At 41.4% G+C, this 72,089-nt stretch overlaps 3 protein-coding genes across 3 annotated transcripts; 2 read left to right on the forward strand and 1 right to left on the reverse strand.

Moving 5' to 3' along the window:
* Window positions 1–401: 401 nt before the first annotated feature.
* LOC311147348 (uncharacterized protein) lies at window positions 402–21,264 on the forward strand. The gene is made up of 2 exons (XM_084184034.1): window positions 402–690; window positions 19,355–21,264. The coding sequence occupies exons 1-2, from the start codon at window positions 525–527 to the stop codon at window positions 20,533–20,535; spliced, it is 1,347 nt and encodes a 448-aa protein (XP_084040160.1). The 5' UTR covers window positions 402–524; the 3' UTR covers window positions 20,536–21,264.
* A 1,797-nt stretch (window positions 21,265–23,061) lies between these two features.
* Window positions 23,062–31,151, forward strand: LOC311147503 (uncharacterized protein). The gene is made up of 2 exons (XM_084184254.1): window positions 23,062–23,313; window positions 28,912–31,151. The coding sequence occupies exons 1-2, from the start codon at window positions 23,148–23,150 to the stop codon at window positions 29,925–29,927; spliced, it is 1,182 nt and encodes a 393-aa protein (XP_084040380.1). The 5' UTR covers window positions 23,062–23,147; the 3' UTR covers window positions 29,928–31,151.
* A 30,121-nt stretch (window positions 31,152–61,272) lies between these two features.
* On the reverse strand, window positions 61,273–67,631 carry LOC311147697 (selenoprotein K-like). The gene is made up of 5 exons (XM_084184451.1): window positions 67,559–67,631; window positions 66,957–67,047; window positions 66,739–66,819; window positions 66,046–66,141; window positions 61,273–61,569 (listed from the first exon to the last, which is right to left on the reverse strand). Exons 1-4 carry the CDS (start codon window positions 67,575–67,577, stop codon window positions 66,051–66,053), a joined length of 282 nt encoding a protein of 93 aa, XP_084040577.1. The 5' UTR covers window positions 67,578–67,631; the 3' UTR covers window positions 61,273–61,569; window positions 66,046–66,050.
* Between the last annotated feature and the right edge of the window lie 4,458 nt (window positions 67,632–72,089).

The following is a 72,089-nucleotide window of genomic DNA, read 5'->3' on the forward strand; positions in this document are numbered from 1 at the left end:
AGTGGGCAGAACAAGCAAGTAGGTGGGCAAAGCCAAGCACGAGCGAGCGAGATCCTATTGGCGTGTTGTAACATGGTTTTAGGGAACGCCTCCTCTGTGAAATGCGCGTGTGCACAAACTCAATTCGACCTTGCACTGCTTCTAAACAACGCAATACTTTAAAACTTTGGCAAAGCGTCATGTCTATAAAATGTAGTGCACTGTGTTTGTAACATATTCTAGTTTTGGGAACAGAAAAATGTATTGAGATCAGATGTTTCATCGATTAGAAAATGTGCAGAACGTCGGCCCAGTTTCACCTAGTTCCATCTTCTCCCACTAACCTCGACTGGACTTCCTCTCACTACCATATTTGGTGGTGAGAAAACGTTCTAAACGGATGCTTCAGCTTTATAGCCCTTGTGACGTGTCTAGGTTACCCATTCTGTCTGACTGTTTTGATTTTGCATGTATTGTGTGGAGTAAAGAATGACATAGCCTACTGACTGAACTAAATACGCTACCTAACTCACATTCTACTGAAAATGTATCAACTACAGTTATTGCGTGTGTTTTTAAATGAGCGTTTAACTGCGGCTGCTGTGGAGATTTTCGGGGCGGTTGAGAAAACGCTAGTGGAGTACCAGGAGGAGAATGATCGGCTACGGAGACTGCTGTGGATCACGCCAGGGATAAAACAATGTAGAATAGGTTCGTATGTTAATCTACTGATAGTTAGTTCTACTCAATTAATTAACGGTTTAGGCTACCAGCGATCACCATTTCAACCATGTTAAGAAGTAGTTTTTAAACTTTTACCGTACATGGATAAAAACAATGTCTGTGTCGCGAAAACGTTTGTTTACGGATGTAACCTTGGTTCTCTGATTAGAGTAAGGGGTCGCCAAACGACCTAATGGAACTCCTTCCACTTCACGCGATGTGATTGCGATGCTTAATATCAAACATGTTTACAATCACGCCACACCCATACTGTACCCACGTGACATGTCACTATAACAGGCGGGGTGGCGTCTATTACTTCGCTCGAACCCCACGAAGGTGGAGGAACGACATGAAAGCGTGACAACCCTATTACTCTACTCAGAGAGAAAGTTTTCTTTCGTTTTCGTAACGGGTCGCCAAACGACCTATGGGAGAGGCTGTACCAAAGAGGTATTTCAGAAAACCGAGTGGGATAATTAACCATTTAACCAGGGCCCGCTCCAGGCATAAGCGACATAAGCAGTCACTTAGGAAAACACAATTTATAAACACACACTACCAGTCAAAAGTTTGGACACACCTAACATTCAATGGTTCTTAAAAAAAAAAAAATCCATTGTAGAATAATAGTGAAGACATGACTATGAAAATAACACATATGTAATCATGTAGTAACCAAAAAAGTGTTAAACAAATCAAAATATATTTTATATTTGAGATTCTTCAAATAGCCACCCTTTGCCTTGATGACAGCTTTGCACACTCTTGGCATTCTCTCAACCAGCTTCATGAGGTAGTCACTTGAAATGCATTTCAATTAACAGGTGTGCCTTCTTAAAAGTTAATTTGTGGAATTTCTTTCCTTCTTAATGCGTTTGAGCCAATCAGTTGTGTTGTGACAAGGAAGGGGGGGTATACAGAAGATAGCCCTATTTGGTAAAAGACCAAGTCCATATTATGGCAAGAACAGCTCAAATAAGCAAAGAGAAATGACAGTCCATCATTACTTTAGGACATGAAGGTCAGTCAATCTGGAAAATGTAAAGAACTTTGAACGTTTCTTCAAGTGCAGTCGTAAAAAAGTGCTATGATGAAACTGGCTCTCATGAGGACCGCCACAGGAATGGAAGACCCAGAGTTACCTCTGCTGGGACCAAGTCACTATTATTCCATTCACAAGCAAGTCTCAAGTCACAAGGTCCGAGTCTCAAGTCGTTCATTTTAAGAGCAAGTCGAGTCGAATCACAAGTTTTCAAGTCAAGTAAAAAAAAAAAAAATCTTTAAATGCAACGACTTATTCAACTACAAATCTTTGTCTATTTATCGAGGCTACAGGACAGCCCTTTTCATTATTTTGTCTACAACATATTTTATTAGCCTATGTAATTGTTAAATATGGACCTTGTAGCAGTTGTAAGGGCATGAAATCAGCAGAAGGCAAGGCAGGTTGACGTGCTCAGAGTGTAGATTTATTTACAGGTCTTGGTGATCCAATGGTGAAAGTGCCATATCATACAAAATAAAGTAGATTTACCAAATATACATGGGCAATAGCCCAAAAGAAATAACCTCAGTATCAGGCTTAACCTGTCCTATCTGAGAAATCAAATCAAATCTGTCTAACAGGAGCTCAAGCAGGTAGGCCTATATAATAAGCTCTTGGCCCTCAGGGCCATACAATTACCCAATTGGCAATTACATACATGGAATCATTTTCTCTTATTCAACGTTCTGACTCCAAAGCTTGGAGCGCAGGCCACGTAGCCCATTTCGATGCACAGTAAGGCGCGCTCTCCTATTACTCACACCAAAAATGACAGAGACGTAGGACACCGACACACGGAACTCCGACATAACCCGGGAAATATGAACAAAGGAAACTATACATTTCATTAAATAAACATAACTTGTACCTCATGAGTTGCGAATGTTCATGTGCACTATAAACATCGCGCCCACTCTGAGCAGGGTAAGAAATGGTTAGCTATAAAATGAAAATGTATCGTAGACCTATCAAACATGAAACAGAAATGTCTACGTGTTGCAATAAACAGTAAGTTCTTATCTCATTCTCGTTGGCACCAAAAGTAAAAAAAAGTGTTGATAGGGGACAGAATGCGGTCGGACCATCATATAATAGGCATATACATTACTCTTACTGAATTTCCACGTGGGCGAGGATATTGGAAATTTTATCAAAGCCTATTGGATGATAATTTATTTATAATTAGAACAAAGGAATTTATAACTGACTTTTTCCAACATAACATAGGTACAGCGAATCCCCTTATTGTATGGGACACCTTTAAATGTGCCTTTAGAGGCCATGCAATTCAGTACTCATCTCGAAAACAAAAGCAATTTAGGTCAAAAGAGTTTATACTAAGAAAGGAAATAAAGTCTCACAGAACAGATAGATGGCAATAAAAACTGTAACATAGAGGCTCAGAATAAATTAGAGGAAAAACAAAAAGAAATGGAGAAACTTATTCAAGAAAGATCAAGTGTAATATATTATAAAAATAAAGCAAACTGGATGGAATATGGGGAAAAATGCACAAAATAAATTAATCTTCAACATAGGAATGCTACCAAAAAGAACTTAATGAAACTGGTTACAATTGACGGAGTCACCCATAATTCACCAAATTATATTTTGAAGGAAGAAACAAAGTACTTTAAGCATATGTTTTCTTTTCAGTCGCCTCCATCTCCTCTAACTGAAGCTAATTGTAGAGATTTTTTTTCTATTGATAATGTCAAATTAACAGCCACACAGAAAGACTCATGTGAAGGTGAAATTACAGAGGAGGAACTTCTGGATGCAATTAAAGACTTTAAGTCTGGGAAAACTCCAGGGTTGGATGGCATACCAGTCGATGTATACCAAACCTTTTTTGATATACTAAGAGGACCGTTATTAGCATGTTTTAACCACTCCTATGTAAATGGTAGATTATCTGACACTCAAGAAGAAGGTCTGATCTCATTATTACTGAAACAGGATACAAGTGGAAAATATAAAGATCCAGTCCATTTACAAAATTGGAGGCCCCTTACACTTCAATGTTGTGATGCAAAAATCCTAGCAAAATGTATAGCGCATAGAATTAAAAAGGTATTGTCGGATATTATTCATTCTAAATCAGACAGGTTTTTTACATGGAAGATACATTGGAGATAATATAAGGCAAGTATTGGAAACAATAGAACACTATGGAAAATATGGGAAACCAGGCCTGCTATTCATAGCAGACTTCGAAAAGGCATTTGATAAAGTTCGACTGGGGTTTATATATAAATGCCTGGAACATTTCAATTTTGGAGAATCTCTTATAAAATGGGTCAAAATCATGTATAGTAACCCTAGGTGTAAAATAGTAAATAATGGCTATTTCTCAGAAAGTTTTAAACTGTCAAGAGGAGTGAAACAAGGTTGTCCACTATCGGCATATCTATTTATTGTGGCCATCGAGATGTTAGCTATTAAAATCAGATCCAATAATAATATCAGAGGATTAGAAATACAGGGCTTAAAAACAAAGGTGTCATTGTACGCTGATGATTCATGTTTTCTTTTAAATCCACAACTAGAATCCCTCCACAGCCTCATAGAGGATCTAGATACATTTTCTAACCTCTCTGGATTACAACCAAATTATGACAAATGTACTATATTACGTATTGGATCACTAAAAAATAAAATTTTTACATTACCATGTAGTTTACCAATAAAATGGTCTGATGGTGATGTGGATATACTCGGAATACATATCCCAAAGGAAATAAATGATCTCACTTCAATAAATGTTAATAGAAAGTTAGCAAAAATAGATAAGATCTTACTACCATGGAAAGGAAAATACCTGTCAATTTGTGGAAAAATCCCCCTGATTAACTCTTTAGTATTATCCCAGTTTACCTATTTGCTTATGGTCTTGCCTACACCTAGCGAACAGTTTTTTAAATTATATGAGAAAAAAATATTCAATTTTATTTGGAACGGCAAGCCAGACAAAATTAAAAGAGCATATTTATATAATGAATATGAATTCGGAGGACAGAAATTATTAAATATTAAAGCATTAGACCTATCACTAAAAGCTTCAGTCATACAAAAGTTATACTTAAATCCGAACTGGTTCTCAAGCAAATTAGTAAGATTGTCTCACCCAATGTTCAAGAAAGGCCTTTTTCCCTTTATTCAGATTACAACCTCTCACTTTCAGTTATTTGAAAAGGAAATAATCTCCCAGAAACGACAGAACAAATAATGCAACAAATATTGTGGTTAAATTCAAATATACTAATTGACAAAAAAACTTTATTTTTTGACAGAATGTTTAAAAAAGGTATAATCTTCGTAAATGATATCATCGGTAGGACTGGTGGAGTTATGTCGCACATGCAGCTGACAAAAACATATGGAAATGTCTGCTCTACCCAAAATTACAACCAAATAATTGCAGCCTTACCGCAAAAGTGGAAGAGGAAAGTGGAAGGGGGAGAAAGTAAGGAACTTGTCTGTCGGCCTTGCATTAAAGAACATAATTGGTTAAGGAAAACTGTGATAAATAAAAAAGTATATCAGTTTCACTTAAGGACCAAAGGATTGACAGCCGTCCCATATAGATTGCAAAATAGTTGGGAAGAGATCTTTGACGTACCGATCCCATGGCATAGTGTTTATGAACTGACACGCAAAACGACACCGGATTCAAAAATTAGAATCTTTCAATTTAAATTATTATATAAAATTATTGCTACCAATAGAATGTTATTTATATGGGGGATACAATCTTCCCAGCTCTGCAGATTTTGCTGTGAAGAGACAGAATCATTAGATCATTTGTTTTGGTTCTGTCCATTTGTAGCTTGTTTTTGGACACAGGTCCAGGAATGGCTAAAGGATTGCAATATTTACCTGGAACTAACCTTGCAGATAGCATTACTGGGTGATCTGAAAAGTCATAGTCAATCAATCAATAATATAATAATACTTTTAGCAAAAATGTTTATTTTTAATTCACAATCTGTAGAAGCAATGAGAATAGAAAGGTTCAGAACTTTTGTAAAACATCACAGTACGGTTGAAATATATATGGCAAATAGAAATCCTATATGGATGGTGTTAAGAGATAGATGGGAGGTATTGAATAGAGTTGAAGGATGGGACTAATAACAAATAACAACAAATAATAACAAAGATAGCTAATAATGTAAGCATACTGTGTCCATAATAAGTATATAGGTTGTATGTTGGGAGCTTTTGGGAAAGAGCACAGTTAGAAAGATATGGCATATAGAAGCAAACCGGATGGACATCATGAAAATGATCGGAGAGGTTGAGAGTAGAAGAAGTTCAGGAGCAATACAAATTTAAAAAAAATATATATACTGTATATATAATATAATTATTGTAAAATTAACTCTGTCCATAAGGTGTAGATAGTAAGTATAGACCGGAAGTAGAGGCCTGGGCATTGTTGTTCACTAATTTACTCCAAGTAGGGAAAGGATGGTGGGGTTGAAAAGTAATAAAGGGGAGTATATATATATATGGGGGATTGGAAGTGATGCAGACAATTACATTGATAGAAGATACAATCTATCTGCAATATTAAGCTGATCCATTCCCCCCCCCCCAAAAAAAAATAAAAAATAAATAAAGAATTCAAACAGAATAAATATATAAATAAAATAAAATAAAGTTAATGGAATGATGATACGCTAGCAATTATTGTAGTATTAGATGGAATATAGATTTACCACATAGGGCCTATGCATTTAAACGGCTGAAAGCAACAGCAAATATTTCAACAAGAGAAGAAAATTACTCTCCACTGGCGGGAGTTTGGAGAGTGCAAGTGAAGAGCAGCGCCTATGGTGCGTCTTCGCCACAGTAATATTTGATTTTAACAACAAATTTAAAATGCAAGCTTCATAAGTAAATTATTAATATCAAGCAATTGTTACATACCAAAAGGCCAGTAGACCTATGCTAGTAATTGTTGCCTCATTGCGGGTGAGCTTGCAAAGTAAACAGTTAATACTCTCTTGATCACCAATTTGTTGGGGGGCTGCATATTTATTTATTATAGCAATCCTCTCTCCCTACAATTTGACATTTGTGCTGCACCCGATCCTATAGCTGTACAGCAAATCAGCAATCTGTTCGCTAGCTCACCCGACCTGTGTTGATTGACAGTTTGCTGGTCCAATCAGAGTGCAGAGTGTGCGTTTCACTAGCCAATCTGTTGCAGTTTTTTTTGCAAGGGTGATGCTGCGGCTACTGTCTCTGGCTGTGTGTAGATTAATCCACATAGACTCTGTGCCATAAAATGAGTGACAAAACATTACAAAACCTGGCCAGATAATTTCAAGTCATTAGTCTCAAGTTATTTTATTTTCTATCAAGTCTTGAGTCATCAAATTTGTGACTAGAGTCAGACTCGAGTCCAAGTCATGTGACTCGAGTCCACAACTTTGCTATAAGTAATGGCAAAATGGTTACAATTTCAGGAAATTAGCAGTAAAACAGGAAAAAAATTATCCGTGCCCCATAGCAAAATGAGTAGAATTGCATGAAATTTGTCATAAAATTGCTAACAGTTCTCACCACCCCATGGCAAAATGTGTATAATTGCAGGAAATTCACTTTAAAACAAAAATGCTAGAGCCGGCCCTGCATTTAACGTGGTCCAGATGAGTCCCTGGGACTTCCTTGTATCCACCACAGGATGCAACCAAATATATTTATCCAACAGGGTAAGACAGAATTTCAACTGTGGTATACAACTGTATACACAAGCAAGCTGAAAGCTGGAACCTACAACATGAGGCTTGAATTGGGTGCAACAGCACCAAGAGTGGAAGGCCTCTGTATAGAACATCCATCTCACTGATGGTTGATAAGTAAGTACTGTATGTACAAGGTTCACAGTACGCTCACTTATCTGGTTTGAGAGGCTGTGCCGTGTCCAGAACCACAGATCCCACTGATGGTGTGGACATAACATTGAGTCTGTAGTTCCTCATGAAAGCCATGGGTGTTGCCCAACTTGCATCAGCACAGATAGAGTCCAGGGAGGCCATCTCTGAACAGGGCCCATGAAGTGGGCATACCCCTGGTGGAGTGTGCTACCATGCCATCTGGAGTTGGTCTACCTTCTGCAGTGTATGATTTTGACATTGCAGTGCTAATCCAATATGTCAGTCTCTGTTTCGAGACAGGGTTCCCTTTGGTGTTCTCCCCATAACATACAAAAAAATTGTTCTGTTTGACGAACAGTTCTTGTTGCAGCAAGATAGGCACTCGATGCCATAACCCGGCAAAGTGTATGCAACTCACAAATCTCCAGTGAGGAGTGGGGAGGCGGGTGAAATGCCTCTATGATTAAGGGCTGGTTAGCATGTGATGATGAAGGCACCTTAGGTAAGAATTCTGGATTTGGCCGAAGCACTGCCTTAGATCCATCTTCTGCTAAATTGAGGCATGATGGATGAGTAGAAAGCGCTTGTAATTCTCCAACACGCTTAACTGAAACAATAGCCAATAGTAGTTGAGCTCACATAGCTCAAGTGAAGACGGGCTCAAATGGTGGGCTCATAAGTGATCGTAGGACAGCATCTAACTCCCATGAGGGTACTGAAGGAGCCTTGGGGGGCCATAGCCTGCGGGCACCATTCATGAATTGCGATTCAAGAGGGTTTGCTCATGGTGATGCACCCGCAATTTGGCCATGACCCATAGAGATGGCTGCCATATACACTTTCAATGTAGAAGGGGACTCCCTGCAGCCATAAGCTCCTGGAGGAAAGTCAAAATGACAGAAATTGGGCAGGTAGATGGTGATTCTGCATGGTCGACACACCACTTCCTGAACACATTCCACATTTCAGGAATACAGGGTTAGCGTAGAGGATGCCCTGGCAGCCTGAATTATATCAATTACCAAGGAGGTCACGTTCAGGGGCCACACCCACAACTTCAGTATGCTGGGTTTGGGGTGCCAAAACTTGCCTTTCGCATGTGATAGGAGGTCTGCTCGAAGAGAGAGTTCTCAAGTTGTCAGCTTTACAAGGTCTAAAAACCAGTGATGATGCGGCCAATGTGGAGCAACAAGTATAACTGATGCGCTCTCAAGGCTGATCTTCTTCAAAACCTGAGGGAGCAAGGCAATTGGTGGAAATGCATACAGCAGCCCCCTTGGCCGTCTGTATGATAGGGCATCGCCCCCGAGTGGGCCTGTTGGACCCTTTATGGAGAACCACACAGGACAGGGACAAGCAACTTTGATGAGGGTGGGGGCCACAAAAAATCTGAACTCATCATGAGGGACCGCAGTTGCTCGCAGGTCTGTTTACCTACATGTTGATCCGAGGGCCTTCAAAAGTTGCCCATCCTTGACATAGAACAATGGGTTGAGATGCAAACAGATTGAAGAGGGCCTCCTCTGGAGAGGTCTGCTGCTGATTCTGTGGCGCAGTGGTCTAAGGCACTGCATCGCAGTGCTAGCTGTGCCACTAGAGATCCTAGTTCGAATCCAGACTCTGTCGTAGCCGGCCGCGACCGGGAGACCCATGGGGCGGCGCACAATTTGCCCAGCGTCGTCCAGGGTAGGGGAGGGAATGGCCGGCGGGGATGTAGCTCAGTTGGTAGAGCATGGCGTTTGCAACGCCAGGGTTGTGGGTTCGCTTCCCATGGGGGGTATAAAAAATAATGTATGCACTAACTGTAAGTCGCTCTGGATAAGAGCGTCTGCTAAATGACTAAAATGTAAACGTAAAAATGATTCTCCACCCCCGGCAGGTGTATTGCTCTAAGTGATGTAAGGTGTCCATTTGCCCAAAGCAGTAGCTACCTTGCTACCTGGTGCAGAGCCATTGACCTCAGTCCGCCCTGGCGGTTGATTTGTGCAACCACAGTTGTGTTGTCTGTCCGTATCAGTATATGTTGTCCTCTCAGTTCTGGGAAGAAGTGCTGGAGTGCAAGGGGAACCGCCTTGAGCTCCAGTACATTGATGTGAGCTGTCCATGGTGCTGACCATATACCATGGACCCCTGACTGGTTCAAGACTGCTCCCCATCCCTGTAGGGAGGTGTCTGTGATCAAAGTCACCTGGTTGTGAACTGCGCCTAGGAGTTTGAAGTGCTAGGCACCACCATTGTATTGCTCTCCAGCAACTCGCTGAAATGGTCAGCTTTTTGTGTTTGTTGTACCAGCAGTGTATTGGCCACATGTGGAGCAAGCCCAATGGTATACCATGGACTGCAGCAGCTAGGAGGCCTAGGAGCGTCTGACTCTCTAGCGCTGTCACCTGTTTTGAATGTTGAAAGACAATTTTTCAAAGATGCCACTCTTTCTGGAGAGAGTGTTGCTCGCATGATTTGAGTGTCCAAGTCAAGATCAGGAAGTGGGGACCAGAGAACTCTTTTCTAAGTTCATTGTTAGTCCCAACTCGGAGAGGTGATGTGAGACCATGGATGTGTATGCCAAGGCTTGGTAACCCTGCACATATTAGCCAATCGTCTAAGTAGTTCAGGACCCTGACTCCTGCTTAGCGAACAGGGGCTAGCGCTGCACTTATCCACTTTGTGAAAGTGCGAGGGGCGAGCGAAAGGCCGAATGGTAGAACGCAAAATAAAACATGTTTTTCGAAGGCAAATCTCAGGTATTTTCTGTGTGCTGGTAGAATGTGCATTTAAACACAGTTTTGAATTTTGAGGAGCTAAAGGGCGTGAATATCACCAGCCAGACCACATTCAAAACCATGTCTGAGGATTTTGCAATATTCCAAACAACACTTGACAAGCACTCTTCCAAAGGAGACTACCTCGAAAACCAATTGAGGCGCAATGACATTTTAATCAATGGAATTGAGGACATAAAGACTGAAACTTGGCATGACACAGAAGTCAAGGCGAAGAAACTCTTGGCAGATCAACTCAAACTGGACCCTAAACTCATCAAGATGGAAAGGGAGGATAGGAATGGCGCTTTCTTCCCCGATGGACGGCCCAGATACAGTTGAAGTCGGAAGTTTACATACACTTAGGTTGGAGTCATTAAAACTTGTTTTTCAACCACTCCACACATTTCTTGTTAACAAACTATAGTATTATCAACTCGGTTAGGACATCTACTTTGTGCATGACACAAGTAATTTTTCCAACAATTGTTTACAGACAGATTATTTCACTTATAATTCACTGTATCACAATTCCATTGGGTCAGAAGTATACATACACTAAGTTGACAGTGCCTTTAAACAGCTTGGAAAATTCCAGAAAATGATGTCAATGATTTAGAAGCTTCTGATAGGCTAATTGACATCATTTGAGTCAATTGGAGGTGTACCTTTGGATGTATTTCAAGGCCTACCTTCAAACTCAGTGCCTCTTCGCTTGACATCATGGGAAAATCAAAATAAATCAGCCAAGACCTCAGAAAAGACATTGTAGACCTCCACAAGTCTGGTTCATCCTTGGGAGCAATTTCCAAACGCCTGAAGGTACCACGTTCATCTGTACAAGCAATAGTACGCAAGTATAAACACCATGGGACCACGCAGCAGTCATACCGCGCAGGAAGGAGACGCGTTCTGTCTCCTAGAGATGAGCGTACATTGGCGCGAAAAGTGCAAATCATTCCCAGAACAACAGCAAAGGACCTTGTGAAGATGCTGGAGGAAACAGGTACAAAAGTATCTATATCCACAGTAAAACGAGTCCTATATCGACATAACATGAAAGGCCGCTCAGCAAGGAAGAAGCCACTGCTCCAGAACTGCCATAAAAAAGCCAGACTACGGTTTGCAACTGCACATGGGGACAAAGATCGTAGTTTTTGGAGAAATATCCTCTGGTCTGATGAAACATAAATAGAACTGTTTGGCCATAATGACCATCGTTATGTTTGGAGGAAAAAGGGGGTTCCTTGCAAGACGAAGAACACCATCCCAACTGTGAAGCACGGGGGTGGCAGCATCATGCTGTGGGGGTGCTTTGCTGCAGGAGGGACTGGTGCACGTCACAAAATAGATGGCATCATGAGGAAGGAAAATTATGTGGATATATTGAAGCAACATCTCAAGACATCAGTCAGGAAGTTAAAGCTTGGTCGCAAATCGGTCTTCCAAATGGACAATGACCCCAAGCATAATTCCAAAGTTGTGGCAAAATGGTTTAAGGACAACAAAGTCAAGGTTTTGGAGTGGCCATCACAAAGCCCTGACCTCAATCCAATAGAACATTTGTGGGCAGAACTGAAAAAGCGTGTGTGAGCAAGGAGGCCTACAAACCTTACTCAGTTACACCAGCTCTATCAGGAGGAATGGGCCAAAATTCACCCAACTTATTGTGGGAAGCTTGTGGAAGGCTACCCAAAACGTTTGACCCAAGTTAAACAATTTAAAGGCAATGCTACCAAATACTAATTGAGTGTACGTAAACTTCCGACCCACTGGGAATGTGATGAAAGAAATAAAAGCTGAAATAAATCATTCTCTCTACTATTATTCTGACATTTCACATTCTCAAAATAAAGTGGTGATAATAACTGACCTAAGACAGGGAATTTTTACTAGGATTAAATGTCAGGAAATGTGAAAAACTGAGTTTAAATGTATTTGGCTAAGGTGTATGTAAACTTCCAACTTAAATGTATATAGTGGTGAAACTGCTCAGATTCAAAGACAAGGAGATTCTCAGGAGAGTCAAGTGCCTGAATGGAACCAAAATCTTCATCAATGACTTCTCCGAAAAGGTACGCCTCAAAAGAAAGGAACTGCTGCCACGACTAATTGAAGAATAAAAAAAAAAGGCTACATCGTATAGCTGAAGTATGATCAGCTGGTTATTCACCCCCCCCTCTCGTAGGCCTATGGCAAGTGACTCCGCTATATGTATGTGTGTGCAGATGCTTTGACACATGCACACACATACATACACCCACACATATTTACTACTTTGTTCATGTGTTTCACCTAACCTCATGACCAAAAACACACATTGCTCTAAATGTTGTAACCCTCTGAAGTCTTCAGTTGTGTTATGTGGACTGTGTCAATTACATTTTAGTCATTTAGCAGACACTCTTATCCAGAGCAACTTACAGTTAGTGAGTGCATACATTTATTTTTATTTTTTTCATACTGGTCCCCCGTGGGAAACGAACCCACAACCCTGGCGTTGCAAACGCCATGCTCTACCAACTGAGCTCTACCACTAGGATCTCTAGTGGCACAGCTAGCACTGTGATGCAGTGCCTTACACCACTGCGCCACTCGGGAGACATGCAGTCTCCTCTGAACAGTTGATGTTGAGATGTGTCTGTTGAGCTCTGTGAAGAATTTATATGGGCTGCAATCTGAGGTGCAGTTTACTCTAATGAACTTATCCTCTGCAGCAGAGGTAACTCTGGGTCTTCATTTCCTGTGGCGGTCCTCATGAGAGCCAGTTTCATCATAACACTTGATGGTTTCTGCGACTGCACTTGAACGTTTTTGAAATTTTCCGAATTGACTGACCTTCATGTCTTAAAGTAATGATGGACTGTTGTTTCTCTTTGCTTATTTGAGCTGTTCTTGCCATAATATGGACTTGGTCTTGGGCTATCTTCTGTATACCACCTCTAACTTGTCACAACACAACTGATTGGCTCAAACGCATTAAGAAGGAAAGAAATTCCACAAATAAACTTTTAAGAAGGCACACCTGTTAATTGAAAGGCATTCCAGGTGACTACCTCATGAAGCTGGTTGAGAGAATGCCAAGAGTGTGAAAAGCTGTCATCAAGGCAAAGGGTGGCTACTTTGAAGAATCTCAAATTTAAAATATATTTTCATTTGTTTAACACTTTTCTGGTTACTACATGATTCCATATGTGTTATTTCATAGTTTTGATGTCCTCACTATTATTCTACTATGTAAAAAATTGTAAAAATAAAGAAAAACCCTTTAATGAGTAGGTGTGTCCAAACTTTTGACTGGTACTGTATATCTTCACCAAATCAATGCAAACTGGGATTGTTCCTAAAGATTATAAAATTGCCAAAGTTATCCCCCTCTATAAATCTGGGGATCCCAGATCTTTTACAAATTATCGCCCAATATCTGTACTACCATGTTTCTCTAAAATCCTAGAAAAATGTGTGTATAAGAGAATGTTGAAACATGTAAATCAACACTGTATTCTATATTAGCACCAATATGGTTTCAACACTGTATTCTATATAAAACTACTACACAGATATGTCTCTTTTGCAACTTGTGGATAAAATCTTTACAGCCCTGAACAACAATGAATATGCTCTTGGCATCTTTTCAGATATATCCAAAGCGTTTGACATGGTTGATCATGAAATATTACTTTTGAAATTGCATTATTATGGTTTTCATTATTATACATATAATTGGCTATACAGTTATGTTTATGATAGAGAACAATTTGTTTATGCAAATGGCTGTGCATCTACCAGGGCCAGGATATCCTGTGGCGTGCCATAGGCTTCAATAATTGGACCTTTTTTATTCCTAATCTATATCAATGACCTTGCTGCTGTGTCTTCTACCGTACTTCCCATTCTCTTTGCTAATGATACCAATTTGATTTTACCACACAATAATTTTGCCGCACTAATTAATGAAGCCAACTCAGGCATGGACACATTTTCTGAATGGTTCCAGATAAAATAATTATCTTTAAATGTACAAAAATCCCACTTTATTCTTTTCACTAGTAAGAATAAGAAAAAAAATTTTTTTTAAAGAGCCAGAACCTCAATTGGTGGGAATGAAATGGAACAAGTCACATCCACTAGATTCCTCTGAGTTCTAATTGATGAAAAGTTATCCTGGAAAGATCATATTCAATTTGTCTGCAGCAAAGTGATAAGATCTGTTGGTATCATCAGAAAGATTCGTAGTTTGGTTCATCAGGCTTGCTTAATAACACTATACTATAACATAATTTACCCATATCTAATTTACTGTAATATTGTCTGGGCCAGTACATATGCCTCCTACCTACACAAATTACTCATCATACAAAATACATTTGCATGACTAGCCGCCTCCTCTAATTACCTGGCTCTATGTGCACCTTTGTTTAATAAACTCAATATCTTGTCTATTTACGACATTAATGTACGTCAATTATGCACTTTTATCTACAAATTCTCATACCTCCCAGACAGTTTACCTAAACCCTTCAATGGATTCTTCCAGGTTAATTCTAAAAGCCATCTAGATAACACAAGACACTGCGATAACCTTCACCCTCCCCACTGCCGCACCTCACATAATCAATTCTCTATCAGATATAGAGGTACCATACTCTGGAATTCTTATCTTCACATTGCGAAAACATCATCATCCCTCAATAACTTCAAGCGAAGACTGGGGGTCAGCCTGATGAACCAAACTATTCAGTAATCTCCTCCATATAGCCTAACTCTCACATGCACACACACATTTAAACAAAACAAATCTAGTGATTACTGATCAATTCATTTATACATTTATAATTAGTAGGTTTTATTTGTTTTATCAAACATTTTTTATTTTTGTACTTATGTATTGTATATTGTTTTTTTGGGGTGTGGTTTTCATATAAGCCCTTAGGCTTCCAACCACACCTGCACAGCGTTTTTTTTTTTTCAATTCGTTTTTATTAGTATTGTCTATGACTTGTTTTCTTTGTTGCAAAAAAATAAACACAAATAATTTATAGCTAACTAGCCACTTAATATAACTTGTTTTCTCAAAATGTATGTTTGCTAGCTAAGTTAGCAATGTTATGAATACATCTCCCATCTGCTGTTGACATCAGGATACGATTTGAGGGCACTAGTTTGCTCCAAAAGTTTTTATAGCTTTGACTGCATGCTTACAGTGAATTCAGAGACATTCAGTGGCTAGCTGCACTACATACAGGCCACCACAACATACCCAAGAGTTTCCTGATTAGCAAGGGGTAGTCTGTGTTTAATTTCATTATGTATTAGAATCACAGTTTGAGATCATTGTGAGGGGATTTCGCCAGTGATTGAATGGGGAATTGGGCTTCCTGGGAAAATGTTGTCCAAGGTTGCAACAGTAACCAAGGGGAGCGTGGCTTAGCAAAGGGTCAATTCCATGCTGAGTGTTCGAAAATAAACACATTCATTGGACCAGCGCCGTTGGTGATTCTACTAGATTAGCATTGACCAAGTAATAAAGTGGCTGTAGATAATTTGAAAAACGGTTGTTTGAAAAAAGGTAAACTCAGCGATATGACGAAGATGCAGAAAGTAAACAGCATAGTGGGTCAATTTCCGCAAGAACTAAGAGCGTTGGTATCTCCGCTGTTTTGGTCCCGTCGCTACCACATTGTAAAAGCATTAATCGAACCCCATGCACATGCGCAGATACTGTGTGTGACTGTAAGAGCGAAGTCTTGCATCTCGCTCATCTCAATATCTGTGGTGCTGCTTGTGGCAACATCCTTTCGTTCAAGCCACATTATGTTGCGCCTGATGTCATTAATTTGAATGGGGACCGTCCACAACGAACGCCCCCTTGCGGTTAAAGGCTCCATTGCGAGACGGACGCAGCACACTTTTAATTTTTCCAAACTGTGCTTCTTATTCAGTGTGGCCAGAGTCCGTCGAAGAAAAGGAAGTTACCTAACTACAGAAGACGAAAATATGTGGTTTTCGATGATGGATTTATAGGATAGCTAGCAACTTGTAAATAATTACCAATTACTATAAGTGAGTACTATTTTAATAGTATGTTTAAAAAATAATACAAATTGGCTGTTAAGCCAATTATACTTTATGACTGTTGCCTCCCGTTTTAGTTTATTGTGAGGACGTTTGTTTTTAATGATAGTTATTAGATGGAGGTCGCTATCTACATTATAGCCTAGCTTTTAGCTAGCTAGCTAGCTAGCTGCTCTGTAAAATAGCTTGACTTGCTAGAAAGTTATAGAAACGAGTTGAGGAAAAAGTAACTAAACGAAACATGTTTTATTATCAACTGAATGAAAAGGTCATATTTTGCAATCTTCCAAAATAAATGCAATCTCTGACCAGATACTAGGCTTTCCTCCATCTTGTCTTGCGTTGTGAAACCCTATTCTCTCCGTCCAGTAGAGGAACGGAGATCACATGAAGATTAATGTACGGCGTAATGATATGCGTCACGATGTAAACGGGGCATGAGTGTACCTTTAAATGAATAGAATGACAGTAAAACAGTTATGGTATGTGTTTGCTGAGTAGTTAGCTGAAATTCACTACGATTGTGTTTATTTTCCACTCCGATGGCAAACTTTCTGTACTGCTACTATTCACTCCCATTCATTTTCGCTGTGGCGCTGGTCCAATTAATTTCTTTATTTTCGAATGCTTATGCATGGGATTATTACGTTGTCTTTTTTAGGGGGTAGATCAGCTTTAATATTTCAGATAGATTGTAACTTCCATCAATGTAATTGTCTGCATCACTTCCAATCCCCCATATGTTTTTTTCTCGCAAATATACAAATATACATACACACATACACATATACACATACATACACACACACACACATACAGTGGGGAGAACAAGTATTTGATACACTGCCGATTTCGCAGGTTTTCCTACTTACAAAGCATGTAGAGGTCTGTAATTTTTATCATAGGTACACTTCAACTGTGAAAGACGGAATCTAAAACAAAAATCCAGAATATCACATTGTATGATTTTTAAGTAATTAATTTGCATTTTATTGCATGACATAAGTATTTGATACATCAGAAAAGCAGAACTTAATATTTGGTACAGAAACCTTTGTTTGCATTTACAGAGATCATACGTTTCCTGTAGGTCTTGACCAGGTTTGCACACACTGCAGCAGGGATTTTGGCCCACTCCTCCATACAGACCTTCTCCAGATCCTTCAGGTTTCGGGGCTGTCGCTGGGCAATACGGACTTTCAGCTCCCTCCAAAGATATTCTATTGGGTTCAGGTCTGGAGACTGGCTAGGCCACTCCAGGACCTTGAGATGCTTCTTACGGAGCCACTCCTTAGTTGCCCTGGCTGTGTGTTTCGGGTCGTTGTCATGCTGGAAGACCCAGTCACGACCCATCTTCAATGCTCTTACTGAGGGAAGGAGGTTGTTGGCCAAGATCTCGCGATACATGGCCCCATCCATCCTCCCCTCAATACGGTGCAGTCGTCCTGTCCCCTTTGCAGAAAAGCATCCCCAAAGAATGATGTTTCCACCTCCATGCTTCACGGTTGGGATGGTTTTCTTGGGGTTGTACTCATCCTTCTTCTTCCTCCAAACACGGCGAGTGGAGTTTAGACCAAAAAGCTCTATTTCTGTCTCATCAGACCACATGACCTTCTCCCATTCCTCCTCTGGATCATCCAGATGGTCATTGGCAAACTTCAGACGGGCCTGGACATGCACTGGCTTGAGCAGGGGGACCTTGCGTGCGCTGCAGGATTTTAATCCATGACGGCGTAGTGTGTTACTAATGGTTTTCTTTGAGACTGTGGTCCCAGCTCTCTTCAGGTCATTGACCAGGTCCTGCCGTGTAGTTCTGGGCTGATCCCCACCTTCCTCATGATCATTGATGCCCCACGAGGTTAGATTTTGCATGGAGTCCCAGACCGAGGGTGATTGACCGTCATCTTGAACTTCTTCCATTTTCTAATAATTGCGCCAACAGTTGTTCCCTTCTCACCAAGCTGCTTGCCTATTGTCCTGTAGCCCATCCCAGCCTTGTGCAGGTCTACAATTTTATCCCTGATGTCCTTACACAGCTCTCTGGTCTTGGCCATTGTGGAGAGGTGGGAGTCTGTTTGATTGAGTGTGTGGACAGGTGTCTTTTATACAGGTAACGAGTTCAAACAGGTGCAGTTAATATAGGTAATGAGTGGAGAACAGGAGGGCTTCTTAAAGAAAAACTAACAGGTCTGTGAGAGCCGGAATTGTTACTGGTTGATAGGTGATCAAATACTTATGTCATGCAATAAAATGCAAATTAATTACTTAAAAATCATACAATGTGATTTTCTGGATTTTTGTTTTAGATTCCGTCTCTCACAGTTGAAGTGTACCTATGATAAAAATTATAGACCTCTACATGCTTTGTAAGTAGGAAAACCTGCAAAATCGGCAGTGTATCAAATACTTGTTCTCCCCACTGTATACTTTATTTTGACATGGCCTATTGATCCAAGAGACACCAGATTCTTCTTCTACTTCACTATTATTTGCCATTTACCTTGAATCATGTTATTTCTATTTTTACATTGTTGTGTCTCAGTAGGTCACTAGGCTATACATAGGAGCTAAGTGCAATGGTCAGGTCACTCTGGGGAAGACATCAGCTTGACATCGAAGTGTCAGTCCCCTGAATTTATCCTGAACAATGGATTAAAGTGAGCAAATAATACATTAATCTCCTTTTTTTGTTTAGTGCTCCAACTCCTTTCTGCCTCGAATCTCGAATTAGTCCTTTTGGACGTTTTTCTTGGTAAGCCATTTTGTTGGATATTTGTAATTGTTGTCAGGCACCCCTCCTACTTTCCTTTGTTTGCTGTAGTGCGGAGGCCTACCTTAACTCCTGTATAGCTAACCTCTGCTCCTCCTCTCCTTCCTTCCAGACTCCCTGCAGCTCTCTCTCGCTGTCTCTGGAGAGGAGGTTCCCCCTGAGCAGCAGCACTGTGAGCAGGAGTGGAGCCCCAGTCTGGGGCAGGAGGACCCCGAGCTCACACAGATTAAAGAGGAACAGGAGGAAGTCTGGACCAGTCAGGAGGAAGAGCAGCTTCAAGGGCTGGAGGCTGATAGCATAGAGTTCAAATTCACTCCTTCCTGTGTGAAAAGTGAATGTGATCAGGAGGACCCACTTTGGTCCTTGCCTCTTCCCCAAATCCAGACTGTGGAGAACAGAGAGAGTGACTCTAAAGTAGTGGATCTCAAACCTTTTGGCACTGTGACTCAGCTAAAGAGTCTTGCCATTCCCTGTGACCCTCCAGATAATGATAACAATGCCTCCAGCCACAGCTCAGCCATAAGCAGGGACCCAGTAGGACTTGACAGCAACCCACAATTGGATCCCAACCCACCATTGGATTCGAGCCCACCATTGGATCCCCACCTAACACTGGAGAAACTTTCTTCCAAACCCAGCACCACGTCTAGAAAAACTCAACGCTGCCATGACTGTGGTGAAACGTTTGCTCCAAAAGCTGACCTGCTGAGGCATGTGACTCTAAACAAGGAGAGGCCCAGCGAATGCTGCTTCTGCAAAACCAGTAAACTGAAGGCCCATAAACCTTGCACCTGCCCAGTTTGTGGCAAGACATTGAAATACAAAGGAGATCTGTCCAGGCACATGAGGATTCACACAGGAGATAAATATTTTAGCTGTGGTGACTGTGGGAAAAGTTTCCGTCTCAAGGGGAACCTAATGAAGCATAAACTGACTCACACAGGAGCAAAACCATTTAGTTGTGGTGACTGTGGGAAGAGCTTCAATCGAAAGGAGAACCTAACCATGCATATACGTACTCACACAGGAGAGAAACCATTTAGCTGTGGTGACTGTGGGAAAAGCTTCAGTCTCAAGGGGAACCTAATGAAGCATAAACTGACTCACACAGGAGCAAAACCATTTAGCTGTGGTGACTGTGGGAAAAGCTTCACTGTCAAGGGGAACCTAACCATGCACAAACTGACTCACACAGGGGAAAAACCATTTAGCTGTGGTGACTGTGGGAAGAGCTTCAATCGCAAGAAAACCCTAACCATGCATACGTACTCACACAGGGGAGAAAGCATTTAGCTGTAGTGACTGTGGGAAAAGCTTCAGTCTCAAGGGGAACCTAATGAAGCATAAACTGACTCACACAGGAGCAAAACCATTTAGCTGTGGTGACTGTGGAAAAGCTTCACTGTCAAGGGAACCTAACCATGCACAAACTGACTCACACAGGGGGGAAATCGTTTAGCTGTGGTGACTGTGGGAAGAGCTTCAATCACAAGAAAACCATGCATACGTACTCACACAGGGGAGAAATAATTGAGCTGTAGTGACTGTAGGAAAAGCTTCAGCGTCAAGAGGAACCTAACTGTGCACAAACGGACACACACAGGACAGAAACCATTTAGCTGTGGTGACTGTGAGAAAAGCTTCAGTCAGAAAGGGGACCTAGAGAGGCTCATACTGACTCAACCAAGAAATAAACCATTTTGATGTGGTGACTGCAGGAAAAGCTTTAGTGTCAAGGGGAGTCTAACCACTCATAAACTGACAAAGGAAGGAAACAACATGGCTGCTCAGTCTGTGGTAAAATATTCACTCATACGGCTTATCTGCTGAAGCACGTCTACAAAGAAAGAAAACAGGATGAAAACGGAAAGAAAAAATAAATTAAGACAAAGGATGTGGACAACACTCTTAGGATAAGTAAAGAAACTCTGGATCATTAATGCTATGGGTTTCAGATAAATAGATCTATAATGGATGTACTTTTGTAATACGTATGTCAATAAAGTTTGATTTAACTTGAATGATGACTAGAAGTGTGTGGAGACTTTTCCCTGTTTTTCCAGTTTTGCATTTTGCTTCCAGCACTAATCTATTTTGGATGTGCGGTAGATTCTGCATATTATCTACATGGAATTTTCATCACATGTAAAATATATAGAATAATAAAATAAGATTTTAAAATTAAAACTAGAATGACAAATCTGTAAAAATTATCCTAAATGTAACACATACATTTAGTGAAAACCATTGGTGTTTAATATGGAGCTTTCAGCATGAAATATATTTTATCTTTTTACTTGTATTTATTTTACTATGTCTTTGTTTTAAATGTTTTAGCGCGAAACTGGTGGCAGTTGTGAAAAAAGTCAATAGTTGGAAAAGTTGCAGAGGTAATTGAAAATAATGCCATTGTTGAAACATATGGTCTCTCTACTAGAAACTCATGGACGATATGGACGCAGATATAAAAAAAGTAATACTTTATATGATTATTATTTTTTAAGTTATTCAAAGTAAAAGTTATTAAAGTATAAATTACCATAGATTGCCATAGATTACCTGTTAATTACCAACAATTCTGGTAACACTGGTAAATTACTGGTAGTTTTACAACCCTAGGCCAGACTGCTGTTATTGATACATTAAATATATACTTTCCAGAAAGGAGCACCTTCCATTTGTTCAAGACTATTTCTCATCCATTTTGACCTAATGCTGCTCATTCATGATATTGTTTAATCTTGTACAGAGTAATGATATACAGTCGACTCATGATGAAGAATTTATTCTCCCAGAGCATCTTATACTTATGATAACCGGGTCGTTCCACGAATAGAGTACAATTTGCGTTCCACAAATAGAGTACATTTTGCATCCCTTTGATATTTTAAGTAGAAATAGTGCACCAATATTGCATTTTAAAAGCATGTTATATTAAATTAAGTGCCCTTAAATATAGACCTCATGGATAATTGTATAAATCAGTTGTTAAAGTGTCAATAATTTGCATTTTGTTATGTTTTTCCAATTTCTAGGAAGAGTTTAACCTGCTTTAACCCAAAATTTCTCCCAGTTTTCACCATCATTGTAAAGCCCTAGTTATGTTCTTGTTTTGACAGTCATTTTTGAAGATTAGAGGTCAACCCTCTTACATTAACTGAATTCTCATTTTAATATGGTGAAATTATATTACATTTAAATTTGGTTAAATAATAGTGTAACAGCAGGTAAGCTGCTCTTTATGGTAATTGTTTGGTGTTTTGTGCTTGAAAACTGACCATGTCAAGCATAACATTCAACCCTGTGTGAAGCTTGCATTCAATTGCCCCTCCCTGTTGCACACTACACATTTTCCATTCCCCCTGTCACAAGGGATTTATGGCTGATTTAAGATTAAAATCTCAACCTTGTTACAGAAAACTATGTTACTTCAATTGCACTTTATTGGCACTATAGACTCAACCACGCCTTTCAAAAATGATTTGACTAGAACATGGAAGTAGGATGGGAGACGACTCTATCACAGAGTTTCTAAACCCAGGGGCGCAACTATATGAAATAATAATTAATTATTATTTATATGGTACTTAACAGAACATTGTTGACCATTTAGGCGCAAAACATTTTTTACAGAAAACGATCTTTTAGAAATACTTGTAATTATTATTTGTATGATAACTAGTATAACTAGTATGAAATATATCGATAATTGTGCATATTTTCGCCATAATTATTCATTTACAAAGTGTGCAGGATGGGACTTTTATTTTTGAAGGATTTCAAAAAAGTGTGACCCGGAAGTACTTAGTTATTCTTGCCAGTTTAGATTTTGCATACTTTTTTAGGAGTAAAGAAAGACCAACTGACTCAACTGAATAGGCTACCCAACTCTCATTCGACTGAAAATGTCTAAACTAGATTTGTTGCGTGTATTTTTAAATGAGCGATTAGCTGCGGCTGCTGCGGAGATTTTCGGGGCCGTTGAGAAAACGGTAGTGGAGTATCAGGAGGAGAATAATCGGCTACATAGATTTCTGCGGATTACACCGGAGATAAAACAATGCAAAACAGGTTCGTATGTAGATATACTGATAGTTACCTATAGTTGTACTAAATTCGGACACTGGTTAGGCAAATAGAGATCACAATTTTTTTTTTTTTTATCAAGACATTGTTTTTAGCTAATTCATGTTCTCTCCATTTGTTTTTCTTTATACAACGGGTGGGTCTGATCCTGAATGCTGATTGGTTAAAACCGTATTCCAGCTGGTGTCTATTCCACAAATTACCACCAGCTAAATCTATGACGTTAAAATGCCTATTTACTCTGGTCCATTTGACTGCGCAATCCACTGTCTCATCAGCCCAGCCAGGCAATTTATAAACTTGATCTCCACTATAAAAGCATCTAGACATCATCTCACATTTCTTTTAAACTAACATTTTGTTTTCAACAGCAGATTTGTGTATAAACCTTGCTGTCTGTCTCTCTGACATTTGCAACATTGTTTCAATATTCAAATTCGATCTCCAGCTGTCCCATAGCAATGAAGGTATCGGATGAGACAGACAGGCAGTCAGCTTTTCTCAGCCAGTCGAAATCATGAATCAGTATCATTTTTATGGATATATACAAAGAACTATCAATGGAAAACAGGTAAAACGAAATGAAGTGCAGCTAGTTTGCTGTCTTTCCAGCTTCAGTTTGAAGTGATTGTTGGCTAGCTCCTCTGAACAACAGTGTCCTGATGAGAGAGCACATTTTCTATGCCAGACGAAATCGCGCCTCATTAGCTCATTGTTATGGATGTGTCGAAATAAATGTCACTAGAAAACAGCTTAAACAAATGCAAATGCATCTACTGTTGTTATTCTGGCTGCACAGTTTGACTGTAAGTTAGCCCTAGTTGGCTAGCTAGCAAGCAAGGAATAAAAACGTTGCCAGCCAGTATGGCATTGGAACATTTTGAACGAATGACTGGTCGCGTCCATAGATGCAGAACAAAAAGACTGAATGACTGGGTCGCGTCTCTGGCAACCGATAGAATGAACGACCAGCCGGCTTGTGTAGCAACCCTAGATTTGTCTCGGGACTATATTTAAAAAAAAATGAAAATATGTCAATCGTTACCAGCCGGCTTGTGTAGCAACCCTAGATTTGTGTCGGGACTATATATATATATATATATATATATATATATATATATATATATATATATATATATATATATATATATATATATAAATAAATAAATGAAAATATGTAAATCGTTATTTGAATATGTTGGTAAACCATTATATAAAAGTGAGAATGCCTGAGAAGCCGGTGTTTGGGGGATATATTGGCACGGTTTGCCAACACCCATGACAATATATCCTCCATACACCGGCTTCTCGGGCATTATCACTTAAATATGCAATTTTTCATGTGTTCCATCGCAAACATTCATAAACAAATCTCACAAGTATCTGACACCGCAAGCTCCCAGCTACTATCTAATCAACACAACGTTGAACATTTTCCCACCTCTGGTTAGCCACTATTGGCTTAGAAAGCCAAACCTAACACTATCTGCCAATTCATTTCCAGAAATATTGCCCCTGTCTGTCTGTGGTGCACGTTTGTCTATCACTCCGTGTGTAGCCAGTTGATATACGCGTCTTGTGGGTTGACAGAAATACATTCCCCAAAACCTTCTCAATTAAATGTTAACTGCAAAGTAGGCTTACCTGTATATCATTTGTATCTATTATTTGTTCTTTGTAAACTTTGCCATGACATGAGCAGTAGCAGTACAGAACCATAGCTAGACCTGCACGGTCCTCTCTCGCTAGAGGCACAATTAAAGGGCCAGATGCACAATTAAAGGGGATTTACACTCAAAAATCAATTTGTTCTTCCAAACCAATTTTTTTTTTCTTCTTCTGATGTGATTTAACCGTCAACATCCAGTTTTGTTGTTTCTTTATGAACAATTGTAATTTTGAGAGTGAAAAACAAAAACATCAAAAACCAGGAATAATACAACTAAGAAAACCGAATTTGGGAAAATATAAAACCTAATTTGGGTGAAAGAAACTAGGATTTTATAGGGCCCCCTGAGAATTGTATATTAACCATTATTTTAGCAGGTATATTGATAGAAAAGAGTGCACTACTTTCTCTTGTACAATAAGGACCCGGGGAAGAGTTGCAGGGGAGAGGAGTTTCCTGAGTGGCGCAGTGGTCTAAGGCACTGCATCGCAGTGCTAACTGTGCCACTAGAGATCCTGGTTCGAATCCAGGCTCTGTCGCAGCCGGCCGCGACCTGGAGACTCATGGGCGGCGCACAATTGGCCCAGCGTCGTCCAGGTTAGGGGAGGGAATGGCCGTCAGGGATGTACCTCAGTTGATAGAGCATGGCGTTTGCAACGCCAGGGTTGCGGGTTCGATTCCCACGGGGGGGCAGTATAAAAAAATATGTATTCACTAACTGTAAGTCGCTCTGGATAAGAGCGTCTGCTAAATGACTAAAATGTAAATGTAAAAATGAGAAGAGAAGAAATTTGCCTATTTGAAAGCTAGAAAAAACATTGTAGCTCGCGACATCATTTAAAAAAAGTAGTTATCATGCTAGAAAAGGTTGGAGACCCCTGATAAATAACGACACATTATTATTTGTAGATTAAGTCAGTCAGTCACAATTTACCCTTGATACATCACGGTTTTGATGCTCTCGAAGACAGCCCGTGTGTTGTTGTGATTCTGGATGGCCAGATAGCTAGCAACAGTGAGGGGATTCGATGAATCTTGCCTGGGTGCCATGGTAGGCGTGTTTTGCACAGGGTGAAAGTTTATTCTATTGCATTTGTTTTGGAACCGGTCTGCCTCCCGGGCATGAGCCAGGTGCCCCGTTCAAAGCCCACGGTGAAGTCGGCTCAAAACAAAAGTGACGTAATTAGGCACAAGTAGAAGTGATTCACATGCAAAAGTGATTGTTTTTGATAAAAACGCTTTATCTGCCTTCCCAATGAAAACTACAGTAGTTTGAAAATGCAAACATATATTTGATGGAAAATATATTTTTCCATGGACGATGCACCATGCTGCCTTGTTAACAACATGACCAAGTGGCGCAGATTACTGTTCATTTGAGAAGGGCGCTCCTCCCTCACTGCTTTTGCCGGTTCACGTCACCGGGGCCATAGACTGGTGCCCTGTGGCTCAGCATAATCTAATCCGCCCAATGACAAGAAGCTGATATGTCAAGTCTAAAATAATGTCTAAAATTTGCTAGCTAGCTAACCAACATCTGTAATGATGTATTTGAGAGACAACAAGTGCTCATTGTACAAATGTATTTATGTTTTCAATAAACATTGGAGACAAAATAGTTACATGGTGTCAACAATCTAAGACAACCCTGTCGGTTTTGCCCCATAGTTGCACAGACATCGGTTTTGTTGCTAAATAACCAACCCGTCTATACACCAATTCAGCTGTTAGCTGTGAATGTGTAGCCTACAAGATGAAATGAACAACTGAAGCAAAAAACGATTCATATGTGTATATTTAAAATAGGAATATAGTTGTTTGTGTCACAAAAAGCGTTTTGATATGGCATGTCAATGTATACAGTCTGCCTATTATAAGTATGCAACCCACCCCCCTTGGATTTTTTTCACATTTTGTTATGTTACAAATTGGATTTGAAATGGATTTAATTGGGATTTTTTTGTCACTGATCTACAGAAGTGAAAATAATTCTATAAATGTTTACAAATTAAGAAATACAATTAAAATGTGTATTAGTTATATAATATAAGTATTCACACACTTTTTTATGGCAAGCCGAAATAGCCTAAGTTCAAAAGTAAAAAATAAATAAAAATAAGCTTACCAAATCACAGTAGCATGGATGGACTCACTCTGTGTGCAATAATTACATTTACATAATTTAGCAGACGCTCTTATCCAGAGTGACTTACAGGATCAATTAGGGTTAAGTGCCTTGCTCAAGGGCACATCGACAGATTTTTCACCTAGTTGGCTCGGGGATTAGAACCAGCGACCTTTCGGTTACTGGCACAACACTCTTAACCACTAAGCTAACTACCGTTAATAGATGTTAAGATGATTTTTAAATGACTACCCCATCTCTGTACCCCACACATATAATTATCTGTAAGGTCCGTCAGTCAAGTAGTGGATTTGAAGCAAAGATTCAATCTCAAAGACCAGGGAGCTTTTCCATACCTCGCAAAGAAGGGCACCGATTAGTATATGGGTAAAAAGGTGGACACTGAGTATTCCTTTGAGCATGATGAAGCTATTAATAATTTTACATTTATTTAACCTTTATTTTATTAGGGAGTCATACTGAGACCAATGTCTCTTTTACAGATGAGCCCTGAATTACAGAAATACAGACATCAAGGTATATACAAAATTCAAGCAGAAAGAAACACGGTTATAAAAACAAACACATTCATCAGTAATGAGGTCCTCAATCAGCTTTCTGAATTGCCTTAGAGGCACCAAAACATACAATTTAAGAACATTTTGAAGATTGTTCCACAAATAAGGTGCAATGAAACTAAAAGCTGATTTACCCAACTCAGTAGACCAAAGGAATTTCCAGAGTTAGCAATCCCTGATACCGGGTGTGGTAACTCATATGTCTTAAGGTTAGTAATGATGTTAGGTGCAGTGGGAGTTTTTGTAAAAGGGCTTTATAAATGAAAACATAGCAATATATCAATCAACGTGACATCAAAGAGGGCCAACCAACTTTCTGGTAGAGAATGCAGTGAGGCGTACTAAGACTGTTGCCCGTAATAAAGTGCAGTGCGCTATGATAAATGGCATCTAACGGCTTTAATGAAGCGGCAGCTGCGTTCATATAGATGATGTCGCCATAGTCTAGGGCCGGTAGGAACGCCGACTGAATCATCTGCTTCCTACTATTTAGCGAGAGGCAGGACCTATTTCTATAGAAGAAGCCCACTTTTATTATCAGCTTCTTAACTAACTCATCAATATGCTATTTAAAAGACAGGTTTTCGTCTATCCAGATGCCCAGATATTGGTAAGCAGGGACACGATCAATATGGGCACCATCCAAAGTACATATGCTTAAATTATCAGAGTTATTTTTAGGCTTATAAAATGTGTCTTTGGATGGTGTATCAATACACACAGTCACTACAAAAATGCAGGCATCCTTGCCAGAGAGGAAGGAAACCACTCATGGATTTCACCATGAGGCATCTTTGAATCTTAATTCAGAGCAGATATTTAAGTTGTATGGTTTGTTAAACTTTGAAGTCTCCGTAATAATTCCGTTACTGTGGCCTGTAGGCTTGTCAAATAATGGGCAAATGTTGCACAATCCAGGTGTGTAAAGCTCTTAAGAGACTTACCCAAAAAGACTCACAGCTGTAATCGCTGCCAATGGTGTTTCTAACATGTATTGGCTCAGGTGGGTGAATATTGATCTAATAAAGATATATTAGTGTTATATATGTTTATGTTCTTCCACTTTGACATTTAAATAATATTTTGTGTGGATTGTTGACAAAAACAAAAAGGTATTAAATCCATTTTACAATGTGAAGAAATCCAAGGGCAGTGAATACTTATGATAGGCACCTGTAGATAACCACTTCTCCTCCTCTCCTTCCCTCCAGACTCTCTGCAGCTCTCTCTTGCTGTCTCTGAAGAGGAGGTTCCCTCTGAGCAGCAGTACTGTGAGAGGGAGTGGAGGCCCAGTCTGTGGCAAGAGAACCCTGAGCCCACACAGATGAAAGAGGAACAGGAGGAAGTCAGGACCAGTCAGAAGGAAGAGCAGCTGGAGGCTGATATCATAGAGTTCATATTCACTCCTCCTTGTGTGAAAAGTGAATGTGATCAGGAGGACCCACTTTGGTCCTTAACTCTTCCCCAAACCCAGACTCTGGAGAACAGAGAGAGTGACTCTAAACGAATGGATCCTAAAGCTTTTGGCACTGTGACCCACCTAAAGGGTTTTGAAATTCCCTGTGACCCTCCAGATAATCAAAACAATGCTTCCAGCCACAGCTCAGCCATAAGCAGCGACCCAGTAGGACTTGACAGCAGTCAACCATTGGATCCCAGCCCACCATTGGATCCGAACCTACCAATGGGGGAACACTGTTCCAAACCCAGCACCACATCGATAAAAGCTCACCGCTGCCGTGACTGTGGCAAAACGTTTCCTCTGAAAACGGACCTGCAGAGGCATGTGAATCTCGACAAGAAGAGACTCAGTGAATGCCACTTCTGCAAAAAACAGTACAACTCCACTTGTAAACTGAAGGCCCATGCCAGACTCTGTCACGGTGGGAAACCCAGCACCTGCCCCTTTTGTGGCAAGACCTTCAAACACAAAGGACATCTGTCTAGGCACATGAGTATTCACACAGGAGAGAAACCATTTAGCTGCGGTGACTGTGGGAAGAGCTTCAATCAGAAGGGGGGCCTAAGAAGACATATACTGACTCACACAGGAGAGAGACCATTTAGCTGTCATTTTTGCTGTAAAAGCTTCAGGCAGAGGAGGGATCTAAGGAGACATATACTGACTCACACAGGAGAGAAACCATTTAGCTGTGATGACTGCGGTAAAGGCTTCATTCGCAAGGAGCACCTAACTGCACATATGCGGACTCACACACAAGAGTAATCATTTATCTGTGCTGACTGCGGGAAAAGCTTCAATCATAAGGAGAAGCTGAGAATTCATATGGACTCACACAGGGTAGAACTCATAGATCTGTGATGACTGCCGGAAAAGTTTAACTCAGAAGACTAAAGGCTCTATTCAATCCGTATCGCGGATGTTCAGCGTTAGTGTGATTTTACATTTAAAGGCAATGTTGCTGCGTTAGCTGAGACTGCATTCACAGTAAATGCTGCATATGTTGGCTCAGTCAGAAATGACCTTAACATTTATATCGCGCAATTTGTAATGCTTCAGCGATATAGATTGAAAAGAGCCCTAACCTTACCGAACATTTACGGACTCACACAGGAGAGAAACCATTTAGCTGTTGTGACTGCAGGAAAAGCTTCAATAAGAAGGGGGACCTAACCAAGCATATACTGACTCACACAGGAGAGAAATCACATAGCTGTGCAGTCTATGGTAAAAAATTATCTCAGAAGGTAAACCTGCTGAAGTATGTAAACAAAACATACACAAATAAAGAAAACAGGATGGAAACTGAAAGAAGATGTTCTGTCAGAAGATAGGAATGAAAAGCAATTGTGAATAATTCATGCTCTGGGTTTTAGAGAAATAGATACAGTACATTATGGATTTACTTTTGTAAAATGTTCTATGTACATAAAGTTTGATTGGATTGAAAGTATTAAGAAATGAACAAACCGTAGTGCGTGTATTATGGGAATCTTACAGATCGCTGTTCTGTTGATGTTTTCACGTTATTAGAAACAGGAAGATCTGGACATAAAAAATCAAATCAAATCTCAGGGTGATGAGAAAATGGTCTGACTGATGTTATTGATTTGTCAAAAATGTATACTTATCCACTTTATCCAGAAAATATGACCTTCCATCTGTCCAAGAGTATATTTTATCCATTTTCACCTAATGCTAGTCATTCATGATATTGTTTGAAATTATATATTTTGGGAACCAATGATATACGGTCGACACCTCGTGAGTGCACAGTCTGTTTTATGTGCACAACAGTGTTTTTCCTGTCCTAATTCAATAACATCTACATTATAATACTGTAAACCCTCTAAGCTGCGGGAGGATCTCTGTCTATAATTTTGCGCAGATTTTCTTAGTTGTAGGCTCAAAAGAAGCGCATCATCCTCTTACATGGTAGTGTCAACTTTATATATTGCCAGGGGAGATGATGTTGTAATAAAGCATTTGACGTTATTGTTGTTAACTGCATTAGAGCGTTCTCAACAAACACTCTTTTCAGACCAGGTAGCTATTAGTCTTTCGAAAGTCAAGGCATAACTTAATTTATTGATAAGACAGTGTTAGACTTAACCATTCCATGGTAATCGTCCTAGTCGTTTACTGGCCAACAAGCTATGCAGCAATGATCATTAGCTGATATAGCAACTATTGAGTCTGAAACAGGGGAATTACTATCAGGACCCAAATTAATCAATCAAAGATTCTCCTGCTTCTATAAAGAACTGTACTCCTCTGATTGTAAATCCACACCAAGCCGGATTAAGTCCTTTCTAAAATAATTAAGAACTCCTCTTCTCTCAACAGAAGAAGCCACCTTGCTGGGAGCCCAAATCTCTCTCAAGAACTCAAAAGGACAATGGGGTAGCATGAATAAAGGCAAATCACCTGAATGGGACGGTATTCCTCCTGAGGTCTATTTAAAATGTTGGAATCAATTAGGTCCACTATTGCTCAAAATGATTAACAAGGCCATTCACAAAGGTTCATTTGAGAGAGATGTGAAAATTGCACTAATTTCGCTTTTATTAAAAAAAAAGGTAAAGATGCCACCCAGTATTCTCACTATCACCTCCTATCTTTGATAAACACAGATACATTATTTTCCTAAACGTTGTCGTCCCGTCTCCAGATTTAATTACCCAAATTGTTCCACACGGACCAAAGCGGGTTTGTTAATTTTTTTAAACTATTACATATCTTAAACGCTTCATTAGAAACAACAGTGCCTTGGGCTGTATCATCTCTCGATGCAGAAAAAGCTTTTGATAGACTAGAATGGGCATACAGTATCTCTGGTCTTGGAACATATGGAAATTGGCTCCAATTTCATTAATATGATTAAAATGCGATATGTCAATCCCTCAGCTATAGTTATAACAGGCAATATCACTAGAAGCAGCAGTCAAGGCGATCTGATTTCGCCTTTGCTATTTTACTATCCCAGTTGCTATAACCGGCAGAATATCTATTGTCAAAATGAATATATTGCCACGGTTGAATTTCTGTAGGTCAATGCTTCCCATGACTCCCCCTTCTGACTATTGGGATACAATTCATAGTGTGGTTTCAAAATGTGTATGATCCCGGATAAACTTAACAAACTTACAAAGAGGGAAATATTTAGGAGGACTATCCATTTCAAAGTCTAAATTGTATTTCCAGGCACTAGCATTTCGCCCCATTGGTTTAGACATGATTATTCTGCCCCTTGGCTGAGTATAGAGAGGAATATGGTGTCTCCTAATGCCCTGGAAGAGGTGGTCTTCAGTCACTGATAAATTATTTGAACAATGTAAACTACACTTTGGTCCTATTATTGCACACACAGTTTCTATTTGGTGCAAAATGGAAAAACAATGTAACTGGGAATCAAAATGACATGCCCATACTGCCAATATTTCACATTAATGCCTTGAAATCTGGAGGTCGGCCTTTTGCATCCCCCCCCCCCCCCCCCAATGGTCCAAATATGGAATCCGTACACTTGCCAATATCATGGACAGTAATGGTTTGAGAACATTCCAAGAATTGAAAGATACATAAACATTACCAGGCAACTCCTTTTTTCTATAGCCGTGGTATATTGGCTATGCTGGCCTATGTCTGTTGGGAAACCCAACTACCTAACCATCCAATGATGGGATTTATAAATCAATTATCTAGGCTCCCGAAAGGACTGATCTCTATAATATACAAACTACTTTTGTAAAACGAATATTCTGAGCTAGCCATTAAAAAAGTATGGTCCACAGATCTAATTGAATCTGAACAACCCTTTAACTGGAACAGAATATTGAAAAACATGACTTTTTTTTATTTATTCTGGCCCCCCGTGGGAATCGAACCCACAACCCTGGCATTGCAAACGCCATACTCTACCAACTGAGCTACATCCCTGCCGGTCATTCCCTCAACCCTACCCTGGACGACGCTGGGCCAATTGTGCGCCGCCCCATGGCATCCCGTAATCCGAACCATTAATTTGTAAATTTGAAGCTCGTTCACAGACTGTATTTAACACCAAGGAAATGTTTTACGATGAAATTGGCCCCAACTCCCAACTGTTCACTGTGTCTCCTAAATCAGGTAGGCACATTCTTTCATATTATGTGGGCGAGTGCCCTGCAGTTAAATGCTTCTGGGGAAAAGTTAAAAAATTAATTTCGAAGTGCATGAATCTAAATATTCAATGCATAGCATCTATTATGTTACTTAACAATTAAATGCTTCTGGGGCAAAGTTACAAAATTCATTTCAAAGTGCATGAATCTAAATATTCAATGCTTTGCATCTATTATGTTACCTAACAATGACAGCTCCTTGAATCTCTCGATCAATCAGACAATTACTGCTGACAGGCAATCACCTCACTCTTCATTTTTTTTATTGTCATTTAGCAGACGCTCTTATCCAGAGCGACTTACAGGAGCAATTAGGGTTAAGTGCCTTGCTCAAGGGCACATCGACAGATTTTTCACCTAGTCAGCTCAGGGATTAGAACCATCGACCTTTCGGTTACTGGCACAACACTCTTAACCACTAAGCTACCAGTGGATGCAGTTCCTATTAGAAGTTATAACAGAACTATCGACAGCGAGAATGAATGGTGCTAGTCAAGGAACAATTGAGGCCTGGACAAATATACTTGACTCTGTAAAGAATAATCTCAGCTAAAGCCCAACACATACAAATAAACAATCCATAAAGCCCAACACATACATACAAACACAAAACATTAGGAACATCTGCTCTTTCCATGACATAGACTGACCAGGTGAATCCAGGTGAAAGCTATGATCTGTTATCTACACTTCAATCAGTGTAGATGAAGGGGAGGAGACAGGTTAAATAATGATTGTGTATGTGTGCAATTCAGAGGGTGAATATTTAAGTGCCTTTGAACGGGTTATGGTAGTAGGTGCCAGGCGCACTGGTTTGCGTTTGAGTGTGTCAAGAACTGCAACGCTGCTGCGCTTTTTACGCTCAACCGTTTTCTGTGTGTATCAAAAATGGTCCAGCACCCAAAGGACATCCAGCCAACTTTGCACAACTATGGGAAGCATTGGAGTCAACATGGGCCAGCATCCCTGTGGAACGCTTTCGACACCTTGTAGAGTCCATGCCCTGACGAATTGAGGCTGTTCTAATGGCAAAAGTGGGTGCAACTCAATATTAGGAAGGTGTTCCTAATGTTTTGTACACTCAGTGTATGTACTTATGTGTGGATACATATATACTGAACCAAAATATAAACGCAACATGCAACAATTTCAAAGATTTTACTGAGTTACAGTTCATGTAAGGAAATCGTCAATTGAAATACATTTATTAGGCCCTAATCTATGGATTTCACATGACTGGGAATACAGATATGCATCTGTTGGTCACAGATACCTTTAAAAAACAAAAGTAGGGGCGTGGATCAGAAAACCAGTCAGTATCTGGTGTGACCACCATTTGCCTCATGCAGCATGACACATTTCAGTCGCATAGAGTTGATCAGGCTGTTGATTGTGGCCTGTGGAATGTTGTCCCACTCCTCTTCAATGGCTGTGCGAAGTTTCTGGATATTGGTGGGAGAAATGCTCACTAACAGGGATGTAAACACATTTTTGAGAAATAAGCTTTTTATGCATATGGAACATTTCTGGGATCTTTTATTTCAGCTCATGATACATGGGACCAACATTTGACATGTTGCGTTTATATTTTCAGTGTATAAGCATATATGGGCAAATATGTTTCCACCATATATGCCCAGTAATATACATATATTGCCATATATTACTTTTTCATATGGGCGACACAGCGAAGCCTTATCAGACATGCTCGTGCTCATCATGGTTCTTACAGGCAAGGTGAAATGACATAATTTGCTCCTGGTGCACACCTCTCAAATGATATAACACCATGAGTGCATCGGACATCAAACAACGATACAAATAGATCACACCTTTTCATTTTAAACACCAGTGGTACAACTAGTGCTTTCTAACTGCACTGAACCAAAATAGTGTCGTGCGGGAGGGAAGCGAAACATTCTAGTGGGCAAAACCATTCATCTTGAGCTGACGGGAGGGGTTGCAAAATGCAATCTGTTAAATCAAATCAAATCAAATTTTATTGGCCACATGCGCCGAATACAACAGGTGCAGACATTACAGTGAAATGCTTACTAACCAACAGTGCATTTATTTTAAATAAAAAAGTAAAATAAAACAACAACAAAAAAGTGTTGAGAAAAAAAGAGCAGAAGTAGAATAAAATAACAGTAGGGAGGCTATATATACAGGGGGGTACCGGTGCAGAGTCAATGTGCGGGGGCACCGGCTAGTTGAGGTAGTTGAAGTAATATGTACATGTGGGTAGAGTTAAAGTGACTATGCATAAATAATGAACAGAGTAGCAGCAGCGTAAAAAGATGGGGTGGGGGGGCAGTGCAAATAGTCCGGGAAGCCATGATTAGCTGTTCAGGAGTCTTATGGCTTTGGGGTAGAAGCTGTTGAGAAGTCTTTTGGACCTAGACTTGGCACTCCGGTACCGCTTGCCGTGCGGTAGCAGAGAGAACAGTCTATGACTAGGGTGGCTGGAGTCTTTGACAATTTTGAGGGCCTTCCTCTGACACCGCCTGGTATAGAGGTCCTGGATGGCAGGAAGCTTGGCCCCAGTGATGTACTGGGCCGTACGCACTACCCTCTGTAGTGCCTTGCGGTCGGAGGCCAAGCAGTTGCCATACCAGGCGGTGATGCAACCAGTCAGGATGGTGCAGCTGTAGAATTTTTTGAGGATCTGAGGACCCATGCCAAATCTTTTCAGTCTCCTGAGGGGGAATAGGCTTTGTCGTGCCCTCTTCACGACTGTCTTGGTGTGTTTGGACCATGATAGTTCGTTGGTGATGTGGACACCAAGGAACTTGAAGCTCTCAACCTGTTCCACTACAGCCCCGTCGATGAGAATGGGGGCGTGCTCAGTCCTCTTTTTTTTTCCTGTAGTCCACAATCATCTCCTTTGTCTTGGTCACGTTGAGGGAGAGGTTGTTATCCTGGCACCACACGGCCAGGTCTCTGACCTCCTCCCTATAGGCTGTCTCATCGTTGTCTGTGATCAGGTCTACCACTGTTGTGTCGTCAGCAAACTTAATGATGATGTTGGAGTTGTGCTTGTCCACGCTGTCATGGGTGAACAGGGAGTACAGGAGGGGACTGAGCACGCACCCCTGAGGGGCCCCCGTGTTGAGGATCAGTGTGGCAGATGTGTTGTTACCTACCCTTACCACCTGGGGGCGGCCCGTCAAGGAAGTCCAGGATCCAGTTGCAGAGGGAGGTGTTTAGTCCCAGGATCCTTAGCTTAGTGATGAGCTTTGAGGGCACTATGGTGTTGAATGCTGAGCTGTAGTCAATGAATAGCATTCTCACGTAGGTGTTCCTCTTGTCCAGGTGGGAAAGGGCAGTGTGGAGTGCAATAGGGATTGCATCATCTGTGGATCTGTTGGAGCGGTATGCAAATTGGAGTGGGTCTAGGGTTTCTGGGATAATGGTGTTGATGTGAGCCATGACCAGCCTTTTAAAGCACTTCATGGCTACAGACGTCAGTGCTACGGGTCAGTAGTCATTTAGGCAGGTTATCTTAGTGTCCTTGGGCACGGGGACTATGGTGGTCTGCTTGAAACATGTTGGTATTACAGACTCAGTCAGGGACATGTTGAAAATGTCAGTGAAGACACTTGCCAGTTGGTCAGCACATGCTCGGAGTACACGTCCTGGTAATCCGTCTGGCCCTGCGGCCTTGTGAATGTTGACCTGCTTAAAAGTCTTACTCACATCGGCTACGGAGAGCGTGATCACATAGTCATCCGGAACAGCTGGTGCTCTCATGCATGCTTCAGTGTTGCTTGCCTCGAAGCGAGCATAGAAGTGGTTTAGCTCGTCTGGTAGGCTTGTGTCACTGGGAAGCTCGCGGCTGTGCTTCCCTTTGTAGTCTGTAATAGTTTTCAAGCCCTGCCACATCCGACGAGCGTCAGAGCCGGTGTAGTACGATTCAATCTTAGTCCTGTATTGACTCTTTGCCTGTTTGATGGTTGGTCGGAGGGCATAGCGGGATTTCTTATAAGCGTCCGGGTTAGAGTCCCGCTCCTTGAAAGCGACAGCTCTACCCTTTAGCTCAGTGCGGATGTTTCCAGTAATCCATGGCTTCTGGTTGGGGTATGTACGTACGGTCACTGTGGGGACGACATCATCGATGCACTTATTGATGAAGCCAGTGACTGATGTGGTGTACTCCTCAATGCTATCTGAAGAATCCCGGAACATGTTCCAGTCTGTGCTAGCAAAACAGTCCTGTAGCTTAGCATCTGCGTCATCTGACCACTTTTTTATTAACCGAGTCACTGGTGCTTCCTGCTTTAGTTTTTGCTTATGAGCAGGAATCAGGAGGATAGAGTTATGGTCAGATTTGCCAAATGGAGGGCGAGGGAGAGCTTTGTATGCGTCTCTGTGTGTGGAGTAAAGGTGGTCTAGAGTTTTTTTTCCTCTGGTTGCACATTTAACATGCTGGTAGAAATGAGGTAGAACGGATTTAAGTTTCCCTGCATTAAAGTCCCCGGCCACTAGGAGCGCTGCCTCTGGATGAGCGTTTTCCTGTTGACTTATGGCCTTATACAGCTCATTCAGTGAATATATGATTGAAATCATACTCTCTGGTGAGACCATGGCCAGTATATTACCTACCTCTCTCTGGTGAGACCATGGATAATATATTAACTACCTTATTTCTCTCTGGTGAGACCATGGCCAGTATATTACCTACCTTCTCTCTCAATTAATTGATGTTGAATTGATGGTTGAATTCATAAACGGTGTGTACGTTCACTATAGTTTACTCATTTTCCATCAATATTATGTTATCAAATCAAAATCAACGTTTATTTTGGCATATGCACAGGATACAGTGGGGTTTATACGGGAATATGACATTGCATTGTACCGTGTATTATTAAGTAACTATTTGTATTATGTTTTCCCACACAGTGCCAAGAACCCCCACAGACTCTGGCGCGTCCCTCCTGTCCCACTACCCAACCAAGCAAGAGTTTATCCAGGAACATCAGTGTAAAGGTCTTGTTAGGAAACTTTTGTTCATACAGAATGGCAAACATTATGCTCGTTACAAGTATTTTCCCTTTTCCTGATGTAACTTGAGAAATGAATATACAATTACATTGAGTTAGAATCAATACTATGAAAACCTGGTTTGGAAAGGCCATTGAAACTAGCGTTAATAAGTGACTTCAATACATTTAATTTATTTATTTTTATTTTTATCAGCATCAACACTGCAGTAGTAACACACCACATATGGCTTGGACTACTTGCTGCATTATAAAAAACTGACCACATACATCGTTGTTATGTAAAAATCCACGTTTTCATTTTAATTCACAATTCAAAACTTTACAAGGTAAAAGTGACTTTTCTCCCAAAAAATATACAATTACAATGACAACTGAACACTTGTAGAACTTAAATAAAACCAGCATACAAGGCAGGACATTTACAGCTAGCTAACAGCTCCCAGGAAAAAAACCTACATGGTGCCACAGCGGATCACGGGAGGCCATACTTGCCACACACAGCAGCTTGGAATGATGACCCTGTTGCAAGGTCCAACACCTCCAGGCCACAAACAGTTATGTGCTGCTCCTGGTTCCCACTTTTCACCCCCTACTAGGAGGTCATCAGAGCCGGTATGATCCCAATGCATCCTTACAGCCCAGACGTTGAATTCTCAATGGCTTATGCACATGTCTTACGCACACGTTCATTCTTGTGAATTGAAATACTCAGAAATAAAGTTGATTTAGTTGGTTTCTGGTGTAGCAGGTGTGGGGATTTATTATTCTCATAATTGATGGGATGACTAGCTTGGAAGGAATGCATTAATGATTAAGGCATGGTGGGTCTGGACTATGCTGATGTGGGTTGTTTCACCTGGCAGGCTGTGATTCATGTAAGAACGTTAGGGGGAAGGACAGATAAGACTTGTATTTCTTACAGATAGGAACACTGCCTCTTTGTTGTCTGTGAACCGTTGTCTGTGAACCATCCTTGGACGTAGGAATGGTGTCTAGGGGAGCTGGCTCTTCTCACCATGACAGGTTGTTATGATAAAAACTTATGCCTGGCAACAGGGATGCGCCAAGGGGCTGGGACTAGCCTGTGCGCCAATGGATTGGCTGAGTAAGTCTAAACCACGCTCAGTCTCTACTCTGATAGGCCCAGGAGAGAGTGGGAACTATCTCTGTCAGAGTATTTGAAGAAGAACTCATAACAATGGATTAGTTCTCTGTCTGCCCTGCGTGGTATTTCAGGGAGCCCGTATATACGAACATCATATTTACCATTGAAGGTTTTGCATTAATTAAAATACTAGTCTATTTAGAAGACGTGTATTGACCTCTTTTGTTCCTAATACCAGATTTGAATTGACCCGACTTTGACACAGGTAGAACGTCACATAACTTATATAACAAATGTCCCCACTCTGGTCTTTTGACGTGCGCTCTAGCCAACAGCTCGCAAAATGTCTGTCGGCATTTATAAAATTATACCGGCATATCCTGTTTTCTTTTTTATATTGCAGATATTGTAGCTTCCATCAATGTAATTGTCTGCATCATTTCCAATCCCCCATATATATTTTTGGAAATATATAATATGTCTATTTTTAAAATATATTTTCCTTGACTATTTTCCCCTAACCCTACCAACCCTCCCCTAATTGGAGTAAATTAGTGGACAACAACACGTTGTTTTCTACTTCCAGTTTATACATCCTTCAGCTACCCTTAACAGTCTTAACTGCAAGGCTACCTGCTGGCCTGCAACAACAATAACAACAATGATATCTTCATTTGTTTTTGTCTTCTACTCTAGACTGATTTAAACAAACATTGTATAAGTACCTGACCGGTCTACATCAAAGTACTGTACACTAAATCTGTGTTTAGTAACAATAACCTCTAAACAAGGATAGGTGATCCATATTGTGTGTATAGCGATGAAAAATGTGGACATTAACAATTTATTGATTATAATATCATATCAGCTGAACTAACACTAAGTGAACCAAAAAAATTATATAGATAAATCCAGATAAAAATCTAGATAACACAAAGTCTACTAAACCCCCTTAAAACATAGATTAAAACATATAAATGATTTTGCATAAATGTTATAAAGATATAGTAAAGAAAGAAGGATATAGTTAAGAAATCACATTTTATAATATAGCACTATTGTACCAGCACGCAAAGCTAACAGCTAAAAAATAACAGTGTCTCACAGTTCCAGATTAGAAGTCCATGAGTTCCATTCTGATGGTTGTTATGGTGATCCGGTGATGTCACTCTTCAACATGTTGACCTGCTCAACACACAGAATGGGACATCTCTGTGACATTATATTTACTAAAATACTCAAATCATATTTACTCAAACACCATACTAGGCTGTATATACGTTCATATACAGTACATTAATAACAAATACATAGTGAACTCCATTTAAATGCAACAGCTAGTGTGCAACACACAGTTCACACACAGTCCCAAGCCGTTGAAGGCCTAAATAGCAGGAGTTGAAACAGCGGCTGTTTGGACTAACCAGTTCCACATTCGGTTCAGAACACCTGTGCTAAAGAAATTGTAATATTGAAAGGTAGAGACCGTCATCTGGTTGGTCTTGGCGTGTCTTCCTGGGTACCCTGGTTTCCCCTAAACATAGTTATCAACACTTTACAACAGGGTTGAATGAGAGCTAATTATCAACACTTTAAAACATGGTTCAATCAGAGCTAGTTATCTACACTTCAATCAGAGCTACAGTTATCAACACTTTACAACATGGTTAAATCAGAGCTAGTTATCAACACTTTAAAACATGGTTCAATGAGAGCTACAGTTGTCAACACTCATGAGTCACAAAAGGCTGTTACGAATTGTAAATGTATACACTATATAATGGTTGAGGGTTGTCACCTTGAGCCCGGCGCCTGCGGCATTTCACTAGCAGTATGATGGTCACCAGCAGGTAGGGAGACATCACCAGTAGACTAAACAGCAGCCTGGGCAGAGACATGGACCACACTGGCCATGGGTCTAGAAAGAGAATTATACAATTAAAAAATACATGTATGCACGCATGTGCACACACACACACACACACACACACACACACCTGTCACAGTCATCCAGCTCGCTGGTGATTCTCCTTCAGAGTTGTTACACTTGTAGAGCCCTTCATCTGACTTGGATACTGCAGGGATGGTCATCTCCCCTGTAGTCTCAGTCCTGATGAGGGATCCATCTTTGTAGAAATCAGCTGTTAGTTCAGAACGAGTTCCCTGATATCTGCAGTGCAGAGTCACAGACTCATCCTCAGTCACAGGAAGGGCGGGGCTCTCCAAGATCACAGCACCACCTGTACTAATGAAGGGTTAGTCAGTGTTTATCAATCCATTGCTGGGGAACCCCTGGGGTGTGCAATTTATTTTGCTCTAGCCCTGCAAAACACACCCGATTCAACTAATCAAGCAAGCACCAAGCCCTAGATTAGTTTAATCAGGTCTGTTAGTGTAGGGCTGGAACAGAAATGTGCACACCCTGTGGGTCCCCCAGGAATGGATTGATAAAAAACTGGATGAGATATTTGACCTAAAATAATACGGTAATGTAGGTACTGCAAAGGCAATAAACACTGTAATGTAAATATTGTCTGTGGGTGTACCATGTACTGTGATGTTGACAACATTGCTGCGTTGTCCAGACCCAGACTCACACCAGTACACTCCACTGTCTGATGTTTTGGCTGTCTTGATGACATATTTGGAACCGTGATTGAACCCCCAGTCGACTCCAGTCACTGTGTATCTCATCAGTCTCCATCCAGCAGAGCTCCCCTGAACCTCACAGCTCAGAGAGACAGACTTATATTCAAGGAACTGAGATCTGTCGGGACTGATGCTCAGAGAGGCTGGAGACCAACCTAAGGGAGAGAGTGAGAGACAGACAGACAGACAGACAGACAGACAGACAGACAGACAGACAGACAGACAGACAGACAGACAGACAGACAGACAGACAGACAGACAGACAGACAGACAGACAGACAGACAGACAGACAGACAGACAGACAGACAGACAGACAGACAGACAGACAGACAGACAGACAGACGGACGGACGGACGGACGGACGGACGGACGGACGGACGGACGGACGGACGGACGGACGGACGGACGGACGGACGGACGGACGGACGGACGGACGGACGGACGGGCGGGCGGGCAGACAGACAGACACATTGCACATACAAATGTACTGAATGGCTTCAAATGTATATTAACTCAACCATAATAAGAACTATAAGCATTTTTTAAATATTACAATTCTGCATGTGATTTTCTTTTCCTCACTTTTTGCAGTCATCCAGCTTGCTGGTGATTCTCCGTCAGAGTTGTTACACTTGTAGAGCCCTTCATCTGACTTGGATACTGCAGGGATGGTCATCTCCCCTGTAGTCTCAGTCCTGATTAGGGATCCATCTTTGTAGAAATCAGCTGTTAGTTCAGAGCGAGTTCCCTGATATCTGCAGCGCAGAGTCACAGAATCATCCTCAGTCACAGGAAGGGCGGGGCTCTCCAAGATCACAGCACCACCTGTAAGCAGGACAATTACAACATAATCAGATAATCAAAATAAACTAATAGCATATAACATAATTTACAGACACTGGTATTGTGATAGCTCCTTGTCATGGGGTATTCAACTCTTACCCTATGAGGTCTGGAGCCTGCTGGTTTTCTGTTCTACCTGATTATTAATTGCACACACCTTGTGTCCCAGGTCTAAATCAGTCTCTGATAAAAAAAAATATTTTAAAAATAACCCTAACCCTAAATGGCTTTGAGGTCCAGAGTTGAGTTTGAAGGTTCTAGTCCAGGGGTACTCAATTACTATTTGAGAAGGTCTGGTCAAACAAATTTCCTAGGTGGCAAAGGTCCAGATGGATAATGTAATTTATCGGCGTAGTAACAAACCCCCACCTCGCAACCCATGCGACCTCAAACTGTTCACACCGCTCTTGTTGGCGAAGAGAAAATGTGAAGTTTTCTACACATTCTGCATGGGGCAGAGATTTGTTTTGCTGCTTTAAAGCTAATTTCCTGCAATTCTATGCATTCTTCCATGTCGTATGTGTGTTTATATGATACCAGGGGCCGATGTCCGACCGAGTAAAAAAACAAATTTTGTTTTAATTTTTTTTAATTCGGGACCTGCGGTACATATTGACCCCATTCTGGATCCGGATTTAGTCTGCGGTCCGCCAGTTGAGTATGTAGGTTCTAGTCTATTGTATATCTATCTGGACGTACCATGTACTGTGATGTTGACAGCATTGCTGTGTTCTCCAGACCCAGACTCACACCAGTACACTCCACTGTCTGATGTTTTGGCTGTCTTGATGATGTAGTTGGATTGATTGAATCCCCAGTCGACTCCAGACTCTGACAGTTTCCCAGCCGCTGTGTATCGCTTCAGTCTCCATCCAGCAGAACTCCCCAGAACCTCACAGCTCAGAGAGACAGACATATATTCAAGGAACTGAGATCTGTCGGGACTGATGCTCAGAGAGGCTGGAGGAGACCGACCTGAGAGAGCGAGAGAGATGGACTGAAGGGGGCAGACAGGCACATTGTACATTACGTTACAGCCTTATTCTATAATGGATTAAATTCATTTTTTCCTCATCAATCTACACACAATACCCCATAATAACAAAGCAAAGTTATTAAAAATAAAAAACAGAAATACCTTATTTACATAAGTAAATTCGAAATTGAGCTCAGGTGCATCCTGTTTCCATTGATCATCCTTCAGATGTTTCTACAACTTGATTGGAGTCCACCTGTGGTAAATTCAAGGCACACACCTGTCTATATAAGGTCCCACAGTTGACAGTGCATATCAGAGCAAAAACCAAGCCATGAGGTCAAAGGAATTGTCCGTAGAGCTCCGAGACATGATTGTGTCGAGGCACAGATCTGGGGTAGGGTACCAAAAAATGTCTGCAGCATTGAAGTTCCCCAAGAACACAGTGGCCTCCATCATTCTTAAATGGAAGAAGTTTGAAACCACCAAGAATCTTCCCAGAGCTGGCCGCCCGGCCAAACTGAGCAATCGGGGAGAAGGGCCTTGGTCAGGGAGGTGACCAAGAACCCGATGGTCACTCTGACAGAGCTCCACAGTTCCTCTGTGGAGATGGGAGAACCTTCCAGAAGGACAACCATCTATGCAGCACTCCACCAATCAGGCCTTTATGGTAGAGTGGCCAGACGGAAGCCACTCCTCAGTAAAATGCACATGACAGCCTGCTTGGAGTTTGCCAAAAGGCATCTAAAGGACTCTCAGACCATGAGAAACAAGATTCTCTGGTCTGATGAAACCAAGATTGAACTCTTTGGCCTGAATGCCAAGCGTCACGTCTGGAGGAAACCTGGCACCATTCCTACGGTAAAGCATGGTGGTGGATGCTGTGGGGATGTTTTTCAGTGGCAGGGACTGGAGACTAGTCAGGATCAAGGGAAAGATGAACAGAGCAAATTACAGAGAGATCCTTGATGAAAACCTACTCCAGAGCGCTCAGGACCTCAGACTATGGCGAAGGTTCACCTTCCAACAGGACAACGACCCTAAGCACACAGCCAAGACAACGTAGGAGTGGCTTCGGGACAAGTCTCTGAATGTCCTTGAGTGGCCCAGCCAGATCCCGGACTTGAACCCGATCTAACATCTCTGGAGAGACCTGAAAACAGCTGTGCAGCGACGCTCCCAATCCAACCTGACAAGAGCTTGAGAGGATCTGCCGAGAAGAATGAGAGAAACTCCCCAAATACAAGTGTGCAAAACTTTTAGCATCATACCTAAGAAGACTTGAGGCTGTAAACGCTGCCAAGTGTGCTTCAATAAAGTACTGAGTAAAGGGTCTGAATACTTATGTAAATGTGATATTTCCTTTTTTTTTTTTTTATATACATTTGCAAAAATGTCTAAAAACCAGTTTTTGCTTTGTCATTATGGGGTATTGTGTGCAGATTGATGAGGGGGAAAAAACAATTGAATCCATTTTAGAATTAGGCTGTAACATAACAAAATGTGGAAAAGGTCAAGGGGTCTGAATACTTTCCGAATGCACTGTATATTACAATTCTGAATGTGTTTTTTAATGTGTATCTCTACAGCCTCCATCCAGTAGAACTCCCCTAAACCTCACAGCTCAAGCTCAGAGAGACAGACTCAAATTGAAAGAACTGAGATCTGTCAGGACTGACGCTCAGAGAGGCTCAAGGAGAGTGATATTTGACACACGCATGCACACACAGCACAAACCCACACACACACACACGTTGGAACATTTGAGTCTGTAGGCCGTAATCATTGCTTATGTGGTGGGTGTCTTATGCAGTGCCCAATGCTTCATGAGAAGTGAGACCAAACAGAGTTCCTATGAACTGCACCCGAAATGGCACCCTAATCCCTATGTAGTGCACTACATTTGACCAAGGACCATAGGGCTCTGGTCCAAAGTAGTGCACTATGTACATTTGGGATACATTAGCTATAGAGGCATCAGGGTCTCAGAAACCCCCAGGCCTCCAAACTACAAGCCATGGAAACACTTTTACATTTTAGTCATTTAGCAGACGCTCTTATCCAGAGCGACTTACTGTTAGTGAGTGCATGCATTTTCCATTCTGGAAAGATCACAGCAACTGGGGCACAAGCCGAATCAAGCGTCTGAGTATGTGTGCTGACCTAGGATCAGTTTTGCCTTTTAGATGATAATGAATAAGATTACATGGACAGAGGGGGGCCTGACCCTAGATCATCACTCCTACTCTGAGACGCTTGATACATACAGGGCCTGTACTAACATGATCAAACACAACAGAATTTGAATTTCTGCATGCCTCTGGGGGCTCCGCAATTGCATCACACCCTCCATATGAAGCCTCCGACCACATTTTCGGATCAAGCCTAAATTGGCTTTTAGATGGATGCAATAAAATGTGAAGGAAGAGAGAGAGAGAGAAGTGGAGGAGGAAAGGGAAGTGAAAAGAGAGCAGTTGTGATAAATTAACAGAAATGTTCTCACCACCACCGTGACCGAGGCTAGAGTATACCAGTGTAGTCAACAGCACTGAAACACACAAGGGAGAACGATCACTATGGTACATGATGTATACGCATATTAAACCATACAGATATATAAAGTTACAGACGCACAAATATCGTACCCCTAAAACATGCTAACCTCGCACCATTACAATAACAGGAGGTTAGCACTTTGGGGGGGTATGATATTTGTGCGTCTCTAGCTTTCTCACTCATCATTATTCACGATTCATTCAGGACTATCCATAATCATGGTAGCATCCACATAAATATTTTTGTTTGTTTTATTTTTTGTTTATTTTTTTGTTTTTATGTAATATATATATATATATTTACATTATTATTATTATTATTTTATTTATTTATTTAACAGTAACAGCCAGAGGGATTACACAAAGAAATGTGGAGAGAAAAAAAGATATAACACAAATCCACATTATATCAAATCAAATACAGACATGTAACGAATAAAAAAAATTGACATTTTGTTTTGTATACGTTTTAATAGTGCTAAATAGTTTTCCAAATCTGATTTTAAAAAATAAAAAAGGGGCTTTTTCTTCATAAATTTCTTCATAAATGTAGTTGTACATCAGTCCAGAACACCTCACTATGTAAACAATTACAAAATAAGTGTTCAATAGATTCAGTTTCTAGTTCACAAAAACTGCATTCACTAGTAACATCAGGTATATATTTAGAAATCAGGCTATTACACGGGTAGAATCTATGGATAATCTTAAAGGAGATTTATTGGTCACCATACATTTGTGTGGAGTGAGCCAAGCACGGCGCCAGTTTACATCAAACTCTAACCTCATAATCACTGTATAATTTAAAAACTCCAAAGTGCTGGAGAACAGAGACAGAATTAAGATAACAAACCATAAAGGGACTCACAGGGTAGAAGACAGGTGCATTCCATTTCTACGTGTCGATCACTAATGCTCTCTAAACTATATAGTGATTTATAGCCTGTCCATCTAAGCCCCCTATTCACATGCACACAGACACACACACAGCATGCGTCAACCACATGCACTTCCTGTGTACTCAGACCAAGGCTTTGAGATGAGAAGAGGTGCAAGAAAGAGGAGAGGGCGAGAGAGAAAGAGTGGCACACACACTACTTGGCCTATTGTTTTTCAGCTGCTGTTAACCATATCCTCTGTCACCTCGCTCCCCTCTCTGTCTGACACTCTACACACCTTAGCAATAAGATTAACTAATATCATCTTCATCATCACACCATTATCATCACCATCATCATCATGACTATTATCACCACCACCATCATCATCATTATTACCATCATCTTTCCTTGTGGGCATACAGGTTATGACCTGTTTTTTTCTGACCACTGTGAGAGATTTATTATTTTTATAATTGATGGGATGACTAACTTAGAAAGAATGCATTCTTGACTGGGCTAATGTAGGTTGTGTCACCTGGCAAGCTGTGATTGATGTGAAGAGCTGTTTTAGGGGGTAAAATGAGATAAGGATTTGTGTCTCCAAATACTAGACTATACTGGTTCTTTGTGATCTGTGAACCTTCCTTGGACGTAGGAATGGTGTCTAGGGGAGCTGGCTCTTCTCACCAAGACAGGTTGTTATGATAAGGACTTATGCCTGGCAACAGGGGTGCATCAACGGATAGGCTGAGTAAGTCTAAACCACGCTCAATTCTCTACTCTGATTGGCCAGCAGAGAGGTGGGAAACTCTCTCTGTCAGAGTATTTGAGGAAGAACATGTAAACAATGGATTTAGTTCTCTGTCTGCCCTGCGAGGTTTTTCAGTGAGCCCGTATACGAACCAACATACTTATCATCCATACATTTTGCATATAATAAATTTAGCTTGGATTGAAGATCTCTTGATTCTTATTTCAATACCAGATGTGAATTACGCAATTTCTAACACCACACCGGACGTATCGCGTGCGCGAGTGTTGCAAACTAAATGTACACATACATGCTATTCAATCAATGCACCGACTGGCCACGCTAAAATAGAACTCTCCCATCTCCTCATTGGTTTTTAGGAGCATACAGTGGGGAAAAAAAGTATTTAGTCAGCCACCAATTGTGCAAGTTCTCCCACTTAAAAAGATGAGAGAGGCCTGTAATTTGCATCATAGGTACACGTCAACTATGACAGACAAAATGAGATTTTCTTTCTCCAGAAAATCACATTGTAGGATTTTTAATGAATTTATTTGCAAATTATGGTGGAAAATAAGTATTTGGTCAATAACAAAAGTTTCTCAATACTTTGTTATATACCCTTTGTTGGCAATGACACAGGTCAAACGTTTTCTGTAAGTCTTCACAAGGTTTTCACACACTATTGCTGGTATTTTGGCCCATTCCTCCATGCAGATCTCCTCTAGAGCAGTGATGTTTTGGGGCTGTTGCTGGGCAACACGGACTTTCAACTCCCTCCAAAGATTTTCTATGGGGTTGAGATCTGGAGACTGGCTAGGCCACTCCAGGACCTTGAAATGCTTCTTACGAAGCCACTCCTTCGTTGCCCGGGCGGTGTGTTTGGGATCATTGTCATGCTGAAAGACCCAGCCACGTTTCATCTTCAATGCCCTTGCTGATGGAAGGAGGTTTTCACTCAAAATCTCACGATACATGGCCCCATTCATTCTTTCCTTTACACGGATCAGTCGTCCTGGTCCCTTTGCAGAAAAACAGCCCCAAAGCATGATGTTTCCACCCCCACGCTTCACAGTAGGTATGGTGTTCTTTGGATGCAACTCAGCATTCTTTGTCCTCCAAACACGACGAGTTGAGTTTTTACCAAAAAGTTATATTTTGGTTTCATCTAACCATATGACATTCTCCCAATCCTCTTCTGGATCATCCAAATGCACTCTAGCAAACTTCAGACGGGCCTGGACATGTACTGGCTTAAGCAGGGGGACACGTCTGGCACTGCAGGATTTGAGTTCCTGGCGGCGTAGTGTGTTACTGATGGTAGGCTTTGTTACTTTGGTCCCAGCTCTCTGCAGGTCATTAACTAGGTCCCCCCGTGTGGTTCTGGGATTTTTGCTCACCGTTCTTGTGATCATTTTGACCCCACGGGGTGAGATCTTGCGTGGAGCCCCAGATCGAGGGAGATTATCAGTGGTCTTGTATGTCTTCCATTTCCTAATAATTGCTCCCACAGTTGATTTCTTCAAACCAAGCTGCTTACCTATTGCAGATTCAGTCTTCCCAGCCTGGTGCAGGTCTACAATTTTGTTTCTGATGTCCTTTGACAGCTCTTTGGTCTTGGCCATAGTGGAGTTTGGAGTGTGACTGTTTGAGGTTGTGGACAGGTGTCTTTTATAACAAGTTCAAACAGGTGCCATTAATACAGGTAACGAGTGGAGGACAGAGGAGCCTCTTAAAGAAGAAGTTACAGGTCTGTGAGAGCCAGAAATCTTGCTTGTTTGTAGGTGACCAAATACTTATTTTCCACCATAATTTGCAAATAAATTCATAAAAAATCCTACAATGTGTTTTCTGGATTTCTTTTTCTCAATTTGTCTGTCATAGTTGATGTGTACCTATGATGAAAATTACAGGCCTCTCTCATCTTTTTAAGTGGGAGAACTTGCACAATTGGTGGCTGACTAAATACTTTTTTCCCCCACTGTATGTCATGCAATAAAATGCAAATGAATTACTTAAAAATAATACAATGTGATTTTCTGGATTTTTGTTTTAGATTCCGTCTCTCACAGTTGAAGTGTACCTATGATAAAAATTACAGACCTCTACATGTTTTGTAAGTAGGAAAACCTGCAAAATCGGCAGTGTATCAAATACTTGTTCTCCCCACTGTATCTCAAATCAAATCAAATCAAATCAAATCAAATTTTATTGGTCACATGCGCCGAATACAACAGGTGCAGACATTACAGTGAAATGCTTACTTACAGCCCTTAACCAACAGTGCATTTATTTTAAACAAAAAAAGTAAGAATAAAACAACAACAAAAAAAGTGTTGAGAAAAAAAGAGCAGAAGTAAAATAAAGTGACAGTAGGGAGGCTATATATACAGTAAAATAAAGTGACAGTAGGGAGGCTATATATACAGGGGGGTACCGTTGCAGAGTCAATGTGCGGGGGCACCGGCTAGTTGAGGTAGTTGAGGTAATATGTACATGTGGGTAGAGTTAAAGTGACTATGCATAAATACTTACTTAACAGAGTAGCAGCAGCGTAAAAAGGATGGGGTGGGGGGGCAGACTTGGTGGGGTGGGGGGGCAGACTTGGTTATGGTACCCTGTGTATATAGACAAGTTATCGTTACTCATTGTGAATTTATTCTTCATGTTATTTAAAAATATATATATTTCTCTCTGCGTTGTTGGGAAGGGCCTGTAAGTAAGTATTTCACTGTTTGTCTACACCTGTTGTTTACGAAGCATGTGACAAATAAAACTTTGATTTTATTTATGCATATTGAGTCCAAGGCTTTCCCGTGTCCATTTCGGAACTGGTCCTCTAGCTCCCATCACCATTTGTCCTCATCATTCCGATCATTAAAATTCAATCATAAAGTATTTAGAGAGTGATTAGAGGGAATATAGAGTGTTGAGTACCAGGCCATTAGCAAGTTGGGTAGGATACCCATCAGCGCCATTCATTTGCGCCGGTGTGGTGGTAATACGGTCACCGCAACAGCCCTAGAGCTACCTTGACACTTCATTTGGTTTTGCTATGGTGTGCTCTAGTTAATAACTTAAGACCCTGGTGCACTCTTACACGTCAGGAGTCTTGAACCTGAATATTAAAGAGCGAACTGTGTGGTGCAGGCTTTTATTCTAGCCCATCACTAGCAAACATGAGGCAAATAGCCAACTAATCATGGTCTTCAGTCTGGGCAACATGGGCCATAGCTGAATCAGGTGTGTCACTGAAAGGCTGGAATGAAAGGAGATGGAGAGACCCCTTTTCTACATGCTCAGCTTATTTGGATGGATTTGTCCTTCTCTTCCCTTTTCTCCAGGACATCTCTGGAATACAAGACCACACGTTTTGCACAGTCAGGGAAGGGCTGTCAGTGGTAAAGAGGATGATGATGGTTATGAAGCCCAGTTTGATATTGAAGATAACTATGATGATGGTAACTTAATAACCGCTGTCACAATGTGTCTTTTGTGTGCCCTAGGCCCCAATGGCCCTGCCTTTAGCCTAGTGTATTTACTTCACACAAAGTCGCAATAAATTCAAAGCACATGCATAATTGAAAAGAGACCCAAATTCAGTTTAGAGTTTTCATCAGAACTGAAAATTCTATCCCGGTCCGACCCAAGGTCGGTGAGCTGAAGCCAAGCCCTGGTCCTTCATCACAGAAATTAAATGAGCCCGAATGCGAAAAAAAGGCAGATCTCTATAAAACAATATTCTACAGTATATTGATTTAAACTGGTGTTGAGAACAACACGGCAGAGGCGGGCAGCAGCTGAGTGAGGAGAAGAGGAAACAGCCATTGGGCCTAGAAAAAGCGCAGAGAGGGGAAAACTCACCTTAGTTATGATCAATTGAATGATGAACATATTGGAATAAGGTAGGCTAATGCAATTGAAGCATGCATCAAATTCTGGCTTATACTGAAACTCCCAAAGTCATATCCAATCGTTAAACTAATTTAAAGCAATAGTCGTGTGTGGTCACCTAGATTATAATTTCGTTTTAATTGGGATAGCCCATCGTGCTGCTTTGAGACAAGCATGGGGGACTCGTCTAGATAAATCAATGACAGATTTTTGTTTTCACTGAATCTCAGTTAGAATATTTGGTAACAATTAGGCTGGGGGAAATGTTAGCTAAATTGAAGTGAGTGTTAATGATCATCTTTATTCTAGTTTGATCATAGCTGATCAGAACATTTTGCTAGTATGTTATAGAAGTGGATTTTGCTCTATGTAGCCTTTCCTAGTCCCGACCAAAAGCCTGTGACTTGTCTGATAATCAATCAATGTGATTTCTCTGTCTGTATTTGGTTAATTGATCTCTGGCTGTACCAGTGGAAGTGGTAGCTCATTTATTTGTTTGCTCATCTATTACTGATCAGAAACATTTAGCATGCAATAATGTAGCCTAAATCAAGTGTATTATTTACCTATTGACTCACGTAGTATCTTTATATAGCCTTATATAGAGCCTAGGCTATTTTCCTATCATCCCAATTCCACTGAAACTAAAACTCCTGACTCCTGTCTCTCATGAAAATTCCTATGGGACAGATCGAAATTGACTGGCTTCCATGTGACAACCTGGTCCAAAATAGGGGAGGGCTGTCAAACTTGTTATTTTTGCTTTGGAGAGGGTTGTGTGGGTTTTTGGGCGGCACAGGGTAGGGCAGTGCGTTTTGTCACTGGTTTACATTCGCTCTTCTGCTCGTATTTTCCCTATAAACAATGGCTTGACTTACGTTTGATATGACCCTAATAAAAGGGAAAGTAACTCAAATTAATGGCTACCGTCCAGTAGCACTCACTTCCGTCATCATGAAGTGCGTTTGTGGAGGCTAGTCAAAGACCATATCACCTCCTCCCTCCCCGACACACTCGACTCTCTCCAACTCGCCTACCGCCCTGACATGATGAACACTAGGGATTAACACCGGTAACCGAGATCCCGGTGTCTTGGGACCACTCTTCACATTTGACAAGACCCTGGGAATTACATTTTCCCCCGACGTCGCACTAATGCAATTACAGAAAATACACAACATTCCCAGCAGCAGATTGGCAAAAAATCAAATAGCACATTATCCAAACAGGTTGGACTATTAAACAATCTGAATCTAATCAAGTTTAGAAATGTTTGTGAAGGTTTGGTATGGTGTGGCTATTATTAAGCTTTAGCTACTGCAGGCCTATTATATGAAGGCAGTGCGGCCCGGCGCTCCGACTGACTCCAACAGTTGAACTTGAGGTGTTTCAGGCCTACCAGAGTTACTCTATAACCTAAAAATATAATATAATGCTTATCTTTACAAAATATTCTGATCGAAAATGTACGAATTAGCCTCCTGTACATCTATATATGTATAGCAGACGCAGTAGCTATCTGACATAAAGAAATGCATGTTGGTGTCGTAGCATGCCACCGGCATGTCCTCATCAATCTACACACAATACCCAATAATGACAAAGTGAAAACACGTTTTTAGACATTTTTGCAAATTTATTCAAAATAAAAAACAGAAAATACCTTATTTAGATAAGTATTCAGACCCTTTGCTATGAGACTTGAAATTGAGCTCAGGTGCATCCTGTTTCCATTGATCATCCTTGAGATGTTTCTACAACTTGATTGGAGTCCACCTGTGGTAAATTCTATTGATTGGATGTGAACTGGAAAAGCACACACCTGTCTATATAAGGTCCCACAGTTGACAGTGCATGTCAGAGCAAAAACCAAACCACGAGGTCGAAGGAATTGTCCGTAGAGCTCCGAGACAGGATTCTGTCGAGGCACAGATCTGGGGAAGGGTACCAAAAAATGTCTGCAGCATTGAAGGTCCCCAAGAACACAGTGGCCTCCATCATAAATGGAAGAACTTTGGAACCACCAAGACTCTTCCTAGAGCTGGCCACTGTGAGCAATCGGGGGAGAAGGGCCTTGGTCAGGGAGGTGACCAAGAACCCGATGGTCACTCTGACAGAGCTCCAGAGTTCCTCTGTGGAGATGGGAGAACCTTCCAGAAGGAAAACCATCTCTGCAGCACTCCACCAATCAGGCCTTTATGGTAGAGTGGCCAGACGGAAGCCACTCCTCAGTAAAATGCACATGACAGCCTGCTTGGAGTTTGCCAAAAGGCATCTAAAGGACTCTCAGACCATGAGAAACAAGATTCTCTGGTCTGATAAAACCAAGATTGAACTCTTTGGCCTGAATGCCAAGCGTCACATCTGGAGGAAACCTGAAACCATCTCTACCGTGAAGCATGGTGGTGGCAGCATCATGCTGTGGGGATGTTTTTCAGCGGCAGGGACTGGGAGACTAGTCAGGATCGAGGGAAAGATGAACGGAGCAAAGTACAGAGAGATCCTTGATGAAAACCTGCTCCAGAGCGCTCAGGACCTCAGACTGGGGCGAAGGTTTACCTTCTAAAAGGACAAAGACCCTAAGCACACAGCCAAGACATGGCAGGAGTGGCTTCGGGACAAGTCTCAATGTCCTTGAGTGGCCAAGCCAGAGCCCGGACTTGAACGCGATCGAACATCTCTGGAGAGACCTGAAAATAGCTCTGCAGCGACACTCCCCATCCAACCTGACAGAGCTTGAGAGGATCTGCAGAGAAGAATGGGAGAACCTCCCCAAATACATATGTGCCAAGCTTGTAGCGTCATACCCAAGAAGACTTGAGGCTGTAATCGCTGACAAAGGTGCTTCAACAAAGTACTGAGTAAAGGGTCCAAATACTTATGTAAATTTGATATTTCATCTTTTATCAATCTTATAAATTTATAAAAATGTATTTTTGCTTTGTCATTATGGGGTATTGTGTGTAGATTGATGAGGGGAAAAAAACGTTTTAATCAATTTTAGAATAAGGCTGTAACGTAACAAAATGTGGAAAAAGTCAAGGAGTCTGAACACTTTCCGAATGCACTGTATACAGTATATATATACAGTACTAGTCAAAAGTTTGGACACACCTACTCATTCAAGGGGTTTTCTTTGTTTTTACTATTTTCTACATTGTAGAATAATAATGAATACATCAAAACTATGAAATAACACATATGGAATCATGCAGTAACCAAATAAGTGTTAAACAAATATATTTTTGATTCTTCAAAGTAGCCACCCTTTGCCTTGATGACAGCTTTGCACACTCTTGGCATTCTCTCAACCAGCTTCATGAGGTATTCACCTGGAATGCATTTCAATTAACAGGTGTGCCTTCTTAAAAGTTTATTTGTGGAATTTATTTCCTTCTTAATGCGTTTGAGCCAATCAGTTGTGTTGTGACAAGGTAGGGGTGGTATACAGAAGATAGCCCTATTTGGTAAAAGACCAAGTCCATATTATGGCAAGAACAGATCAAATAATCAATGAGAAAGGACAGTCCATCATTACTTTCAGACATGAAGGTCAGTCAATCCGGAAAATTTCAAGAACTTTGAAAGTTTCTTCAAGTGCAGTCGCAAAAACCATCAAGCGCAATGATGAAACTGGCTCTCATGAGGACCGCCACAGGAAAGGAAGACCCAGAGTTACCTCTGCTGCAGAGGATAAGTTCATTAGAGTTACCAGCCTCAGAAATTGCAGCCCAAATAAATGCTTCACAGAGTTCAAGTAACAGACACATCTCAACATCAACTGTTCAGAGGAGACTGCATGAATCAGGCCTTCATGGTCGAATTGTTGCAAAGAAACCACTACTAAAGGACACCAATAAGAAGAAGAGACTTGCTTGGGCCAAGAAACAGAAGCAATGGACATTAGACCATTGGAAATCTGTCCTTTGGTCTGATGAGTCCAAATTTGAGAGTAGGTGAACGGATGATCTCTGCATGTGTGGTTCCCACCGTGAAGCATAGAGGAGGAGGTGTGATGGTGCTTTGGTGGTGACACTGTCTGTGATTTATTTAGAATTCAAGGCACACTTATCCAGCATGTCTACCACAGCATTCTGCAGCGATACGCCATCCCATCTGGTTTGCGCTTAGTGGGACTATCATTTGTTTTTCAACAGGATAATGACCCAAAACACACCTCCAGGCTGTGTAAGGGCTATTTGATCAAGGAGAGTGATGGAGTGCTGCATCAGATGACCTGGCCTCCACAATCACCCGACCTCAACCCAATTGAGATGGTTTGGGATGAGTTGGACCGCAGAGTGAAGGAAAAGCAGCCAACAAGTGCTCAGCATATGTGGGAACTCCTTCAAGACTGTTGGACAAACATTCCTCTTGAAGCTGGTTGAGAGAATGCCAAGAGTGTGCAAAGCTGTAATCAAGGCAAAGGGTGGCTACTTTGAAGAATCTAAAATACATTTTGATTTGTTTAACACTTTTTTGGTTGCTGCATGATTCCATATGTGTTATTTCATAGTTTTGATGTCTTCACTATTATTCTACAATGTAGACAATTGTAAAAATAAAGAAAAACCCTTGAATGAGTAGGTGTGTCCAAACTTTTGACTGGTACTGTATATTTTTTACTGACAAATAAAATTAATCAATCAATCCAAATTGTGCAGCGGCCAATTGATTAATGGAAAGAGACGTTTGTTACAAAACACCCAAAACGTAAAATGACATTCAGAGATTGTCAAGCCAAGCCTTCTATACTGGGTAAGCCTACGAGGTAGGGAGGTATGTATTTTCTGTTTGTTGAGATTTACATAGTCTATTTATTGTGTTGTTGAAAACACAAACCAGGATTTTGAAGAGCCCAAAGTCGCTATGCTTTGTTTATTGGTTGTGTGGTGCATTGGCATAGAAACCTGTTGGTGGAAAATACATTGTATATATATTATATAATTATAAATATGGCATCAAAATGAAGAAAATCTAATTTCCCCCTAGCTGATCATTGTCTGCAGCCGGCTCTGATCGTAGTGTAATGAAACAGGCAGGTGGAGTGAGCTCGTCTGTGGTGGTCTGCAAACCCCCAACCTTCTGACCAATAGCCCTGTGTGGCATCGACTGTGCCACAAAAGCATGCTGAAGTGCCAAAGTCGATATCCACGTTTGTAAACACAGGGTCGCTACAGTTATTGTTATTTGTGGTTGTTAACATTGTCATGACTCCCCCTGGGTGAGGATCAAAGGCCTCACATCAGCTTGGCAATTGGCCGACAACAACCAGACCCTCTTACCAACAGGGGGGCTGTGCCGGTCTTGACACCTTAATACTGTCATAAATTAGAGAGGAGGAGAATCTCTCTCTTTCAGGGACTTTTTGCCGCCCAAAAATGTCAACATCCAACAATGAACATTGGGACAATATATTTCAACATCCAAACATTGGGAACATGGAAAATGTATGTCTATTTTGTGATGTCATTAAAAATGGTAAAAAGGCATTATATGAAAACATTGTGACTTGAAGAGCTTTTACACTGTGTATATCAGGATTACATCCTTTACCTTGTGTAGAAAATATCAAGGAGGAAGACAATGTTTTCGTGAAGATAGGAATGTGATTTTAGCTTTCTAACAAAATCATAGTGATGATAACACCCCCCTTTACCAGAGTGCATAAAAGATTGAGATAAGAATTATCAGATCAAACTAGACGGACCTGAAGCTGCAGCTTTTGTCCATATTGGTCCTGACCCTGAAAATCAACACGAGGTGAAGACGACAAAGTTGCCTCCACTAACAATCAATGTTACGGTTGAGTAGCTGTTCCAAGTACTGTATCTAAGAAGGTGAATTTAAGTGGGACCATCCTGTTACTCTCTTCAAACCATCGTCTACTACACTGCTCTCATCACCCCACAGAGGATCATCCACACGGCTGATTAGCCGTCCTCAGAAGACCACTTCTAGAACGAGTGAAAGTAAACAGACAGCTAAGAAGGACATTGTCACCTCTTGTGGACAATCTGAGCCTTACATCTAAAAGGCCATCCGAAAGAAAAGGCCCAATCGACCCCTTCCCACAAAGGCCTGTGTCCAACAGAGATACATGACGAAGACCTCCAACACGTAAATACATGCATTACTTTTCTTCCCAAATGGGCGGCAGTTCGGGGTAAAGTATTAGGATTACTGTGAGCGTAGGTCCATGTGTATCCAAGTGTTTTCTCTCTCGCTCTGTTTAACTCGCCATCTTTTGTAACAAGTGTCATATTGTGTTAGTCCGCTAGGGACCCGTTTTCATTGTATTAAGTTTCTAATCCCTACCTATACCGTGTAGGTGTTTGTATCTTGTGTTATCATTTTTAATTAGTTAGTAAATAAATAATTAAATACATTTGTGTGGTACGGAATGATCAATAAGACCCGGGTTCGTGCAGACTTCAAGAGTCTACGACTTTCAGAATGAGACTGATGAGGTAAATGATTAATAAATGACTGTTAAATGATAAGAAATATCTAGATATCTTTAGAGTTAATTCGGGAAACGGTAACTCGTTAAACAACTTTTCCCGTGGTGCCCCAAATTCCTAATGAGTTCATTGTTACATGATTCATTTAATCTAGTAACAATTAAACATAGTAGGTAATTAGTCAATAAATAATAGTCATCACAATAATGAAAGTCAAGTCACGACAACATTATTTAGAGTTAATTCTACGAGGGGGAGTGTGTTCCATTTATTCTGTACAAGGGGAGGTTCATGTGAAAATATTTGTAACATTGGGGAGGGGGGTCCGTAACTTTATTCTGTAATCCATAGGTTGCATTATCAAAGCACTTCTCACCTATGCATTTCAAAATACCGCTATAACATTTCCCAATTATCATACTTGAGTAAAAGTAAAGTTACCTTAATAGACAATGACTCAATTAAAAGTGAAAGTCACCCAGTAAAATACTATTTGAGTAAAGGTCTTAACGTATTTGGTTTTAAATATACTCAAGTATCAAAAGTAAAAGTATAAATAATTTAAAATTCCTTAAATTAAGCAAACCAGATGGCAAAATGTGTATTTTTATTTACGGATAGCCAGGGACACACTCCAACACTCATAATAATTTACACTCAACATAATTTACAAACAAAGTATTTGTGTTTAGTGAGTCCGCCAGATCAGAGGCAGTAGAGATGACCAGGGATATTCTCTTGATAAGTGTGTGAATTTGACCATTTTCCTGTCCTGCTAAGCATTCAAAATGTAATGAGTACTTTTGGGTGTCAGGGAAAAAGTACATGATTTTCTTTAGGAATGTAGTTCAGTAAAAGTAGTAAAAAATATAAATAGTAAAGTAAAATACAGATACCCCCCAAAAATACTTTAGTACTTTTTTACTTATGTACTTTACACCACTGGTTATTTTGGGAGAACCCTGGCATAGTGACCATATCTATTTTTTTGCTGTATTTCCCAGGACGCTCAGGATAAATCTGAATTGTTCCCAGTATTGAAACTTGGTAGAATTTCTGGAAAATATGAATTCCTAATGAACACTACCTACTTGCAACCCAGACCAAGCAGGACCAGGTTGGACAGGGACACTGCATCATACTATCTTATTGGTACTAATATCTGATTGGCTGATACTCTCTCTCTCTCTCGATTTCCAACTCTCCCTTTTCCTCCTTTCTCCCTCCATCGCGTCCTCCCTCTCTCCCTTATTATGCTCAGCCATCTAAAAAGTCTCACCAGAGCGTAAGTCCCTTCCCAAGCCGCCTGACTTCAAGGGGGAGTTGAGCAGCCAGGACGGGGACCCCTCAGACGGTGGAGGTGGTGCCCATGGTCAGGACGTGGAGCTGGGCCACTCCCAGCACGACTGCCTGATGGGGAGCGGAGATGGAGGCAGCCATGACCCAGTTTGAGGGCAAAGCGTTGGCTTGGACAAAGCCATCCTGCACAGCATCAATTGCTGTGGTATGGAAACACTGCTTCAAAACTCTGTCCTATAATAGCTTGTTTTAGTCTGCCATAAACATAAGGGTAGACACGTTTGAATAAAAAAATATAAATAGATCAACATTATTGGTCATGATAGTCATCATTACGTTATGAAGGGAGAGTAAATGGTGAATTCGAAAGCAGTGATAAACAAATTTGGGAGGTTTTGAAAGAGGGATGTCAGTCTTTGTGTGTGTATTTGTTTGTGTCAAGGGTCTGACGAGGCCAAGAAGAAGATGAACAGCTCCATCGTGGTGGTGGTGGGCGGCCTGCTGTTCCATAGGGCCCAGGTGTTCCTGCAGCACCGCATCCTTAACAAGATGCCCCCTACTTCTGCAGGGTGGTGGAGCGCGTGGAGGTTATCACAAAACCCAAGGTACACTGGCTGGCACTCCTTTTACACCAGGCTTAAGCTCAGTGGGCTAACACGGTCTTGAGGCATGCTAAAGATCAGGGTTTTGATACCCAGTCTGTAATACAGTGGGTATAAAAGATAATCTGGTTTAAGTCTTAGTGTGCCACACACTCTGCAAGCAGCAGTGATTAATAGCTGCTTTGCATTTTCCAGGACATGGACCCTTTCCTGATCTCGTGGAAGGGGGAGCGGTGCTGGCCTGCCTGGACACCACCCAAGAGAAGTGGACCCAGAGGGAGTACTAACGCTTTGGGGTGCGCATGCTCAGGGAGAGGGCCACGTTCGTCTGGTGAACCTCAGAGAACCTCAGAGAATAGAACCCACTGGAACAGAGGGAGAAGCCTGTTACCTTGATGACAGTAGAACACTGGCAAAGGTAACACTCATGGATAAAGACATTGCCTGACACACAAGATAATGCAAATGCTTAACCTGGGCAATGACCCTCGTAGGCTTCAAACAGCTCTTCCTTGGTACTTTATATTGAGTACTGTTAATAGACGTGTACAGCATGTGTCTTTCGGACATTTTAACGTAGTGATGGATTAAATTTATTTTGGTATTCGTGTGGATGTTTATTTTAAAATTAAAGCTATACTTATTTCTAGAAAATAAGATTTTTACTGTTTCCATTTTTTTTGGTACAGACCATATGTAGGTGCCAATACATTTTAGGTATGAGGCATATTTAACTTGGTAAAATGTTATCAACTGTGGTACCTTTCTGGTCACGTGTGTTTGCGAGGCAAAGGATCCGAGATCGAGTACCAGTAAGGACTTGTGAAGAAGGAAGCTATACTGTGAAACAATATTTATCATGCTACTATTACATTTCAACGTATCATTGCTCTGAACATTCTTAAAAGGACACAGGTATACAGCACAGGACTTTATTTAACAGTGGGATACAAAAAATATTACAGCTTCGGAGAGGGATGTGATATGATTCACAATGGGACAAGAAGAGGGGTCAGAAACAGGAAGCTGCCGTTTCGGCCGCCCTGGCCCCTACGTGTAGGAATTCCCAGAGCAGCGTCAGGAGTCTGTGGTGAGCAGAGGCAGCCGTAGAGGAGGGGGCTGGCACACATGGACATCACTGCAGCCTAAATTAGGCTACACGCCCGCAGCCAGTGTGCAAAACCCAACGCCTACACAAAAGGTGTAGGCGTTTACCTATGGAGAGAGACAAGGGAAGACGAGACAATGTAGTTATGTTCTACACTACCACATACTAACATACATCACAGTAAAATGAAAGCGTCAACTCAGCTAGGCGAACCGAACGAGTGTGCTCGCATACTACCTTAAAAAGACATTCACTTGAAAAACAAGAAAAAAAGCGGCAATGGTACATTGTTCATTTTGAGACGCTTCCTCAAAATAGTCAGAATTAATCTAAGATATATATATATACACATACACACACAAAAAAGTGTGGACACCCCTTCAAATTAGTGGATTCGGCTACATCAGCCACACCCGTTGCTGACAAGTCTATAAAATCGAGGACACCACCATGCAATCTCCATAGACAAACATTGGCAGTAGAATGGCCTTACTGAAGAGCTCAGTGACTTTCAACGTGGCACCGTCATAGGATGCCACCTTTCCAACAAGTCCGTTCGTCAAATTTCTGCCCTGCTAGAACTGCCCCGGTCAACTGTAAGTGCTGTTATTGTGAAGTGGAAATGTCTAGGAGCAACAACGGCTCAGCCGTGAAGTGGTAGGCCACACGAGCTAACAGAAACGGGACCGCCGAGTACTGAAGCGCATAAAAATCGTCTGTCCTCGGTTGCAACACTCACTACAGAGTTCCAAACTGCCTCTGGAAGCAACGTCAGCACAATAATTGTTTGTCGGGAGCTTCATGAAATAGGTTTCCATGGCCGAGCAGCCACACACAAGCATAACATCACCATGCGCAATGCCAAGGGTCGGCTGATGTGGTGTAAAGCTCGCCGCCATTGAGTTTGAGTTTATTTTTACAGGGACAGTGCACATTAATCAACTTTTCAGTAAAAGTGCTGGTTTTAGCCAGCCGGCTAATTTTCATCTGCAGTCCCTGGGCAGGTTATTAAAAACTATTACAATAACAAGAGAGACAAACAATGAGCAGTGAGCACATGCAGAGCAACATAGGACAAGCAACACATAGCACGCAGACAGAGCAATAGCACAAAAAGCAACAAAACAAAACACATAAAAGCAACAAAGTATTTCCACACCTCACAAGCTACAGACAACAGATAACATGGAAAGCGGCAATACACAGCTAGGGATTGTTTTTTGAGAAGGTGTGATAGATGGTGCAGTTGTGTTTGTCTGATAGCAGTGTGTTCCAAACATGGGAAGCTCTCACAGAGAATGCAGATTGACTAAAGGTGCTTTTCCTTAAGGGAACTATACAGTCACCTCTCATGGCAGACCTTGTGGATCTGTTGCCATGGGTTTGGGTTTTCTGTTTAACAAAAGTACTAAGTGGAGGGGGAGCCAGGCCATTTAGGATCTTGAATACAAGACATGCGTCGGTGTATTGCACAAGATATTCCCAACTCAGAAGCTCATGCTTTCAGAGGATGTAACAGTGATGATGGCTATTGGGCTTTCTATCAAGCACTTTGAGAGCCTGTTTGTAGACAGACTGAATGGGTTTTAATGTTGTACAGCAAGCTTGGGCCCAACTAGTCAAGCAGTATGTTAAGTGGGGGAGTATCATAGCATTGAAGTACAGTTTTGCTACATCTGTAGTCAAACAATTTTGTATGTATCGGAAATTAGCTAGGTTGAACTTGGTTATTTTAGTTACCTTTTTCACCTGATTTTTAAAAAAGTGAGAGGTTGGAATCAAGTATGATGCCAAGGTACTTAAAATCAGATACCACCTGGAGCTTCTCACCAGACATGTAGACATCTGGCTCAGTAGCATCAGTTGCCCTCTTTGTGAAGAACATGCAGACTGTTTTTTACACATTGAGATGTAAACATGAGTCACTGAACCACTTTGTAACCTGGACCATTACAGTAGTGAGTTCTTGTGCAGCTTGTTGTTTGCTCTTTGCATGCACATATATCACTGTTAATCTGCATACATTTGAACTTCAGACCCAGTACAGACAGACTCTGGAGCAGTGGAAACACATTCTCTGGAGTGATGAATCACGCTTCACCATCTGGCAGTTCGACGGACGAATCTGGGTTTGGCGGATGCCAGGAGAACGCTACCTGCCCCAATGCATAGTGCCAAATGTCAAGTTGGTGGAGTAGGAATAATGGTCTGGAGATGTTTTTCATGGTTCGGGCTAGGCCCCTTAGTTCAAATGAAGGGAAATCTTAATGCTACAGCATACAATGACATTGCAGACGAATCTTTGCTTCCAACTTTTTGGCAACAGTTTGGGGGAAGGCCCTTTCCTGTTTCAGCATGACAATGCCTGTGTCACAAAGCGAGGTCCATACAGAAATGGTTTGTCGAGATCGGTGTGGAAGAACTTGACTGGCCTGCATAGCCCTGACCTCAACCCCATCAAACACCTTTGGGATGAATTGGAACGCAGACTGCGAGCCAGGCCTAATCGCCCAACATCAGTGCCCGACCTCACTAATGCTCTTGTGGCTGAATGGAAGCAAGTCCCTGCAGCAATGTTCCAACATCTAGTGGAAAGCCTTTGCAGAAGTGTGGAGGCTGTTATAGCAGCAAAGGGGGGGACCAACTCCATGTTAATGCCCATGATTTTGGAATGAGATGTTTGACGAGCAGGAATGAGATGTTTTGCAGAGGAAATCTTAGTCGCGAAATTTTACATCTAACTAATATGTTTGGTGCAGTATTTCTCAACGAAAAAATGTGCATGAAAACGAGTCGTCTCCCGTTGAATGACAACAAAAACTTTACTGAAGAATCCCTACTGTTGACCAATCACCACCGAAGGGGCGTTGCCTCCCCCCCAAAAAAAGTGTGCCCGGACAGCCGAAAAAACCCTTACCTGAGTCCCAAATGAACAAAAACGTTACAAAATGTCATCATATACAGAGCATTCGGAAAGTATTCATACCCCTTGACTTCTTCCACATTTTGTTACATTACAGCCTTATTCTAAAATTGATTAAATAGTTTTTTCCCCTCATCAATCAACACAATACCCCATAATGACAAAGCAAAAACAGGTTTTTATAAATTTTTGCAAATGTATAAAAAAACAGAAATATCTTTGGCAGCGATTACAGCCTTGAGTCTTCTTGGGTATGACGCTGCAAGCTTGGCACACCTCTATTTGGGGAGTTTCTCCCATTCTTTTCTGCAGATTCTCTCAAGCTCTGTCAGATTGGATGGGGAGTGTCGCTGCACACCTATTTTCAGGTCTCTCCAGAGATGTTCGATCAAGTTCAAGTCCGGGCTCTGGCTGGGCCACTCAAGGACATTCAGAGACCTGTCCCGAAGCCACTCCTGCATTGGCTTGGCTGTGTGCTTAGGGTCATTGTCCTGATGGAAGGTGAACCTTCGCCCCAGTCTGAGGTCCCGAGCGCTCTGGAGCAGGTTTTCATCAAGGATCTCTGTACTTTGCTCCGTTCATCTTTCCCTCGATCTTGACTAGTCTCCCAGTCCCTGCCGCTGACAAACATCCCCACAGCATGATGCTGCCACCACCATGCTTCACCGTAGGGATGGTGCCAGATTTCCTCCAGACGTGACGCTTGGCATTCAGGCCAGAGTTCAATCTTGGTTTCATCAGACCAGAGAATCTTGTTTATCGTGGTCAGAGTATTTAGGCGCTTTTTGGCAAACTCCAAGTAGGCTGTCATGTGCCTTTTACTGAGGAGTGGCTTCCGTCTGGCCACTCTACCATAAAGGCCTGATTGGTGGAGTCCTGCAGAGATGGTTGTCCTTCTGGAAGGTTCTCCCATCTTCACAGAGAAACTCTGGAGCTCTGTCAGAGTGTCCATCGGGTTCTTGGTCACCACCCTGACCAAGGCCCTTCTCCCCCGATTGTTCCGTTTGGCCGAGCGGCCAGCTCTAGGAAGAGTCTTGGTGGTTCCAAACTTCTTCCATTTAAGAATGATGGAGGCCACTCTGTTCTTGGGGACCTTTAATGCTGCAGAATGTTTCTGCTACCCTTCCCCAGTTCTGTGCCTCGACACCATCCTGTCTCGGAGCTCTACGGACAATTCCTTCGACCTCATGGCTTGGTTTTTGCTCTGACGTGCACTGTCAACTGTGGGACCTTATATAGACAGGTGTGTGCCTTTCCAAATCATGTCCAATCAAGTGAATTTACCACAGGTGGACTCCAATCAAGTTGTAGAAATATCAAGGATGATCAATGGAAACAGCATGCACCTGAGCTCAATTTCGGGTCTCATAACAAAGGGTCTGAATACTTATGTAAATAAGGTATTTCTGTTTAATATTTTTAATACATTTGCAAACATTTCTAAACCTGTTTTCTCTTTGTCATTATGGGGTATTGTGTTTAGATTGATGAGGATTTTTATTTATTTAATTTTAGAATAAGGCTGTAACGTAACAAAATGTGGAAAAAGTCAAGGGGTTTGAATACTTTTCGAATGCACTGTGTGAACAAACTCTTCCGACCGGGAAGCATGCGGACACCTTTATGATAACTGTGGCCTGTATCACAATATCTCCCTCACCTTCCTCATCCTCCTCCCCCCATGGGAGGAGCACTTGGCCCCCCACCGTGGTTTATCCTCCCCATCCGCCTCCGGCCACCAGGGGGTCCAGGGGGGCTGGTGGAAGAGAAGACAGCAATGGGAATGTTAGAACACTGGAACACTTGTCCACTGTCATAATGAAATCAATCAACCCTTGCTCTGCATCAACATGACAATCTTAAAGTTGCACTATGGAGAAATCGCTCCACCATTTCCTGGTTGCTAGAACTCTAAAAGTTCACCTAATTTCAGTATATGTGACAAAATAAGCTAGTATAGTGTAGAGAATCATTGTACCATCTAAACAGCTGTGAAGTATATTTTCCATAACCAAAAATATTATTGTTTCAGCTGTTTGAAGCTGGTGTACAAAACTGAAAGTACAAGATGAAAAAACTAAACTTTAGAACGGGACGCATAGAAATAGCGCCCATAGAACATATCTACCACTTCTTAGACGCTTTCAAGTAGAATGATAGATCTATAACCCACATTTCTATCTAAATCTGGTCAGGTCGCCCAAGTTACATATTGACACTAATTATTTCTAAAGTCATTCATCTTAACCACTACAAAGCCCTAATCTTGCACTAGGAGTGTTCTGAGATTGCCACGTCAGCCTGACATGAGGGGAAAGTAGGCTAACTCTCTGTTTGGACCCTAGGGACTTACCCTCTGCCATCACTGGAGCCTGCAGAGGATGAGCTAGAGTTACCCCTCTTTGTCAGATCTGGCTGGACCAGGGATTGGAAACTGAAAAAAAATCAAAGCAGATGATTAGCTCTGTATACAAGGCCTATAATGAACTTTCTAATGATAATCTTCACAGCAACATGCAATGCTAGTGCCATACGAATGCACAGAGGCCTCTGTGTTGACTGCTGACTTACAACAAGCCAATGAACTCCACAGCACCCCAGAAGAGATCAGTGAGGAACGACATTCGCCATGGGGACTGGCTTCTGTTGTCCAGGACCTGACCTGATAAGAGAGGGGACACTTGTTAGTGATGATTAAATCCAAAACTATAGCGCCTGAAACTAGCCTCTTGGTCCATCAGCCAGTGTGACTAGCATTGGCAGGTGCTCATTTCAGGCCCTGCATTAAACAACACAGAAGCTATGTTTCACTAACATTACATGACCTCCTTGCCTACAAATCAACCGTGGAGACTGGAGAGACACACACAGAAGATGCCTAACTAGCTAACGTTAGCTATATACCCAGGCTCAATAAACAGACTCAAATAACTTTCAACGTGCCTTATTTAGCTGCTGTCTATCGTAACTGTTTGTTGTCGTAGCTAACGTTACAGTAGCTACTAAGCTAGCTACTCACACAACAGCTAGCTACTTAGCTAGCATAATTTCGCATTTCTGGCGAAAGGTGAAGACATAGTGAGCTCGCAGATATGAATTACTACGATTTGTATGGTAATTAGCGACTGTAATGAAACAAACATACATTTCAACAATATTAATAAACCACTAACCATTTGCCACGTACACCATTGCTGCGGCTACCAATTACTGTTGTTTACTGCCAAATTCCGCATCCGGTGTTCTTCTTCTTCTTCTGTGGGTTTTATGGCGGACTACATCCAAAAGTTGTATTGCGGCCACCAACTGGACGGTTTGAAACCAAAAAAAAAAAAAAAAAATCCATACTTTATAGTGATTCTAACAATCCACCCTAATAAAAATAGTACATTGCCAAAACAAAAAAAACTCCCACTTCTCCCTTCTTTTAGTTCTCCATATCTCCCTTCTCAGGCTCTAAGACCTGAGAAGGTGGCATGGCTTTTGCTAATATTCCATGGAACTCCTTTGCTGTGAATTCTTTCAGTCCCAGGAACCGCTCAGCCGCAATCACAATGATTTCAATCTTCCTAGATCTTTTCTCCACATTGGCAGTGCCATTTATCACCATTGCGATAAAGGCCACAAAGTCCACCTTTTAATGTCAGGATCCTCTTGGTGTAAGACAACCCCTGCAGCCTGCAGTGAAGGCCTATCCCCTACCATGGACTCTTCTGGTGCAACATTCAAACCCTCAACCCTTTTCACAGCTTCTGCATATGAAATGCTCTGTACAACCCTGACTTTGGCCACCCCATTCTCTTTTACCCTTGTGAGGCATTCAGAAGACGTGGCTTCATGATTCCCACCGCAATTACAACATGTCACATTTTCTTCACTTTTATAACACATAATATGATATTTTCCACATCTTGTACATCTCGGCTTCTCCTTTCTGCAAACACTTTCTACATGACCAAAAGCTTTACAATGTTCACACTGCATTGTTCTTGGGATAAATGCTCTAACTCTGTAGTTAATATACCCTAACCGCACTTCATTAGGGAGAGACTCCATTTCAAAAAACAAAAGAACATATAAACTCTTCACTTTTCCCTCATTCACCACTCCAGGAATATTTTTCATCTCTTCCAAATCAACTTCCCACGAAACGCCAGATATAACCCCCTTAAGGGTTGCCCTGTTCCGAAACGACATACACAACACTTCAAACTTATCAAATCGATTAAGACACAACACACGTTCCTTCTGTTCTGCAGAATCACAACAAAAATCAAAACAATCCCGCCTCTCGTGATCCTCACATCCTTCCCTTTACCCAGCACTCTCTCCACCAGTTTGGATAACTCAAATGGTTTCTTCAAGATTGGTACTCTGCTCAGCTGCTCCTTATTAACAAACTGTACTCCTACTAGATATGAAGGGTCATTCTCATCACTACCCTACTTTGCTACGTTTTCCATTTTTTTGAACAATACTCCAATTCTCCTTGATTCTACCGCCATTGTATTCAGATTCCACTTCATCATCCGCTTCTGCCATCTTCCGATGAGATAACTCGATCCGGTGCCGCATCCGGTGTATACGTCACTGTGTAAAATGAACCCCCAGTGCCCCGCCCACCTTTAAATTGAGGTTGCCTGACTAGGCTGGCCTATTCTTCTTACACTTTTTTGGGTAAATTTAGTTTATCCTAAATGTCTCTTCTGCAATGTATATTTTGTGTCAGACTGTGATACCTTCTATCACTCACGTTTGAAGTTGCTTTCTCACTTTGCAGCACTGTCTGTAGGTCACTCTTGATCACCTAGCTAGCAGACACTTTAATTGTCTTGCCAAATGAAAACTGTGTTGTTACACAACTAGCTACTTGTTGTTTCCATATTCACATCACTGCTTGTTACACTGTTGTTACACAGCTATAACCTGTGAAGTACACTGTAGTACAAGTCACCTACTTACAGGTGAGACATTTGCATTTGTACAAAAGATGGTAGATGTTTAAATAGGCTTTTTAAAACAATGTCAACAAAGGCTTTCTTATTGTGATTTGAAAAGGGTTGGATGTTTCTCACATTCCCATAACCCTAGGTGAAGTATTCTATTAATTTATTGAAAGCAATCAACGCCCACCAGATGGCAGTCCATACCTATTCTTTTGATTTATTTTACTATCAGTGTCCGCCCTATGTTACCAACTGCAAAGTAAAGTGGCTACTTAGAGACATGGTAAAATGTCTCTTCTGCAGATAGACAGCCGTCATATAAATCCATGTTTTACTATATTCTCATTATTACCTTTCTGATGAACTTTGGTGTGTTTTCAATCTTCCAAGAGAGTCACATTATTACACACTTTCTCATTCTCTTCCTCTCACAAAAACCAACCCACACTATCTCCATGAATGTCTTCTTATTTCCACAAACAGACACCTTCATTGTGCTAGGCTGATTGTGCAATTCTGTTTGGGACTCATTTATAGAAAAGGGAAGCGAGGGATTCAGAGAGGGGCGAAGAAAGCGATAGAACCACCAACTTCCATTTTGGCACCAGCAGGGTAGAAAAGACTGTGTTTTGTCCTGTTATGATGAGCCCCCATGAAACACATTCGGGCCAGTGTAGCTGCTAACTGGTGAAATCACCAGCATGTGGGTGTCGTGTGAGGTCATCACAGAGCACTGGGTGTCAGAGACAATGGAGGAGCAAAGTGTGGGGGAAGCCAGTGGCGCTCTTTTCTGTCCTGGTAATGTTGTACGTGGGCAGGGGGGACAGTCCAGGGGACAGAGTTACTGGGTGTTTTGTACCAGGAGCACAAAGAGCCATTGAATTAGGTTTATTCTGCTACTTCCCCTCTCCAGACTCACACAGACCAGAGCCCTCCTCTTTGGACCCTGGGCCTGGTCCTCTATGTCCCTACAGATAGATAGCAGCTGCATGGACTACAGCCCTGGCTGTGAAGTGTGACGTTTGAATATGGTGTGGTTAATTCTGTGGCGCTTTAGTCATTGGAGGCCTCTATATTGGGGCTGCCAATGGGTTACCTATAGGGCAGTGTTCGAAAGGGTTAGGTAATACTGCTCAGGAATTTAGAGGCCCTATAACTGCTTTTATACACCAAAAAGCAACCGTCTCTGAGCTGTTCAGCATCTCCCACCCTCTGTACCCCTGTCTGCCTGGCAACCCTCTCCTCCTACCACCCGGCACTGGTCCAGTGCAAGAACTCTTACAGACAGTACAGTCGTGGTCAAACGTTTTGAGAATGACACAAGTATTGGTCTTCACAAAGTTTGCTGTTTCAGTGTTTTAAAATATTTTTGTCAGATGTTACTATGGTATACTGAAGTATAATTACAAGCATTCCATAAGTGTCAAAGGCTTTTATTGACAATTACATTAAGTTTATGCAAAGGGTCAATATTTGCAGTGTTGACCCTTCTTTTTCAAGACCTCTGCAATCCGCACTGGCATGCTGTCAATTAACTTCTGGGCCACATCCTGACTGATGGCAGCCCATTCTTGTATTATCAATGCTTGGAGTTTGTCAGAATTTGTGGGTTTTTGTTTGTCCACCCGCCTCTTGAGGATTGACCACAAGTTTCCAAGATGACCACAAGTTTCCAAGATGGCGAGGTAGTGCAGTTGTTTTTTTATCGTCTGTCTGTATATAGCCTGTAAATACTCTATTTTCGTACATTTTTCGTACATATTTCCCTATCAGACTTTTCATCCTTCTACAAGATATACTTTCCTGCAACCCGCCTCACTCAATGTGGAACGGATTCTATTATTGACTTACCTTTATCTAGAATCTAGAATCTCCAGTTGAAACTAGCTAGCTAGCGTAGCCAGCTAACTAGCTACTTGCTATTTGCTTTTAGCCACAGCTAAGGTGTTTTCATCCAGAACATTGGATTTTTTCCGCGGGATTAATTTTAATCACTGGACATTGATCACCGGATATTCGGCCAGTCTGCACAGCGCGTTATCGACCCAGAACATATCAGTTCTTCCGCGGAATCACTGATTCACTGGACCTTTAACTCCGGATTCATCGCCACCAGCTGGCTACAACAAAACGGACGCTGTGGTCTGGCTAATCAACCTGAGCTAGGCCCATCTCCCGGATATCTACCTCTCTATCAACTGGACGGGACCACATAGTATTGACGCGGAGCCCCGCCGATCCTACACGACTGGTCTGCCGACGAAATCGTCTGATGTGGTTACGACGTTAACCACGAAGATTCCATCCATCTGCTAGCCCTGGCCCGCTAGCACACGCTAGCCGTGGCCTCTTACTAGTGTTTCACCACCGGACCTTATGATAACTCAGCTATACAGCTGATATCTGCTGGACTGTTCCTTTTTACGGTACTACATCCTGTTTATGTTTAGCCTCAGCCCAAACATGGTTAGTTTATTGTTGTTTCGGTTATTTCTAATTGTACTATATCACTGTAGACCCCCCAGCCTAGCTAAACATGCCTTAGTTAGCTCCTTTGTCCCTCCACCAATACACAAAGAAACCGACTCAATTGATGCCTCTAGAGATACTATCTCTTTCAGTGTTACCCAACGCTTAGGTTTACCTCCACTTTACTCATGTCCTTCCATATCCTTGTCTGTACATAATGCCCTGAATCTTTTCTACAATGCCCGGAGAACTGCCCCCTTTATTCTCTGTACCCAACGCACTAGAAGAC

The sequence above is a fragment of the Coregonus lavaretus genome, assembly GCF_964263955.1.
Source record: "Coregonus lavaretus genome assembly, chromosome: 20".
Classification (NCBI taxonomy): Eukaryota; Metazoa; Chordata; class Actinopteri; order Salmoniformes; family Salmonidae; genus Coregonus; species Coregonus lavaretus.

What these genes read in the sequence shown, in the direction of transcription:
- LOC311147348 (XM_084184034.1), top strand. Translation starts at nt 525, where the DNA reads ATGTATCAACTACAGTTATTGCGTGTGTTTTTAAATGAGCGTTTAACT. An exon ending in GATAAAACAATGTAGAATAG is followed by an intron (nt 691 to 19,354) that starts GTTCGTATGTTA and finishes CCTTCCTTCCAG; the next exon opens with ACTCCCTGCAGCTCTCTCTC.
- LOC311147503 (XM_084184254.1), top strand. Translation starts at nt 23,148, where the DNA reads ATGTCTAAACTAGATTTGTTGCGTGTATTTTTAAATGAGCGATTAGCT. An exon ending in GATAAAACAATGCAAAACAG is followed by an intron (nt 23,314 to 28,911) that starts GTTCGTATGTAG and finishes CCTTCCCTCCAG; the next exon opens with ACTCTCTGCAGCTCTCTCTT.
- LOC311147697 (XM_084184451.1), bottom strand. An exon ending in GTGGAGTTCATTGGCTTGTT is followed by an intron (nt 66,820 to 66,956) that starts GTAAGTCAGCAG and finishes ATTTTTTTTCAG; the next exon opens with TTTCCAATCCCTGGTCCAGC. An exon ending in GGCTCCAGTGATGGCAGAGG is followed by an intron (nt 66,142 to 66,738) that starts GTAAGTCCCTAG and finishes CTCTTCCACCAG; the next exon opens with CCCCCCTGGACCCCCTGGTG.